This window comes from Schistocerca nitens, chromosome 6, assembly GCF_023898315.1.
Source record: "Schistocerca nitens isolate TAMUIC-IGC-003100 chromosome 6, iqSchNite1.1, whole genome shotgun sequence".
NCBI lineage: Eukaryota > Metazoa > Arthropoda > Insecta > Orthoptera > Acrididae > Schistocerca > Schistocerca nitens.
In genome coordinates this window covers 523,751,313-523,823,401 of record NC_064619.1, presented here as the reverse complement: position 1 = coordinate 523,823,401, position 72,089 = coordinate 523,751,313, and the positions used below count along the sequence as shown (strand labels likewise).

General features: G+C 44.3%; 1 protein-coding gene across 1 annotated transcript; it reads left to right on the top strand.

Annotated features, from left to right (window-relative positions):
* The first annotated feature begins 39,309 nt into the window (after positions 1-39,309).
* On the top strand, positions 39,310-58,357 carry LOC126263441 (homeobox protein orthopedia-like). Its single transcript, XM_049960534.1, has 3 exons — positions 39,310-39,495; positions 50,507-50,848; positions 58,256-58,357. The coding sequence occupies exons 1-3, from the start codon at positions 39,310-39,312 to the stop codon at positions 58,355-58,357; spliced, it is 630 nt and encodes a 209-aa protein (XP_049816491.1).
* The last annotated feature ends 13,732 nt before the right edge of the window (positions 58,358-72,089 follow it).

Sequence of the window (72,089 nt, the reverse complement as noted above, 5' to 3'; positions counted from 1 at the left end):
GACCACCCATTTCAAAGTTATGAAAGAAACTAAAAGAGAATTTAGAGCGAGAATTCGAGAAAGTCCTTCAGAATCTCCAACTGTTTTTGTGACGGCATCAAAATTTGGTAAACTAATGTCTGATCTCGTCAAAAGATATTTGACAGAAATTTTCTTTCACATTGCAGCAAAAGAAATCTGTATGATTGTTAGATTCTTGGGGTGTTAATTGTGAATGCACCGTTTTGAGCATCATACCTGACGGCAAAGAATGTTTTTCATCTGGTGATCCCAATAGGCTCGACAAGACAGGCGCAGTCATTGGATGTACTCGTATATGACATTCGATGTTGGAAGAACTTCACGAGAAAATTTTTGGATCTAGTCCTGCTGGGTGTCAGATTCCACTTCAGAAACAATATAATCAAGCTGCAACCATTAGTACATCATCTGTTCTCTTTGCCAAGGTTTTCCAGTGCACTGAAATATGCCGAGTCAAATCGTGAATGTAGCGGATCAGCCACCACAATTTGCGAATCTTGCTGAATTTTATTTTATATTTTGATGTCCGTCGTGCGTATTAAGTGACGTAATTTCATTCATTTTATGCGCATGACGTAAAAAAAGTTAAGTGTTAAGCATTTGCTTACAGATAATCAGTATGTTAATGATTTCGCATCTTAATAATGAGTAACTTATTACTTTCAATTAACAAACTACATACACGAGAAAAAGTAAAGTAAAAAATGAATTTAAAACGTAAAATAAAAATTTAAAACGTAAAACAAAAATAAGTAAAATAAATAATTAGTATAATAATGAACGCTTAGATATTTTAATTAGATTTGTTGAAAATATTCCGGCAGCCTATTGAGTGCAGCTTATTTTCCAAAAGTAATATTTCAGATACCAGCTTCATTGTACATGGATGGATGTGGCGTGTAAGTTTCTTTAATTTATGTTGTAGAAAAAGGTTTTCATTCAGAATTAATTAATGATGGTGGGGTAATTTGCAAAGTTTCAAACTATTACAAAATTTGATCGCACAGTTTTCCAGAGCGTTAATTACATTTCAACTTTTATATGAAATACATTTTTTAAATAATATGGTTTTGAATACATTTCTTCTAAATCTAAAATGCCAAATTAGCCCTTAGAAGTGAAACTATGGGAAACGAAAAATTAATTATTGAATTATTTTGACTTCTCTACGTACGCGCCAAGTTTCTTCAATATCGTTTATTTACACCTGTTAATGTCCCCTTGTGAGATGCATTTCAACCAAAGTGTAGTTATTGATTTTCTTTTGGCAGAAAACCAGAACAATCCACCAACATTTTGCGATCTCCTCACGAGTGCGCAGACTTTTGTGTGGCCTTGCGCTGTCATGTGGTGGAGTACTGCGTTCGCGTTTTTGTGGCCACGATCAGGCTGTAATGTTTTTTTTCAGTTTCCTAATAGTCTGAGAATAGAAAAACGTCTAAGGACATTGGGCAGTGGATAAACACGCACTAAGTCGCTGGCCGAAGCGTCTGCCATCGATAGAACAAGGAGAAGGAAACCTGTGTGATCCTCCACGCGTAGGCCGACCACACACCTGCTGACTCTCTTCTTTGAGGTGATCGACGAACAACAATCAAGCAACTCACAAGGGAATCTCCCCATCGCACCCCCCTCAGATTTAGTTATAAGTTAGCACAGGGATAGGCCTTGAAAAACTGAACACAGATCAATCGAGAAAACAGGAAGAAGTTGTGTGGAACTATGAAAAAAATAAGCAACATATACAAACTGAGTAGTCCATGCGCAAGATAGGCAACATAAAGGAGAGTGTGAGCTGACGAGCGCCGTGGTCCCGTGATTAGCGTGAGCAGCTGAGGAGCGAGAGGTCCTTGGTTCAAATCTTCTCTCGGGTGAAAGTTTTAATTTTTTATTTTCAGATAATTATCAAAGTTCAGGCACTCACACATAATCAACTTCGCTCTCCAAAATTCCAGGACATGTTCAGATTTGCTTGGACATATACAGAATTTGACGGTCTACGCACGGAAACATTTGAAAACGTAAAAAACATATGTTTTGACAGAGCACAGGGAAAACTGTGCGACTCTGAAACTGTTGCATTCATTTGATGCAGTTTATGTGACAAACTCTTATGTATTCATCACTTTTTTTGGAGTGATTATCACATCCACAAGAAAACCTAAATCGGGCAAGGTAGAAGAATCTTTTTACCCATTCGCCAAGTGTGGAAGTTAGGTGGGTCGACAATATATTCCTGTCATGTGACGCACATGCCGTCACCAGTGTCGTAAAGAATATATCAGACGTGTTTTCCTGTGGAGGAATCGGTTGACCTATGACCTTGCGATCAAATGTTCTCGGTTCCTATGGAGAGGTACGTCCTTTCGTCTACTAATCGCACGGTTTTGCGGTGCGGTCGCAAAACACAGACACTAAACTTATTACAGTGAACAGAGACGTCAATGAATGAACGGACAGATCGTAACTTTGCGAAAACAAAGAAAGTAAAATTTTCACTCGAGGGAGGACTCGAACCAAGGACCTCTCGCTCCGCAGTTGCTGACTCTAACCACGAGACCACGGCGCTCATCAGCTATTATTGTCCTTTATGTTGCCTATCTTGCACATGGACTACTCCGTTTGTATATTTTGCTTATTTTTTCATAGTTCCACACAACTTCTTCCTGTTTTCTCGATTGATCTGTATTCAGTTTTTCAAGACCTATCCACTGTGTCAATTTATAACCAAATCTGAAGGGGGTGCGATGGGGAGGTTCCCTTGTCAGAGCTCAACTTTCCTCTGATGGTAGTGCTGATACAGATGTCCACCAGTTACAGTTTTCAAAAGTTTGTGCCCGCCGGCTTCCTTGAAGCCTAACTGAAAAGCATAAAGAGGAAAGATTCATCTGTACCGAACTGCTCGCTCGTTTTAAGACTAGTGGATAAGATTTACTGTCAAAGATTTGCACACGCGATGAGACATGGGTTCACCACTTTGCGTGGCACCACACAAGCCTGCTACGAAGAAGTCGTAAAGTCATGGCTAAAGTCTTCTGGGACTCGGGGTGGTTGTTCTGCTAGATGTCGTCCGTCATGGTGAAACGATCAACTCCGATGTCTATTGGGAGACTGTTAGGAAGCTGAAAAAATATTACAGCTTGTTCGTGGCTACAAAAACGCGAATGCACTTCTCGACTCTGTGATAGTGCACAGCCACACACAAGTCTGCCCACCATAGAGGAGATCACGAAAGTTTGGTGGATTGTTTTTCCTGATCGGCCCTACAGCCCAGATCTTCCACCTTCTGACTATCTCTTTGGGCCACTGAAAAATGGACTCAGACAGAAGTACTACAGCAATGATGGGGAAGTTATTGAAGCGGCAAGAACCTGATTGAGGCGCAGACCTGTGGGGCAAACAGGTTCTCACATTAAGGTGGCATATGCCCACAGAATTAAACGGAGATTATTTTGAAAACTAGGGTTTTATAGCCAAAGAATTGTGGAACAAATAACCTGACGGATATGGACGTATGGGCAAGGTTTAAACTGGTTGTAAATTACACCAAGTAAGTGGATTAAGGATGCTTTAACAATCAAATTCGAAAAATGTTGAGGAAACAGAGATTATTGTACTGCCAGTTCAAGAAAGAGCGAGCAAATATTGACAGGTAAAAGTTAGTAGAAAGTTGTGCATCTGTGGAAAGGTAAATGTGACTTCCACAGTCATACCTTAGCGAAACATTTTACCGAGAACCCGAGACGTAAGATCACTAAGCGGGTGGAAGGTTTCTATGCAGTCACTGGTCGACCAGTCTGGAGTGCAACAGAAGACAGCACAAGGAAAGCCGAAGTTTTAAATTTCACGTTCAAAAAATCATTCACGCGGAAGGTTCATACAAACGTACCGTCGTTTGACTGTCGTACAGACTCTCGCATGGGGCACATAGAAACCGGAATCAGTGGCGCAGAGAAGCAACTAAAAGAATTGGAAATTAGAAAGTCGTCAGGTCCAGATGCAATACCAGTGCTCTGCTGCACTGGCGTCTTACTTAGCCTGCTTTTATCGCGAATCTCTCGCCCAGCGAGAAAGACGAGGTGACTCCTGTATATAAGAGAGATAAAAGAACTGAGCTTCATAATTACAGACTAAAACCCATAACATCGTTCTGCTGCAGAATAGTAAGACATTCTGAGTTCGAATATAACAAATTTCTTTGAAACGGAAAAGCTTTCTGTACACAAATCAGCATGGATTCAGAAAGTATCGCTCGTGCAAAAGTTGCCTTGTCCTTTTCTCACATTATGTACAAATCACGGACGGAGTTCTACAGGCATATTCCATATACCTAGATTTTCGGAAAGCGTTTGACACGATGCGCCACTGCACACAGCTGACGAAGGTCCGAGCATTCGGTTTAGTTTCCCAGGTATGTGAGTGGCTCGAAGGCTTCTTAATTAACAGAACCCAGTACGCTGCCCTTGAATGCCAGTGTTCATCAGAGACAACGGTTTCGTCAACATTTCCCCAGGGAAGAGCGATAGGACCACTTTTGTTCTCTATTGATACATACATAATTGACCTGACGGACAAGGTGAGCAGCAGTTTACGGCTGTGTGTTGGTGGCGCTGTGGCGTGTGGGAAGGTGTCGTCGTTGAATGACTGTAAGAGTATACAAGATGACTTATAGAAAATTTCTAGTTGGTGTGATTAACAGAAAATGTAGAAAAATGTAAGTTAAAGCGGATGAGTAGGAGAAACAACACTGTAACATTGGAATCAGCATTAGTAGGGTGAAACGTGACACAATCACATCGATTAAATATCCAAGCGGGTAACGTTACAAAGCAGTATGAAACGGAATGAGCTAGTCATGTTGGTAATAGAGCAGGTGAATGCGCGAGTTCTTTATATTGGGAGAACTTTGGGAACATTTAGCTCATCCATAAAGGAGACGGGGTATAGAACGCTAATGCAATCCATTCTTAAGTACTGTTCGAGTGTTTGGGAGCCACAGCAGGTCAGATCAAAGGAAGAAATCGAAGCAGTTCAGAAGCGTAATGCTACATTTGTTACCGGTAGGTTCGATCAGCATGCTTCGTGAACTCAAATGGGAGTCCCTTACAGGGTAGGCTACGCTCTCTTCGCAAGGCATTCTTGCGGAAATTTACAGAATCGGCATTTGAGACCGACCGCAGAAAAATTCTGCTGCTACCATTGATTATTTCGTGTAAGGATCATGAGATAAGAATGCAAGAAATTAGGTCTCATTCGGAGGCATTTAGGCAGTCATTTTTCCCTCGCTCTGTTTGCGATTGGGACAGGAAAGGAGATGGCTAGTAGAGGTAGAAGGTATTCTCCGTCATGCAACCTAAGGTGGTTTCCGGAGTATGTATGCATATATTGATGTAGATGTGGAAAGCATTTAATTAATGAATAAAACCATCTTGCTTTGAGGCGAGGAAGTGCTGCATCACTTATGGAATTACATATAGCAGGTTGCGAAAATTACAAGTGAAAGTATATTACCATTTCGTTTACTTTGAGAGATCATAAATGCCCTTAACTCCTTTCACGTTTATTTTCAATAAAACAAACCGTAGAGAGAAGAAGTTGATACACAACGTAAGTGTGAAGGCTTGTGCAGCCGAAAGTTTTCTGGGTGCAGAGCGGCGTCATGTACAATAACTACCGCTAAACGGATGAAATCGACATTTCGGTCGCAGTTGCAGTTTGCTTCACCTGGATTTGCTACTGAAGAAACTGGTTTCTCAATTAGAAGAACCAGGGTAAGGCCAAGGCGACAGGTATCAGATCCATTTAGCGACAGTTATTTCACAACTTAACAGGCTCTACACACATCACACTCTTATGTTAACCGTTTCTTATTCTCGCTCGCTTAAGACAGAACTGCTTGATATGGTGACGAAGAATTAGCTAACATACCGTTTCTGCTAGATGGATACCCGAGAAATATCTTTTTTAAACCACATCATCTTTCCACCGTTAATTGGAATGATTTATTTTACTTTTGAATGCACGAGTGCAGTTTCGACACTTAGGCCATAGCCGAGTGTGTTTGCAACATAAAAGCCAATGTTAAATGTATCGTAACATATACCGGCAACATTGGAAACATTACATGTGATGCTTGAAAAAACATGTAAGTACTAACCCAAAAGTGCTTTCAAAGTCAAAGTAAGTACGTACATATGTTTTCCAGTTTTTGTTGAATCATATGTTCGGTGTAGCACAAGGAAATTCTTTTGCCATTATAGCACAATGAGTTTGGTCACATACTGTTCCTTCGAACTACACAATAAGCAAACTTCGTTTTGCTCGACTGATGATAAACAAAAAACATACGCGCTTCGCATTTCAGACAACGTCATATACACGATTATGACCTAATGAAACCAACATATTGATGGCAGAGTATTTCTTTCTCGGAGCCAGTCTGAGCAACAATCTTTTCATAATATGCTTCTGCATCTCAAATGAATTAGTGTCTCATCTGACAGCTACTCGTTCCGCTCTCTTTCAAGTACAAGTCAGTGAACGAAACATTTTGCTGTCGGAATTAATCTTCATTTTAATATTATCGCTACTGCTTCACTAGCACTCTTTCACACGTCATCTAAGGTGCTCAATACATGTCGTTCTGATAAGTGATACGCTAAAGTGGAAAATATCATACAACCTTATGAGAACATTGTGGAACACTTCTCTATTCCACACACTGAAATATTGGAATTACCTCAACGTTAGTTTCACCTGTGGCTCACAAATAACAGTAATAAATATTTGTTGAGAACCCACAGTGACTCTTTAAAAATAATATTTAGGAAAGAGTGATTAGAAATCCTAAGAGATGATCGGTTTATGTTACGAATCACTATTTAGATCTTAGACTAAGACATTTATCACATGTAAGAATTGAGACTACACCACAGCATGTTCACTACAGCTTTAACAGTAGTTTATTGCTAGAATCCAATCATATTGCATGAAAAATTTAAGTGCTGTATCGCCATGCATGAACGGCAGCAGCTACTAAGGAATGTAGCCTTTGATAGTAGTTTTCAGCTTTGACACAAGACACAGGACATGGGTTCGCGCACTATTCTTCGTCCACTATAGTTTTTTCTCCGTACTTTCGTCTCGCAGGCTAAAAATGTTTCTGGACAGTTCGTCCATTCAAGGGGATTGATTACTTAATGAACAGAAATGTTAATTGCTTAATTGATAGTGCCGATTCTTCAGTACACCGAAATAGCGGCGAGCGGCAACAGTTCTGTGGAACACGATATTCAGAGAGCATTTTCGCCTATACGCAAATAAATTATACAGTCAACAACAGAAGTTTCAAACTTCTGTCCATTCACCGCTGCTTGTGAAAGTGGATGTAACTGAGGGGAGAGGGGAGGGGATGGAGTTGTTGGTGAGGATCATGACGACTGTCTATCCCAACGACATAAAAGATTGGGCATTAAACAACTTTTTGAAGCACGCAAGAGTTGCAAATCGGCTAGTATATTATTACAGGTATCACGTCCGCTCTGTCCGAAACGATTTCATAAAGTCATATAGAACTTGAACATGTTACCTAATGCGAAGGACTCGATTCGAACTCTCCTGGATGAGTTTAGAACTTTTTGACCACTTTTTATTTCTTTCAACAGGTCTTCGTTGTTGTTTGTCACTTATTACACAGGATGCAATAAAGCAAAAGAAAATAAACTTCGGTAGAAAAATGGAACTGGTAAAGGAACAGATACAGTGCAAAAGTTTACAGACGAAATGGCTTCGCTGACTGATAGTAAGAAACACACGTTGAATGGAACTGTCGCCAAATTTTGGCACAGAATACGAGCCATGTTAAACGACATATCAATGGAAGTGGCGAAGTTAGTGCGGAAGAAGGTGTTGAATTTATAAACAGTAATTTTGCGAAAACCTATTCCCAGAAGTGAAACACTTCACCTGTCGACAGTTATTACACAACATGACTGAAAGAAGAGAAGTATCAGTGGCAAATAAGCCTAGGAAGAAAAAGATTTTTCAGCAAAAGAGCTCTGCTGGTAAGCATTGATACTGAATTGAGAAAGAAACTCTTGGATGATACGTCAGGAGGACAACACTGTCTGGAAGTCAATGAAAACGCTGAAAATAGAAACATATGAAATGAGTCTCTATAGAATAAATTAAATGGGACAATAATATACAACAGGAAAAATAATAGAGTGGGTTGAAGAACGAGAAGATCTGTGTAATGTCCCTAGTAGGAAACAGCAGTTATGAATTATCTACTGATGCCTACGGAAACGGCGCTAGATAGAAACGGAAAACGAAAAAATTTTACTGACAAGAAAATAAATTAAAAACTTATATATTTGGGGAGTTACTGGATGTAGTAGACATGTAAAGGCTGTAAAAAAACTGCGAATACGAATTTGTAGAATTATTAGAGGAATAAACGCAAGTAATTTTGTTATGACACAAATGTCACACGTGCACCATTTCTCCGCTAGGGGGCATTGAAGAGCATGACACTGGACTTCCATTAGGCCAAAGTTCACAGCTGTTTTTACTGTTTCGTATTAAAAACGTTGGCGCTGGAATCTGATTTGCAACACGATTACATCTTATTACAAAGAAGGGTAAGTTTTCGTTCCTGCTAGCAGTGTCCACGTCTCTCGATAAGCAATTGCATTATTATTGTTTATGTTCTGTTGTTTTTTACAAGAAAGTTTCTACTGATGTTTACAGATTCCTTATGGAAGATGACACATTAACTGAGTTAGCTGATATGTATTACACTATACAACGATCAAGCAGCAAGGCGCCCATATGCCGAATGATTTTCAGGGAGCAAGTTACCAAATCATGTCACGTTTGAAAAATTTGATTGTCGTCTTCGCAAAACATGATTCCTTAGACCAGACCAACGGGTAACTGTTAGTGTCCGAACTGGTCAGTTTGAGGAAGCTATATTACAGAGAACTGAGGAATGACCCAGCATCAGCAGACGATCCATATCCAAGGAACCAGAAACCTCCCAACGCCAATGTGTGGAACGTCCGTTCAAGTATTATACTGTACAAGACCTGTCAGCTGCTGACTTTTCCCAGGGCGTGGAGCTCTGCCCATGAGAGCTGCACTAAATCGTAAACAGCCCTGCCTTCCTAAACGTGTTTTTTGTTTACTGACGAGGCCGCCTTCGTAAGGGAAGGAATATTTCACAGCCACAGTAGTCATATTTGGAAGTTGGAAATCGTAAGATAACTCATGAGTTTCGGCATCAACAGAGATTTACCATAAATGTGTCCATCTTCTGCTTAACACGCCCAGTAGAGATAATTTCCGTGTCTTTCTCCGCGAAGTACTGATGGAAATGTTGGAGAGTACACTACCAGCAATTAAACAATGATTATACGAGGAGTGTTCAATTAGTAATGCAACAATTTTTTTTCTAGGTTACTTTCGGCTGAAAAGAACGGTATTTGTTGTGGGACATTGTGGACCATTTCTGCTTCACTTTTATGCACTTCCAATAGGTGGCGATGCTATACGTAGCTTTCAAAATGGCGTCTGTAACGGAGGTGTGTTCCAAGCAGCGTTTCTTTTAGTGGAGAAGCAGAGCATTGCAGATATTCATAGGCGCTTGCAAAATATTTACGGAGATCTGTCAGTGAACAAAAGCACGCTGAAAATTTGGGCGAGAAGTCTGTCATCATCGCAAAAACGTCGCGCAAACGTGTCCGATCTTCCGCTTGTCGACCGGCCGCACACAGCTGTGGCTCCTGCAGTGTTGGAACGTGTGGACACTCTCATTCGAGATGATCGATCGATCACTAACAAACACCTCCCTGCTCAACTGGACGTACTGATACACTCGTCCACCAGTAGACTACTCAGAGATGTGTCCCAAGCTGGTTTCTCGCCGCCTAACAGAAGACGATAAAGAGCAACTAAGAACCATGTTTGTGCAGTTCCTCGCGCGTTACGAGACTGATCTTGACAATTTTTTGTAGAACATCGTCTTTATCACTTCGAATCGGAAACGAAACGGCAGTCCATGGAGTGGCGCCAGACCACCTCTACTCCTCAGCCGGTAAAGTCTTGGCGACGGTCTTCTGGAACTTTGAAGGTGTTATTCTGTTTCATTTCCTTCCTCATGGTCCAATGATCAACACTGAAGTGTATTGTGCTACCCTCAGGAAACTGAAGAAACCAGCATGTTCATCGACAAAACGAACTTCTCCTTCTCCATGACAACTCAAGGGCTCACAAGTCTGCGCACCTGAGAGGAGCTCACAAAACTTCATTGGACTGTTGTTCCTCATCCACCTTACAGCATTATATCAGCTTCAGGCTCCCATCTGTTTGGCCAATGAAGATGCACTCTTCAGGAGGCAGTACCTGGATGATGGGGATGTTATTGATGTAGCAAGACGTTGGCTCAGATGTCGACGAGTGGAGTGGTATCATGCGGACATACAGGCCCTTCCAGTAAGATGGCGTAAGACCATCGCATTGAACGTGTTTTGTAGCTAAAAGAGTGAGGAATAATAAAGGGTATTGGAATCCAGAATAAAACCAACTTGCTCTCAGAAAAAAATGTGTTGCATTACTTATTGAACGCCCCTCGTAGTTATATCGGGATGTAGCCCCAACCACACTTTTCTGTTGACGACAAACAACGTTTGTACAATGCTTTCCTTAATTGTTGGATTGGGATTGGTAGGTGAGTACCGTGAGTTCTCCCTACTTCACTCCTTTGGATTTCTTTTCGTGGGAGAAACTGAAGTATTTGGTGTATGAGACTCGAGAGACACTCCAGAGCAGATGGTTCAACGTTTGCTCGAAGCTTCAACCATTATTCCGAAACACCTGGTTGTTGGACAATCATTAGTACTCAAATGGATTAATGCAAACGGGTGGTTGCTCTTTAAACTAATCAAGGGTCTGGTGCCCAATCAGAAGGAGTTAAGAAGCTGATCGTTAGAATTCCTCTCTTTGTGCAAAGATGGTATCTATATTTTATGAAGTTCATCTTCCTTTCCGTTGTGTTACGACGATGCATGGACTCCAATGGAGATCGAAAACCTTGAGGTTACGTACTGATCCACGATCACGCAGCCAGCGCACACATTTCAACGACGGTTGGTCAGAGATGAGTCCAAGGGTAAGTGCCTCGCTCGATGACGGCCCAAAAGTGCTTGTTGGGGGCAATATTTTATTGCACTGCTGTGCTATAGGTACAGCTCTCCTCCAGGTCGACATGGTCTAACAAACCGCTGCCCTGAATGTTAGAATAGGTTTCCATGTCGATCGCCTGTGAGAGACAATGATAGGTGTATCAGAGGGCGCATCTCATCCCCTGTGAATAGCCCCCATTTGAGAGTAACCATCACATGCCTGAATGGTTGCATCCTCTTATGCGGTTTTCGACACACTTTCGTACTGTCATTCAATAGACTAGGCTTCGGAAGGCGTACATTATAATTTACGTGACATATGTGCGCTGCAAAGTAGCTCCCCTGTACGCTACAACGTTTTGCAATAGTTAACAGCGATACCTGCCGTCAACATGTGGTGTGTTTCCTCTTAACGCACACCATTGACATGATGACACATAAAAAGCTCAGTGTCTATACTACTTCGGAGACAAACTGCGCCATACAAAGGGCACCCAAGATATGACCGCGATGAGATGCTCTTCTACGCTCATCTTGCCCATCTTTATTGAGCTGTCAGTACGAAGTTTGAAGTCATCCGAGCTACGTAAAATGGTAAACTATTCCATTCGAGCACTGAAACATGAATCCTTTCCCTCCAACACAATCGCCTGAGTCCATTCAACTGTGAATGAGTAAACAACAACGAAAATGTGCCAACGAAAGGGAAAAAATTGTCGTTGCGCGTTGCACACGGTTCCGTTGTTGGTTAACTCTTCAAGTCATTCATTGTTGTTTTATTGTCACGGAATAGAATGTCCTTTATTGTGCCCAACTCCTTTTTTTTTGTCAAATGTTTGAGTTCCGCTCAAACAAGCCTCCCTATAAATTAAAAAACAGATTTTTATCCGAATTTTTGTAGCCAAACGAAGAGTATGAATTGGAGAAATGGGGTAAAAAACTGACCAGCGTAAAATCTAGTTTTGTAGAGAAAGATTCAATTTCTTGAAAGTATTCGAGGTATTTCAGAAAAACTTAATTAGTGATTTGAGGGAAAATAGAAGTATTTACTGAATAGCTGATACTATGTTAGTGACGCGTAAAAAAATAAAATTACAGCATAAATTGAAACCTCTATGCTTCCTCTTGTTCTATACTATTTTAATACTAGTAGATTACCGATCGATATATAAATGTATTACAGTTCTTGCTCTATGAGACATACCTGAAAATTTAAAAAAATGAAAAAATTAGCAAATGTTTTGTGGAATGACTTGTCTGAAATTAAGTAATAAAATAGATTAGAGAACTTTTGATACATCTTTGAAGATGTTCGATATCGTGTACAGCAAATGATGTAACGATTGAGAATTTAAAGTTGAATGTTTAATTTACAATCTTGGAATTTTATAGAACACTATAAAATATTTGTGTGATTGAATTTCACTCAGTGGTCTCTCATCGCCACCGTATGAGCATATCGGTCGCTGTACATTATTTCGAGTATCATTAAAAAGGCGCTTCAGGTGTTTCTGTAATGTATTTTTTCTTACTTTTAGAGAAATAATTTCACAAAACTTTTCTATTTTTCGGAGTGTAATGTCAGGCTAGTAAATAGGCCTCTACATGTTTATTCCAATAAAGCGGTAAAGCAGTGATTCGACTGCTGAAAAATTCATCAATGAAAAGCCTCTCGTGTAGATAAGACTCTATTTGGCGTAAACTGCTATAGTCCTGGTGGATGCTATAACGCTTGCAGTGTGGCAAGAAATTCTTCAAAAACAGATGTCTTTCTTTTTACACTGACCATTCCTCATAAGAAACAAATAGGTCAATGGTATTACAGCTCAAATGATCAGTTTTAGAAAATGTATTTCATACAGATGTTCGCTTTTCAGTCTCCCTAAAATCGTCAGTTTCCTCTTCATGAAGCAGTCGATATATGAACCAAGTAAGGCTGCCTTCAAATTTCTCACTTTCAAATATGTTGGTGCCATTCACTCGAGCCTGCTTCAAAAGCCGTACGCTCGATGCAAGTTCCCCCTGTGTGAGTAAATTTTTTGCAATGTTTAGCACATCTACGAGTCGATAAGAAAACGGCAAGGGTCTCTGCACCGCTTGACGTGTCATATCTTAGTTAGCCAAACTACTTTGGATACACAAACCAATGAGAGGTCAGGCAGCCAAAGGCAGTTGTACCAAATCCTTTGAATGGAGGAAGTTTCACACTTATTCCTGGGTCCTGCTTTGGTGTAGTTAATACATTCTGGAGAAAGATGGTGGTGTTTCGGTTCTTCAGCATGCTGTTCTGTACAATTGGATAAGACTGCTGCTCTTTTCCTGGCTCTAGCCATGCCATTCCTGTCACAGTTCTCGTGTTTCAAGCACATATTTCCAGTTGTGTATCTTCAATGTAATTTCTCGTGTATGGTAATTTGCTTTGGGACTTTTCCATTCCCTTGTAAACTATTAGAGAAAATATGCATGCATGAATGGAGATATCCACTTATAAGTTTTTCATCTATGAGTCGAATTGGCTTACGATACTTCTTTCTCATAAAAGGCATTGTAAACATTTTGTAACTTCCTTTATAGACTTTTTGGCTGCTTAAGTGATTTGAGGACTTATGTATGAGCTATATTGATGTGTTATGCTCTCCACATGGGTCTACCACTTCTGTATTATTTTCAAAAATTATAGCTTTCATTTTCTTAGATTTTTCGTACGCTTATTTTATAAAGTAGAAAATTTTCTTTTGACATCCCATCTAGCCACGTGTTTTCCTTCATTCATGCCGACACAAGTTGGTCTCATGGCACTTAACCCCATTTTCCTACAAAGTTTTTTTTAAGAAATCTTCTCTTCGGTTTGCAATGCAAACACCTGCTATCTTTCGTAAGATATTTGACAATCAAGCAAGGACGCCCTGACACATACTCTAAGACGCTGTTTGGGGTAGTAGTTCATTAATGTTTAGGTCTACCACAGCTCATTTTTTAGTAATATCTATAACAGATGGCAAGCACACTTGCCCCTCGCGAATCGAGCGTACAAGGCAAAATTTATTTTACGGGTGGTCTTTATTTAGGCAGCTAGTATACGTAATATACAATCTGTGGTAATTAGAAACGCTTTACAGAAAATGACCCCATTGCGCCTTTGAAGGTCCTATCACGGCATTATCCAAGTTTTACAAGTTAGAGTGCGTTATCCAGTACTTCTTATTTGAAAACTGATATAAAATTAAGGGTAAAACTTGTTCAAAATCTATTTGAACTTGCGCTGTAGTTTTACAAGACCTAGTAAGCTTTCAACATTGAATCATGCTGAAAACATCGCTCCGAGATTGTTGTCTGTTGCACAGCGCGAACGGACTCGGCCCCATGAAATTAGATGTTGTACGGCAACAGGTGCAAGCTAATCCACATGATACGTCACGTACTGGACGACGCTAGCTGCAACTCGGTTGCAAACAATCGCACTGATCACGCTGAATAGCTGAAGCGTTCAGCGTCTGCGACATGTGGAAATAATTGTGAATATTCTGTATCTGGTATTTCAGGAGTTTTCAACGAAGTAATGGTTCCCAACCTTTCTTAAATCCTACTCCTGAACGATGAGAAATATCATCCGATACCACAAACAGTGTTTAATATTATATCCTTTTTCTTGAGTGACGAAGTATACGTAATATTTCGGCAATGTTGAAGCAAATAAAAGTGACCTGATTGTGAAAGGTTTTTTTTTTTTAAGCTTTGAAATAATGAGTCAGTGAGGTCAATAGAGCACACTTTTAAATGTTTTTACGCGTTATTTAATGTCAACCATTGTTCCGCGTGATACTCCCTTTCGTTTAGAAAAATGGTTCAAATGTCTCTGAGCACTATGGGACTTAACATCTGAGGTCATCAGTCCCCTAGAACTTAGAACTACTTAAACCTAACTAACCTAAGGACATCACACACATCCATGCCCGAGGCAGGATTCGAACCTGCGACCGTAGCAGCCGCGCGGTTCCTGACTGAGCGCCTAGAACCGCTAGACCACCGCGGCCGGCGTTTTGTTTAGTATCTCTCTTTTGTTTACCTCTCTGCCACTACTTTTAGACCTGTAAATAACGCCGGAATTCTTAAGGCTTTTACCGATAGTAATGGATAACTGCCAGCAAACATTTGTTCACAGAGTCGAACAAAATGCTCTTTGACTGTATGATGACAAATGTGAGTGCTACGGCTGGATGTGAGGAGTGAGAAATAGCCTTCCAGGTGTGTAAAAGAGTGTGTAACTACCAGCTTTGGCTTTAGTAAATGAGACATGAACTTTTAACGCGAAAACGGAGTAAAATCTGAGGATTTCTCAGCAAACAATGGAGAGATGCTGATGATGGGAAGTACTAAGACAGACAAGAATAAAAAGAAAGAGAGATCGGGGAATATATTGGAGATGAAGACGTAGTTGTCAGTTTAATGGAAAGAAATGTAAGTGGGCGGGACTTGTAGCCAGGCGATGAACCAAGGAAATACCTTGCTGGGCTCTAAGAAATAAGGAAAGACTGAGACCGTGACCTAACGGAAGGTAGGGAGAAGATACCTGAATCTATGCGAGAGCAACGTGTACGCAAATTTCTGAAGGCTCCAGTATAAGGAAAAGTTGAAAGCATCCCTTTATCTAGCAGTGGATGTCAACTGGATGATGAAGAAGAGAATCTAAAAATATTATTTTAACTGCTTCAGCTATCTGTTCTTGGTAGAACTCAGTATGTTGTACAAACTAAACGAAACATTGTGTTTATTGTTTCACAAAAATATATTTTTGTACGAGTTAGGTTTAGGGTTATAGGCAAGTTTTACAGTAAGTAACCGATTTCAAAGATTGCAACAAAGCAAAGATAATGACATATGAACTCCTTAATCTACTGCTTCACGACTTAAACTATAGATATCTCTGTCGATTATTTCAAATATTACAGAGTGACATCTGTATTATACAACCTTGTGATACACTTTAAGGTAACAATTATTGTAACTCTAAGTAAATATACAGTGCACCATTTCCGTTTTGGTGTATCTATGTTGTCCACTGAGTACCATAGCCATCTACAAGTGGAGTGGGAGACCATGATGGGGCCACACCCCCTTCCCCCCCCCCTCCCCTACCCCTACCCCCACACCTGAAATCTCGAGTACAGAGTTTCCGTTAATCACGGTATTATTATGCATCTCTAGAAGATATTTGCCGTGATTTCGCTAAACATCTCTATACAGCTCTGTATATAGCTATACGAAATTTAGTTGTGACGTAACACGTCTCTAAACTGAAAAACTCACTTATGTAAAAAATGGCAGCTTTAAAGTCTTACCCCCCCCCCCTCTCCTCCCCACAACCCTGCACTCCAACCAGAATAATGGATAAATTTCTGCGGGCGTCCATGCTAAACAAAGTATGGATTTTGTTCGCTTCTTCAGTTTTTTAACGAAAATGTTACTTACAATGTTGGATTAACATTTACATTTCCAGAAAAGAAATTGGTAATCCCGAAAAGACCACGTCGATTTCGATCCAATGACGGCTTATGCTACCTGGAGGATAATAGATGTACTGATAAAGGTTTCAGTGTCGTCCTCAAACAGATAGAATAGTGGCGTAGCTACCAGAGCACCCTATGTGTCTGCGCTTTAATAGGGAATGCTCGCATGCAGCAAGTTCATTGTGAACAAACGTGTGAACCAAGCAGATAACCATGCCACGGAGACACAATCGTGCTTCCTACAGCCGACTGAGCGAGTTTGAAAGGGTCATCGGGGTGGCGGGATGGTCCTGCCACACAGATCGGACGTGCTGAATCACTTGTGCAACGAGCCTGGTGTCAGTGGCCATGTGAACATTCTCACACACGTAGAAAAGGGTCTGGACGTACACGCAGCATAGATGCCCGACGGGATCATCGTATTGTAAGGGCAACAGTGGAAGTGCGTACCGTTACCACAGCACACATTGGAGGGCTTGTGAGCCCAGATGTGTCAATACGAACTGTTGCGAACCGCTTATTCGCAATTGAACTGCGGGCCCAGACACCTCAAGACTATCAACCACTCATGCCACAGCATCGACGTGCACTGCTGTTGTTCTGATGCCGTCAGATGATCTTTTGGAAGATGGAATGGCGAGTCGAGGTCTTCAGCGATGAAGGCAGATTCTGCCTTTATGCAAGTGATGGTCGTTTTTGCATACGACGTAGGCTGGTGAGCGCTGTCTCGGAAAGTGTTTTCGTACAAGACACGCTGACCCAACTCCTCAGCCTTCTGGTGTTGGATGCGATGTTACAACTCTCGTTTATCCTTAATTTTTCTGGAGGGAACGCTAACAAACGGTCGGTAAGTGCTAAATGTTGTTAGACCCGTTATTTTGCCGTTCTTGCAACAGGAGGGTGACGTGTTGTTCCAACAGGAAATGCTCACCCACACACTCTCCATGAAACACAACGTGCTGCGCAAGATGTGCAGCATCTTCCCTCGCCAACACGATGTCGAGACTTGTCTCCAGTGGAGTACGTATGGGGTATGATGGGACGCGAAATGATACGTGCGACTCGTTAACCAACATCTCTTACAGAACTGCGTGAGCAGGTCGAGCAGACGTGGCATAACGTATTCTAGGACAGCGTTCGCCATCTATACGATCGACTGGATGCCAGAGTCACTTCCTACAATGCCACCCATGGAAACTACACCACGCACTAGTATGACTCAGCATGGGTCAGTATTTGGTATCACAGAACGGCTTGTGCTGCTTATCTGTAAATGTAATCATTTCATGTATTTCATATGCACTGTTACAACAATAAATGCTAACTGTATTCGAAACCTCTAAAAGGGTGTACTTTTCTTCTGGCAGTGTATTATTTGTCATGCTGATTAATCGGGTTTCTGCCGGTTATTCGCGTCTTTCCTGCACGATATTTCAACTGCGTGACTCGCAGTCTTCTTCAGGTGCTGTCTGATACTGATTCCAGTGTGGAACGAGTCCGGTATTTATGTCTGCGTTGTGCTAAGCATACCCTCTGCCCTCCACGCCGCGTCTGGCGATCTGTCCGTGGCGTGCGCTGACCAATAGCAACGGCTGTAGCATTTTCTTCTAGCCGCGACTGTTCCGAACGTTGGGCGCGTACTTTGTGGTTATTATCCATTGACAATTTAGCTAAGCTCTGAATGGCGTCCAAGCTGTGCTAGACGTATTATCTTCCGATTGTCGTCATTTGAGTCCTCCTATGAATTAGGACGTCCTGTCACCGTGCTGTGTCGTGTTAGGAGTTCCGTCCGAAGTTCTTGCCCCCCAGGAGCGGCTGCAGCGTCATTTTCAGGCCGATTGTGTTCAAATCGTCGCTCGACACTCGGAAGAGCGTCCTCAGGTACTTTGTCGGTTGTCTGAGGTACCATTTCATGTACGTCCTTAGTTACATGTACTGGGCTGTCATCTCTAATTCCATCCTTATACTTGTGTCCCTTGCGGTCTGGATGTTGTCCACGTTGCGTCTTCAGAAGATCAAGTGCGAGAAGAAAATGCTACAGCCGTTGCTACTGGTCGGCGCACACCACGGACAGAGCGCCAAACGCGGCGCGAACGGTAGAGGGAGCGCCTAGCACAACGTAGGCATAAATACCGGAATCGTTCCACACTGGAATCAATATCAGACAGCACCTGAAGAAGACTGCGAGTCACGCAGTTGAAATATCGTGCAGGAAAGACGCGAATAACCGACAGAAACCTGATTAATCAACATGACAACGCCTCTCCGTGAAAGCTTGAAGAATTACAGTGTATTATTTGTAGCTGTTTTTGTTGTGGTAAGTTACTGGTCATAGTCATGTTGGGAAATGGGCACATGTCTCCTTTACAACCCTCTGACTGTCTCCCAACTCCGAACTGTAACCCCTCCCCCCACCCACATTCCCCATCTCACCACCTCCAGAAATTACAAACTGCAATAAGGAGACCACCTGCTGTAGCCTCTCATGGTGCGAGCAGAACTTATTTCGTTCGGAAATTTATGTTATCCTTCACGAAAAACCCTGCATCTGGCAGGCTTTAGGGGAAACCGTACGAATGCGGGCTAACATTGCAAGAATATTACACTACACTACTGGCCATTAAAATTGCTACACCACGAAGATGACGTGCTACAGACGCGAAATTTAACCGACAGGAAGAAGATGCTGTGATATGCGATTGATCAGCTTTTCAGAGCATTCACACAAGGTTGGCGCTGGTGGTGACACCTACAACGTGCTGACATGAGGAAAGTTTCCAACAGATTTCTCATACACAAACAGCAGTTTGTAATGGTACTTGAATTACGCACCCATTACGGCACCTTACCTGAACCTCTCGATACCAGCAATATTCTACTGTGTTTCTGTTAACTACTTAACATATTTCTGAAACAACATTTAGATTTGATTTCATTTGTGATACATCAATATCTTTATAAAGCAATGATATTATTCTTATGTGTATTCTTTCTTTTGCCACTATGATCTTTGTCGTACTTGTAAATCTTGATTTTTGGGCGCGTAAGCGATTATTAGTTAGTTGTTAGAGAGTCGGACCTTGAGAAAGTCAAGTCTTGGTCGTCATGTTGGAAAGACACATATTGTAGCCAGTTTATAAAATGTGAACTTTAACAGTGACTGTTTGTATTGTGAAGTGATGTTTTGTGTATTACGTGATATTGCAACAAAAGCAATAAAAAGGAAGTGTAACTTAAATTCGGAGTGCTGATTATTTATTTTACATCATTATTGTGCTAACTTTGAAAGGTTTAATCTCCAAGAATGGTTTGTGAAGCGCATCTACAAAACTTTTGAATATAGCAGAATAAAGCCTAGGCCTCTTTGCATCCGAGCTTGGAATCATCACCACCTAGAATTTTTGACGATTTAGCCATGATTTTACAACGAGACCAGCGTGGGAAACACGAAAAGATGAGTGCCTAGTTTATTCATTATTACATGAAATGACTTTATTAACTGTGCTCTAATGACACCTGCCACATAACAACTATGTTGTTGCCCGAAAATTCAGTATTTAGCAGCGTGAGCAACACCACAATCATTATTAAATTTTGACCTTTATTGTGGTAGGGTCGTTAGAAGTTGACCGTCGATGCCCCGTGTAAGGAGGAGAAATGCGTACCATCACGTTTCCGATTTTGCTAAAGGTCGGATCGTAGCCTATCGCAATTGCGGTTTATCGTATCGCGTATCACGACATTGCTGCTAGCGTTGATCGAAATCAAATGACTGTTAGCAGAATATGGAATCGGTGGCTTCAGGAGGGTAATACGGAACGCTGTGCTGGATCGCAACGGCCTCGTATCACTATTAGTCGATATGACTGGCATCTTATCCGCATGGCTGTAACGGATCATGCAGCCACGTCTCAATCCCCGAGTCAACATATGGGGACGTTTGCAAGACAACAACCATATGCACGAACAGTTCGACAACGTTTGCAGCAGAATGGACTATCAGCTCGGAGACCATGGCTGCGGTTACCCTTGACGCTGCATCACAGACAGGAGCGCCTGCGATGGTGTACGAACCTGTGTGCAGGAATGGCAAAACGTCATTTTCTCGGATGAATCCAGGTTCTGTTTACAGCATCATGATGGTCGCATCCGTGTTAAGCGACATCGCGGTGAACGCACATTGGAAGCGTGTATTCGTCATCGCCATACTGGCGTACCACACAGTGTGATGGTACGGGGTGCCATTGGTTACAGGTCTCGGTAAGCTCTTGTTCGCATTGACTGCACTTTGAACAGTGGACGACCCGTAGCTCTACCCTTCATTCGATCCCTGCGAAACCCTATATTTCAGCAGGATAATGCACGACCGCATGTTGCAGGTACTGCTCGGCCTTTCTGGATACAGAAAATGTTCGACTGCTGCCCTGGCCAGCACATTTTCCAGATTTCTCACCAATTGAAAACGTCTGGTCAATGGTGTCAGAGGAACTGGCTCGTCACAATACGCCAGTCACTACTCTTGATGAACTGTAGTGTCGAGTTGAAGCTGCATGGGCAGCTGTACCTGTACGGGCAGAGCTGGTTGTTCTGGGTACTGATTTTATCGGGATCTATGCACCCAAATTGGGCGAAAATGTAATCACATGCCAGTTCTAGTATAATATATTTGTCCAATGAATAAATTTATCATCTGCATTTCTTCTTGGTGTAGCAATTTTAATGGCCAGTAGTGTAGATGTCGGTTCTCGAGGTTGTTCAGCAGACGGGCTTTCGAGCCGCCACCCACTTGCTCTGCGGAGAGCAGGAGCCGAGACCGGCGAAGAGGAGAGTGCAGCCGTAAAGCGGGCGTCTAAAAAGAACACGGCCCGCCGGCCATTAGGCGAAGTGCTGCGCGAGGAGCGGGCAGACGAGTCCGCTACTCGGCAGCTCCAGCTCCAGCTGCAGCGCCAGGTAATTGCGGAGCGCGGCGTCCGCCTCCAGGTGTGGCGCGGCGCCTACAGAGCGCCGGTGTCGCGCATGAAACATGCACGCCACACGCGCGCGTGCGGCCCGACAACGGCCGCTCCGTGTCTCGTTGCGGTCGCTCCTGTTGCCTCCGGCTGCCGCTACTGCTTCTACTGCTGCTACTACCCGCCGTATTAATGCACCTGCCCTGCTGGCACTCCAGTCATCGAGCTGCCACTGTACGAGGCAACAGCTAGCAAATATAGACGACAAAAATGCAGCAAGTAAGGGTTATACGCAAGTGCCCCCAAGGTTTCAGAACGCGACTGCGCGAGAACTACAAGAATTACAGAAAACAGACACATATGAGTGGATAGAGCATCGCCCCATGTTTTTATCTCGCATTATAAATGCTCAATACGGACACCACTAGTGGGATAACAATCGTCAATACGTGCTACAGTTGTGCTGATTGGTAAGGCGCAATGGCAGCAACTCACTTTGCAAGTCTGTTAATTGGATTGCCTAGCTCCAGGTGCGAACTAATGCGGTGCGACACAGTGGAGCAGACAGTTTGTCTGTATGTTCTGATACGCTTGCCGCCTACTCGTGAGCTATGTAACTACACCTCAGCGCATAAAACGAATCGAAACTTGAAGACATGCTGTGTCCGCTGATATGTCTATCTGTGTGGCCTGTAGTTTTTTCACAGACGTCTTACCGAGCAAGGTGGCGCAGTGGTTAGCACCCGGGGCTCGCTTGCGGGAGGACGACGGTTCAAACCCGTGTCCGGTCATTTTGATTTGGGTTCTCCGTGATTTCCCTAAATCGCTTCAGGCAAATACCGGGATGGTTCCAGAATGAGATTTTTACTCTGCAGCGGAGTATGCGCTGATATGAAACTTCCTGGCAGATTAAAACTGTGTGCCCGACCGAGACTCGAACTCGTGACCTTTCCCTTTCGCGGGCAAGTGCTCTAGCAACTGAGCTACCCAAGCACGACTAACGCCCCGTCCTCACAGCTTTACTTCTGCCAGTACCTCCTCTCCTACCTTCCAAACTTCACAGAAGCTCTTCAGCGCTTCAGCGCACACTCCGCTGCAGAGTGAAAATTTCATTCTGGAAACATCCCCCAGGCTGTCTCTAAGCCATGTCTCCGTAATATCCTTTCTTTCAGGAGTGCTAGTTCTGCAAGGTTCGCAGGAGAGCTTCTGTAAAGTTTGGATGGTAGGAGACGAAGTACTGGCAGAAGTAAAGCTGTGAGGACGATGCGTGAGTCGTGCTTGGGTAGCTCAGTTGCTAGAGCACTTGCCCGCGAAAGGCAAAGGTCCGGAGTTCGAATCTCGGTCCGGCACACAGTTTTAATCCCCTTGGAAGTTTCACCGGTATGGTTCCTTTGAAAGGGCACATCCTTCCCCATACTTCGCTAATCCGATGGAACCGATGACGTCGCTGTTTGATCTCCTCCTCCTAATCAACCAACCAACCAACAGTCGTCTTCTGAAACTGTGGAGGTACTTTCGAATAATCCAGTAGCATATATCCTTATTCAGTAATACTGTCAATCAGGTGGTGGTCAAGAAGGGGGGGGGGTGTAGAGTGTAGATGTCAAAGACTGTCCCCCCTACCAGAAATGAAAATTTAATAGAAGCCTCTATATTATTGGTGTAACACATAGTCCCGTACTTAGGTAATGAGTGTCGGGGACCCAGTGCACGAATGTAGCATCGCTTCCTGGGCAACGACCTAATAGAGCAGGTTTGCCATTGTCTTTCGACCTGTTTTGAAGTGTCAACTGTATATCTGCGTCATGTGGATGACTAACAAGAGCTTATATAGTACATCATTTCACCAACGTGCGACATATGCACTTAGTGGGGAAGAATCAAAAATAGGGTATTTGGGTCCGCATGCTCTAAACCAAAATCGCAAAAAATCAGCGGGTTGCCATACGCGCCTCTCTGCTTGTTCTTCATCAATTGGCTCGCGAAGAACACCGACCATTCCCCTTCTCTATCGTTGCTGGTGATAATAAATAGTGTCTGTATGCTAACATAAGGAAAAGAAATGAATGTGTGCGCCCAAACAAAGCAGCAACTCCTCGTATAAACACTTGCGCGCATTCACAAAAGATAGCGCCATGCATTAACAGAACAGAGATGTAGTATAGGAACTGCTTCTCCAAGAATGACGACGAGGAAGAGTGCGTGAAATGATGCAACTCCACGATAACGCCCACCTGCATTCTGCTAGATATAAAACTGCTAGTAGTTTGGCTGTGAAGTCCTTTCGCACTCACGTTATAAACCTGATTTTGCGACTTCAGAATATCATCTTTCCCGCTCTCTACCGAACCACCTTAGTGGAACTTTCGTTCCGAATGATAATGCACTCCCAACGTGGCTCGACGATTTCTTCACTCAAAACTGTGTGATTTCTACAGGCACGCAATCGAAAATTACCCCAGCGTTGGCAGACTTGTAAATAGTGAAGGAGGGTATATTATTAAAACCAAACGAAACTCCTCCCGAATAGGCCATGAAGGCCCAACGGTACTGACCGACCGCAGTGTCATCCTCAGCTCATAGGCGTCACTGGATGTGGATACGGAGGGGCATGTGGTCAGCACACCGCTATCCCGGCCGTATGTCAGATTACGAGACCGGAGCCGCTACTTTTCAATCAAGTAGCTCCTCAGTTTGCCTCACAAGGGCTGAGTGCACCCCGCTTGTCAACAGCGCTCGACAGACCGGATGGTCACCCATCCAAGTGCTAGCGCAGCCCGACAGACAGCGCTTACCTTCGGTGATCTGACGGGGACCGGTGTTACCACTGCGGCAAGGGTATATTATTGATGACCAAAATCTCTGTTATGTGTATCTGTTGTGAACTTATGGAAAAACTCTACGAACTTATGCACCAATCCAATATAATTTAACATTTATACACTTCAGTGTACAAAATTTTCTTAGGCTACATTTCCTCCATTTGTTTACATATTTGAATATGGTTGTAGAAAACAGTCCTGCTTTAGTTGTATACTGAAACTTGCGGTGTAAGTATTAAAATTTTTAATTTTAAAATAAATTTATTAATAAGCTTCACGATAAAGGATGACAGCCAAAAACAGTTGCAGGATAAAAATTTATTAATAAGCCAATATGTCCGATCCCTTTACGCACTGAAAAGTGAAATGGCAGGAAATATGCTTTTCATATTGTTACTTCTGACTACGACAATTAATTAAAACAAGTCTGTATATCTTTCATTCCATTAAAAATTGTTGTGGATAGGTTAATTCACATCCTTTCTTGCATTCGTGCCATCGACATCCATGCACAGGAACCGCACTGACCAACTATTCCAATTTTCGGAAGCAGAAAGAAAAACTTTCTTGATCACTGCAGATCACTGACTCCCGATTTCATACATGCAACAATTTTAAAACCGCGACACCGCCCCAGAGGACCCACGACATCCAATCCTAGCGAGGGCTGCTGGCTGATTTCCCATTTCGGTAGCTTGAAACCACTCCAAGAAATTATTTTAACTGAGGCTACTCTATCTCCAGAGCAGAATGTAGGAACTTTGGTTCGGCCATTTCCTGCTAAAGTTTTGCTGTAACGTGCTGCTTCCAGCCAATGCTCCTGAAAGTTTCTTTCAAAAGGGTGTTACGTGATTCCGGCCATCCTGTGGAAATCTCTGGCCTTTGAAAATAGCAGTGTCGATCCAGATCGCCACCAATTAAGGCGGGTTAAGAGAAGACCAGCCCATTACATCCAGGATCGAGAATAGCTCCCATCCCCTGCAAACTGGAAAACCTACGCTGTCGGGAAGAGGTATGTTACGAAGACACAAGACTTTAAAGCATTTAGCCGACAGATAGTCACTGTAACGGTAAAAAGCACTCCATAAAAGACGTGCAAGGGACTGTTGTGAGGATTTAGATTCAGCTGACCGAACAGTACGGTGAACAAGTTGTTAATAATAACGGTAGCCCTCATTTAGCTCCGTTTGTAGCAAGGGTTAGTCTGAGTACGCTCTTGAGCTACGTATTGTTCATCCGTATGGCGCAGTCCATCACACACTACCAAGAATTCACTACTCCAGTCACGGATGATATGCGACAATATCCTACGGAAGTGAGTGAAAAAAAGCAGATTATTTCTGAATCAGGAAACGAAAAAGAAGACAACGAAAAAGAAAACCTATAGACTTAGAGATCATTAGCGACTGAGCTTAAGATCGAAACGTCAAGAATGGAGAAGACAATCTGTGTCAATTTTAAATATTTCATGCGAGAAAAATTCTATAACCATACAGTGCACAGACATACAGCATGCTAGAGGCACAGAGTATCTTCACTTGAATTTATGAGGCCTCGTGCAGGTTGGAATAGGTACAAGACATCGAAAATCTCATGAAGTGATGGATCGTTTTTGATAGATGGGGTACCGCTCAGATCGATGTTGACATTCCTGTATGGGAAATGTTCCCATGGTAAGAAATTGGACTCCCCGTATATCTATCATCGGCCGTCACATGAGATTGACATGCGAATCTTCTGGCATATGATGTACACCCATTCCTCTGAATGCTTCTAAATCCAACAAAATAATGTACCACCCCTCTGCGCCGCCACTGTTTCAGACCGGTTCGGTGAACATTCCACAAATATGTGGCTTGTCTTAGCCTTCTAAGGCTTCTGAACTCAGTCATGCTGATCACGTACATCAGCGCCAAGAAGAAACTGTGAAACAAAATGTAAGTGTATCGTATCTTACCTAAATTCTGTGTTCCTTATCTGGTGAGTGAAATTTATAAATTGATGCGATCAAGAACTGCGGAAGAAAATAGACCGATAGAACTGTTTTACAGGTACAAGTTCACTCACTCTGCCATTGTCACTTTGTTTCTTATTTCATTGCCTACATTGGGTGGGCTGTCAACAGGACTAATAAATGAAGTTACGGACTGGGCTCAAACTGAATTTGGGGAGTTGGGTTTTATCAGAATGTGAAAAGAAACGGAAACTAATAAGGTGTTGGCCAAAAACTGAGTGAATGAGAAATGTACTACAGCTTACAGTGAGCTCCATAACGGATTTAGGGACTTGGAGGGGAACCATGTTGAAATATTTGTGGTGTAAGGTGTCCAGGTGAAGAGAATGGATGAATTGGTATAGACGCAACAAATGTTTAACGTTACTGAGGATATAGGATCAATTAGATGTCGGATGGTAAGGAGTAGGATTTCCAGGTGTTTTATGACGCCCGAGGTATCTGCAAAGGAGTCTTTACAGTACTGGTCGTGAAGTACCAATCTACTCTTGGTTCGTTTCGTTAAAATGGCGTAAACTACTAAAATCGATGCTGGTATTCTTACTTCAACTAAGTCACTGTCTTCTCGTGTCCTTGTAAGAGGGAGCCGCTGTGTCGCCTCTGTTTATTTCGTCTTTCCTACGATGTTCGTCGGCCCAAATCCAGTCGGCAGAAATGATGTTTCACATTTTTTTAAACTTTTTTATTATCTGACACAATCACTGTGCACCCTTAGACGATGAACAGTTTCAATTTTAAATAGCAGTCATCTCCAGACCTCATTATTACAAAACAAAGGAAGTAACATTAGGGTTTACTAACACGTCAACGACGAGGCTATTAGAGATGTACACAATCTAAGATTGAGGACGGATCGGAAAGCAAATCACCGTGTCTTATCAAAGAAAACAACCCAGTATTTACCTTAGGAGATTCAGGAAAATCATGTAAAGCTATGTGGACGTGGATTTGAACTAACGTCCCTCCGAATACGACTCTAGTGTGTTACCACTGTGTAAGTTCGCTCGGACTATTATTAAAAGCTAGCTGAGTACCCGGCGTTCCGCTGGTATAAATTTATTCCAGCTCTATTAGTCCATCTCCTCCTTCTCCCTATCTCTGCCCATCCGTCCTCCACCCTTGTCCATCTCCTCCCGCCTTACTCTCTATTCACTTTCTACTCCCCCCTCTCTCTGTTCTTCTGCTACTCTATCACTCTCTCTGTCCATCTGCTCCTCCCCTCTCCGCACATCCTCTCTTTACCGCTCTGTCGATCCCCTCCTCTTCCATAAGTCCATCCCCTCCCGTCACCACTATTTTCTCCTCACATCAACTATCTCTTCCTCCCCCCTTCTCCCTCCGTGTCATCGCCACCATATCAGTAGGAAGTTAACAGTATTTCTTTCCAGACTGTAACTAATACGTATACCAAGCTTGGTTGAAATCGATCCAGTGGCTTCCGAGAAGATGTGAAACTTAGATAGAAACAACCATACGCTTTTGTAGTAAGTATGGAAGTATGGATGCAGTAAATTGTATTGAAAATTGAGGATCTGTCAGATTACCTTCCGATTGTCTCTTGGAATGGTAAAGGCACCAGTGAGTCAGTTCTGACATTGTACTTGATAATGGACGCAAGACGTAAGAAGAATCAAGACACATATACGATTTTTTGGTCTATGAAAAGCGTTCGACAATGTAAAGTGGTGCAAGATGTTCCAAATTGTGACAAAAATACTAGTAAGCTACAGTAAAATACAGCTAACACGCAACTGCACAAAAAGCAATAGGAAAGACTAAGAGTAGAAGACCAAGACCGAAGTACTTTGAATAAAAACGGAGTAAGACAGGAGTGCAGTCTTTCGCCCCTGTTGTTCAATTTATACATCGGAGAAGTCCAAAAATGTTCAAATGTGTGTGAGATTTTATGGTACTTAATTGCTAAGGTCATCAGTCCCTAAGCTTACACACTACTTAACCTAAATTATCCTAAGGACAAACACACACACCCATGCCCGAGGGAGGATTCCAACCTCCACCAGGACCAGCCATCGGAGAAGTAATAATGGAAATTAATCCAAATGTGAAGTGTGCAGCAGTAAGTAATTAACATTGCATGTACTATATAGGGTGTAGACTAAGGCCAAATAGCGCCGTCTTCGGTGCGAGGAGAAACGTCAGTGTTACACCAAGCTCCATCAGTGGGGCAGTGTGTCAGGATGACTCAGTCTTGTGAAATGACTCAGTATCAGAAGGCGAGAAATTTCGAACAAGGCAGACTGTTCGGTGCCCAGGAAACGAATTTGTTATTCCGTGATACACCTTTTCGTACAGGGAATGCTACAACAACAGTGATCGGAATGTGTGACCAGTGGAAAGGAAAAGGACGTGACACAGCAATGCGCAAGAACTGGTTCAAGTAAAATGTGTCGTACTTTACCCGAACGCTTTAGCGGCTACGTCTCTGCACCTGCTTGGTGGCTGATCTACCGTTCGCACAAAGCACCATTCTGCCACTCTCCCGTGGCTGTGAATTCACTGTCTGGCTTGAAAGGGACATCATCCTCTGCTTCCGGTTCGTCCCTCAGTTTCTCTCCAGTGCTCCCTCTCCCTTAATAGCATTTTGTCCCTTTACACATAATTACTATTGCATGTAGAAAATGCACGCAGAATATGAAAGCATAGAGAGATAGTACTGCCGTTGTAACCACTGTCATATACCTCATTTAAATTTCAAGTGCAGTTTTGAGTTTAATTGTTATGAACATGTTAATTCGTTCCATCATCTCTTACACTGATGATATGTGGCTAGCCAGAATAGGTAGCCACATCTCAAGTATTTCTATCCCATTCAATTAAGAAAAGGGAAGAGAGGACAAATACAGATAATTAATGAAGGAATGCGAAGTACCGTGTACAAATTAATACAAATATAGTTTTAGTACGAAGGAAAGAAGCGTGGCTTTCGGCGGGGGATGTGATGGTTACCTATTGTCTGATTTGGAAATTGAATAGTTACAAGCAATAGGAACGCCAGCGCACTAAAAACTGTGAACCAGTAGCTAACTCAGAGAGGAATCTTGAAACAATCGAGCGTGCCCTGGAAGCTGAACAATTCGCACTAAGTATTACGTTCCATGGAAGTGCAATGGCAACAATAGTTGCAAAAATCGGCTTAGCTTTACACAGGTTTATTCGTTAAGATTTAAATTATTTATAGGATGGTTTTCTCTCTCTAGTTATTTTGTTACTGTGATTGAAAATAAATGTAGCAGACTGATAAGACGCCATTTTAAAGGAATAAATGTATTAATCACTACTGGTAAACAACATTCAATGTGCCTCATGGCACGACTATGGAAATATCACGACAACCAAAGTGCAGCTCCCCGATTAGGACTTGATCATGAAAGTCATTAGAACTTTTTGTCATTACGTTGATAAGAGCCTAGAAGCGATCCTTTTGTGCGATAAGTAAATTATTGGTAGTAATCCAGCGTCAGCTGTTGCCTTCTACATCTACATCTACATCTACATCTACATGACTACTCTGCAATTCACATTTAAGTGCTTGGCAGAGCGTTCATCGAACCACTCTCATACTATCTCTCTACCATTCCACTCCTGAACAGCGCGCGGGAAAAAACGAACACCTAAACCTTTCTGTTCGAGCTCTGATTTCTCTTATTTTATTTTGATGATCATTCCTACCTATGTAGGTTCGGCTCAACAAAATATTTTCGCATTCGGAAGAGAAAGTTGGTGACTGAAATTTCGTAAATAGATCTCACCGCGACGAAAAACGTCTTTGCTTTAATGACTCTCATCCCAACTCGCGTATCATATCTGACACAATCTCTCCCCTATTACGTGATAATACAAAACGAGCTATCCTTTTTTGCACCCTTTCGATGACCTCCGTCAGTCCCACCTGGTAAGGATCCCACACCGCGCAGCAATATTCTAACAGAGGACGAACGAGTGTAGTGTAAGCTGTCTCTTTAGTGGACTTGTTGCATCTTCTAAGTGTCCTGCCAATGAAACGCAACCTTTGGTTCGCCTTCCCCACAATATTATCTATGTGGTCTTTCCAACTGAAGTTGTTCGTAATTTTAACACCCAGATACTTAGTTGAATTGACAGCCTTGAGAATTGTACTATTTATCGAGTAATCGAATTCAATCGGATTTCTTTTGGAACTCATGTGGATCACCTCACACTTTTCGTTATTTAGCGTCAACTGCCACCTGCCACACTATACAGCAATCTTTTCTAAATCGCATTGCAACTGATGCTGGTCTTCGGATGACCTTACTAGACGGTGAATTACAGCATCATTTGCGAACAACCTAAGAGAACTGCTCGATTGTCAGCCAGGTCATTTATATACACTCCTGGAAATGGAAAAAAGAACACATTGACACCGGTGTGTCAGACCCACCATACTTGCTCCGGACACTGCGAGAGGGCTGTACAAGCAATGATCACACGCACGGCACAGCGGACACACCAGGAACCGCGGTGTTGGCCGTCGAATGGCGCTAGCTGCGCAGCATTTGTGCACCGCCGCCGTCAGTGTCAGCCAGTTTGCCGTGGCATACGGAGCTCCATCGCAGTCTTTAACACTGGTAGCATGCCGCGACAGCGTGGACGTGAACCGTATGTGCAGTTGACGGACTTTGAGCGAGGGCGTATAGTGGGCATGCGGGAGGCCGGGTGGACGTACCGCCGAATTGCTCAACACGTGGGGCGTGAGGTCTCCACAGTACATCGATGTTGTCGCCAGTGGTCGGCGGAAGGTGCACGTGCCCGTCGACCTGGGACCGGACCGCAGCGACGCACGGATGCATGCCAAGACCGTAGGATCCTACGCAGTGCCGTAGGGGACCGCACCGCCACTTCCCAGCAAATTAGGGACACTGTTGCTCCTGGGGTATCGGCGAGGACCATTCGCAACCGTCTCCATGAAGCTGGGCTACGGTCCCGCACACCGTTAGGCCGTCTTCCGCTCACACCCCAACATCGTGCAGCCCGCCTCCAGTGGTGTCGCGACAGGCGTGAATGGAGGGACGAATGGAGACGTGTCGTCTTCAGCGATGAGAGTCGCTTCTGCCTTCGTGCCAATGATGGTCGTATGCGTGTTTGGCGCCGTGCAGGTGAGCGCCACAATCAGGACTGCATACGACCGAGGCACACAGGGCCAACACCCGGCATCATGGTGTGGGGAGCGATCTCCTACACTGGCCGTACACCACTGGTGATTGTCGAGGGGACACTGAATAGTGCACGGTACATCCAAACCGTCATCGAACCCATCGTTCTACCATTCCTAGACCGGCAAGGGAACTTGCTGTTCCAACAGGACAATGCACGTCCGCATGTATCCCGTGCCACCCAACGTGCTCTAGAAGGTGTAAGTCAACTACCCTGGCCAGCAAGATCTCCGGATCTGTCCCCCATTGAGCATGTTTGGGACTGGATGAAGCGTCGTCTCAAGCGGTCTGCACGTCCAGCACGAACGCTGGTCCAACTGAGGCGCCAGGTGGAAATGGCATGGCAAGCCGTTCCACAGGACTACATCCAGCATCTCTACGATCGTCTCCATGGGAGAATAGCAGCCTGCATTGCTGCGAAAGGTGGATATACACTGTACTAGTGCCGACATTGTGCATGCTCTGTTGCCTGTGTCTATGTGCCTGTGGTTCTGTCAGTGTGATCATGTGATGTATCTGACCCCAGGAATGTGTCAATAAAGTTTCCCCTTCCTGGGACAATGAATTCACGGTGTTCTTATTTCAATTTCCAGGAGTGTAGATCAGGAACAGCAGAGGTCCCAGGACGCTTCCCTGGGGAACACCTGATATCACTTTAGTTTTACTCAATGATTTGCCGTCTATTACTACGAACTGCGACCTTCCTGACAGGAAATCACGAATACAGTCGCACAACTGAGACGATACCCCACAGGCCTGCAGCTTGATTAGAAGTCGCTTGTGAGGAACGGTGTCATAAGCTTTCCGGAAATCTAGAAATACGGAATCAGCTTGAGATCCCCTGTCGATAGCGGCGATTACTTCGTGCGAATAAAGAGCTACCAGCTGCGTTGCACAAGAACGATGTTTTCTGAAACCATGCTGATTACGTATCAATAGATCGTTCCCTTCGAGGTGATTCATAATGTTTGAATACAGTATATGCTCCAAAACCCTACTGCAAACCGACGTCAATGATATAGGTCTGTAGTTCGATGGATTACTCCTAATACCCTTCTTAAACACTGGTGCGACCCCCGCAATTTTCCAATCTGTAGGTACAGATCTATCGGTGAGCGAGCGGTTGTATATGATTGCTAACTAGGGAGCTATTGTATCAGCGTAATCTGAAAGGAACCTAATCGGTATACAATCTGGACCTGAAGACTTGCCCGTATCAAGCGATTTGAGTTGTTTCGCAACCCCTAAGGTATCTACTTCTAAGAAACTCATGCTAGCAGCTGTTCGTGTTTCAAATTCTGGAATATTCCATTCCTCTTCCCTGGTGAAGGAATTTCGGAAAACTGCGTTCAATAACTCCGCTTTAGCGGCACAGTCGTCGGTAACAGTACCATCGGCACTGCGCAGCGAAGGTATTGACTGCGTCTTGCCGCTTGTGTACTTTACATACGACCAGAATTTCTTCGGATTTTCTACCAAATTTCGAGACAATGTTTCGTTGTGGAACCTATTCAAGGCATCTCGCATTGAGGTCCGTGCCAAATTTCGCGCGTCTGTAAATTTTAGCCAATCTTCGAGATTTTGCGTTCTTCTGAACTTCGCATGCTTTTTCCGTTGCCTCTGCAACAGAGTTTGGACCTGTTTTGTGTACCACGGGGGATCAGTTCCATCTCTTACCAATTTATGAGGCATGAATCTTTCAATTGCTGTTGCTACTATATCTTGAATTTGAGCCACATCTCGTCTACATTTGCATAGTCAGTTCGGAAGGAATGGAGATTGTCTCTTAGGAAGGCTTCTATTGACACTTTATCCGCTTTTTTAAATAAAATTATTTTGCGTTTGTTTCTGGTAGATTTGGAAGAAACGGTATTGAGCCTAGCTACAACGACCTTGTGATCATTAATCCCTGTATCAGTCATGATGCTCTCTATCAGCTCTGTATTGTTTGTGGCTAAGAGGTCAAGTGTGTTTTCGCAACCATTTACAATTCGCGTGGGTTCGTGGACTAACTGCTCGAAATAATTTTCGGAGAAAGCATTTAGGACAATCTCGGAAGATGTTTTCTGCCTACCACCGGATTTGAACAAGTATTTTTGCCAACATATCGAGGGAAGGTTGAAGTCCCCACCAACTATAACCGTATGAGTGGGGTATTTATTTGTTACGAGACTCAAATTTTCTCTGAACTGTTCAGCAACTATATCATCGGAGTCTGCGGGTCGGTAGAAGGAGCCAACTATTAACTTAGTTCGGCTGTTACGTATAACCTCCACCCATCCCATTTCGCACGGAGTACCTACTTCGACTTCACTACAAGATAAACCACTACTGACAGACACAAACACTCCACCACCAATTCTGCCTAATCTATCTTTCCTGAACACCGTCTGAGACTTCGTAAAAATTTCTGCAGAACTTATTTCAGGCTTTAGCCAGCTTTCTATACCTATAACGATTTCAGTTTCTGTGCTTTCTATTAGCGGTTGAAGCTCAGGGACTGCCCAGCACAACTACAACAATTTACAACTACAATTCCGACTGTTCCTTGATCCAAGCACGTCCTGTATTTGACATGCACCCTTTGAGATTTCAGCCCACCCCGTACTTTCCCGAGGCCTTCTAACCTAAAAAACCGCCCAGTCCACGTCACACAGCCTCCGCTACCCTTGTAGCCGCCAGCTGAGTGTAGTGAACTCCTGACCTATTCAGCGGAACCCGAAACCCCACCACCCTATGGCGCAAGTCAAGGAATCTGCAGCCAACACGGTCGCAAAACCGTCTGAGCCTCTGATTCAGACCCTCCACCCGGCTCTGCACCAAAGGTCCGCAGTCGGTTCTGTCAGCGATGCTGCAGATGGTGAGCTCTGCCTTCATCTCGTAACATGGCCCATTGCACTAGTATATTGAGTAATGGTGGGGTAGCACGCCAGGGAAGCAAAGGAGTGCACAGAACATCTGTTATTAAACGACGCTACGAAACCGGTAACACCAGGCCAAGAGAACACAGAGGTGAGGTACAGTTTGGGGCCCAAAGAAGCAACATGTGTGACTGAGCTGTGCAGAATGAACTGGGGTGATGTCGTGGAACAAGAACACCCCCTTGGACGACTTCTTGAGACGTTTCGTCTAGACAGTGTCCCTCAACTTCGTCAGAAGGTTTCGGTAGTGTGCTCCTGTGAAGCTTTGTGCCTTACAGGCATAGCACCGTTCCACGACTGTCTAAAAAAAAAGCTGTTAGCAATTGTTATGACCTGGGGAAACTACGTATCTGTGGGTTATTTGATTGCTCTGGGAGATGGTTGATCGAAACCATAACATATGAAATATTAATTCAGTGCATTGAAAGAATGTTAATAAGATTTACTTAACTTTATACACTCCATTGCCACAGAAATGTGGCAAATATTTACAATTTTCTTTGAATATTAAAACACCAACCGATGCCCACATTTACAGAACTCTTCTCTTGAGGTAAAATGTTCACAAGGTTCATAACGACAGTACATTCTACGACATGAGTCACCTTTGTGTCCTAACTAGTCGATGATGTCTTCTTGATCGGAGGTCACGAAATGGGCCAGAGCCTTCTTGTGCTCGGCTGCCCAGAGGTCTCCGTGCAGTGGCGTTGTGGGGCTGGTGGCGGGGTGTGGCTCGGCTAGCGTCTCTCATTCGTCGGTGCGGACTGCAACGAGACATCGCTAACTTCTGTGGCTTGGATGCGAGATGCCGCTTTTGGTATGGCACGACGATCTTTGGACGATACCGCAGCATCACGATTTCGGCGTTGGTAAAACGACGTGCTTTCCTTCTTTGTCTAGGGGTCTTAACGGCAAACACGCCACTAGCACACAATGGTTAGGCGGCTGAAGTAGTCACCTGGATTGACCTCACACAGCTGCAACTTATTCGGTGCTGCTTCGGTTAGGCGGGCAGTGTGATAAGTCCAAGAAGGCAACGGAGATGACCTATGCCAGGACTTCCTTTCCCATCCTTACCTAATCCGACGATGACCTTGCTGTTTCGTCCCGCCCTCCAACTCAACCAACTAACCAACTTTTCCCACTATCACCTCGATTACACTGAGGTGACAAAACTGATTGGATACATCAAAATATCGTGTCGGGCCTCTTTTTGCCCGGTGTAGTGCAGCAACTCGACGTACCATACACTCAACAAGTGGCTGGAAGCCCCTGCAGAAATACTGAGCCGTCCATAATTGCGAAGGTGTTACCAGTACATGGTTTTGTGCACGAACTGGCCTCTCGATTATGTCCCCTAAATGTTCGATGGGATTCATGTTGGGCAATCTGGGTGGGCAGATCATTCGCTCGAACTGTCCAGAATGTTCATCAAACTAGTGGCAAACAGTTGTAGCCCGGTGACATGTTTGGAAACATGAACTCCATGAGTGGCTGCAAATGGTCTGCAAGAAGCCGAACATGACCATTTACAGTCAATGATCGGTTCAGTTGGACTGCAGGATCAACTCCATTCGATGTAAACACAGCCCACATCATTATGGAGCCAACACCAGCCTGCACAGCACCCTGTTGACAACGTGGGTTGATAGCTATGTGGCCTCTGCGCCACAAACGCACCGTACCGTCAGCTCTTACCAATCGAAATCTGGGCCCGTCTGACCAGGCCACGGTTTACCAGTCATCTAGGATTAATAGCCCAGGAGAGGAACTGCAGGCGATGTCGTGATGTTAGGAAAGGCACGCTCGGCGGTCGTCTGCTGGCATATACCGTTAACGATACATACCGCCGCAATGCCTCAGACATTCGATAGTCGTGCGTTCCACATTAATTACTGAAGTTATTTCCGCAGTGTTGCTTGTCTGTTAGCACTGACAACTCTACGCAACGCCGCTGCCCTTCTTCGTTAAGGCCGGTATTACATTATCAAATTTTGTCAAATATCTTTGTCAAAAATCTTTGTCAAAGATATTTCATGGTGTAATATGGAACTTTGTCAAATGTCGTCCAATATTTGATCAAATTTAGGGCCTCGCTGTAGATTTGATCAAAGAAGTCGCTTGTCCTTGCAGTGTGACATGTTACCACATGGAGCGATAGCATCGCTGCAGCATTCTGTCGTCTGTAGTGTTTTTATAAACATTGCCGGTAAATACAATTGGTGTGTGCCGACAACTACAAAATTAATAGAGATGTATGAAGCTGATGAGGCGCTTTACAACGTGAGGCACCCTGAATAAAAAAATAGATTAAGGAGATTGGAGACCTGACCTGACCCGACCTAACCCAACCTAACCTAACCCTTTCTTGTAGCAAGTAATCGGAGTGTTACAGTGAGCCTGTCTTCCTCAGATGTAGCAGTTCTTAAGTGAATATTGTGCTTTGTGATATGAGCATACACTTCACTGAGCACATACAGAAATGTATGCTCATCCATTCTCAAGTAATTGATGTACGACTTGACGTCCTCCACTATAAGCTCACGTAACAAGTTTTGTTGAATGCTTTTATCGTGTCGTCGTAAAACCCACGGCTTCACCCAGGTATGTTTCCTTTTTTTCCCTCGCTTCTCTTTCGCATGTGCACACAGTGCAATTGTGTTACATGCAACTGCTGCAGTTAACAACAAGTTATTGTTGTCAGCCATCTTGAACATTGACTAAACATATGATGACAGTGTAATACCCCTTCTAGCGCTACATCAAAGATCTTTGTCAAATATATTTGACGGAATATTTGATCACCTCTTTGATCAAATCTCTGATAAAGAAATTTGATAGAGTAATACCAGCCTAAGTGAAGGTCGTCGGCGACTGCATAGTCCGTGGTGAGACTTAATGCCTGAAATTTGGTAGTCTCGGCACACTCTTGACGTGAGGATAACGGAATACTGTATTCTCTAAAGATTTCCGAAATGGAATGTACCATGCGTGTAGCTCCAACTATCCTTCCGCGTTCAAAGTCTGTAAGTTCCCGTCGTGCGGCCATAATCACGTCGGTAATCTTTTCACATGAACCACCTGAATACAAAAGACAGCTCCTCTAATGCCCTGTCGTTTTATACGTTGTTTAGGGGATACTACCGTCGTCTGTATATGTGCATATCGGTATCCCATGACTTTTGTTACCTCAAACGCTGGTCTTCGAGTACCAGGGCGTTCTCTTGCGATTCTCAGTTTTTTAGAGACAGGCGGTCTGTTATCTCGTTCTTCGTCATGATTTTTTTTTTTTACCACACTGGAAACGACCGTGACACCTAACCACTGTTCGGTATGATGTCTCATTGTTGCCGTACACTTCCACGAATTGAGTTCGAATCGTTCCACTCCAAACGCAAAATACGAATTATCGCATCACACTTCACATCTTCATCTGCATCTACATGATTACTGTGCAATTCACATTTAAGTGCTTGGCAGAGCGTTCATCGAATCACAATCATACTATCGCTCTACCATTCCACTCCTGAACAGCGCGCGGGAAAACGAACACCTAAACCTTTCTGTTCGAGCTCTGATTTCTCTTATTTTAGTTTTATGATCATTCCTACCTATGTAGGATGGGCTCAACAAAATATTTTCGCATTCGGAAGAGAAATTTGGTGACTGAAATTTCGTAAATAGATCTCGCCGCGACGAAAAACGTCTTTGCTTTAATGACTTCCATCCCAACTCGCGTATCATATCTGACACACTCTCTCCCCTATTACATGTTAATACAAAACGAGTTAGTCCGTCAATCCCACCTGGTAAGGATCCCACACCGCGCAGAAATATTCTAACAGAGGACGAACGAGTGTAGTGTAAGTTGTCTCTTTAGTGGACTTGTTGCATCTTCTAAGTGCCCTGCCAATGAAACGCAACCTTTGGCTCGCCTTCCCCACAATATTACCTATGTGGTCTTTCCAACTGAAGTTGTTCGTAATTTTAACACCCAGGTACTTAGTTGAATTGACAGCCTTGAGAATTGTACTATTTGTCGAGTAATCGAATTCCAACGGATTTCTTTTGGAACTCATGTGGATCACCTCACACTTTTCGTTATTTAGCGTCAACTGCCACCTGCCACACCACACAGCAATCTTTTCTAAATCGCTTTGCAACTGATACTGGTCTTCGGATGACCTTACTAGACGGTAATTTAAAGCATCATTTGCAAACAACCTAAGAGAACTGCTCGATTGTCAGCCAGGTCATTTATATAGATCAGGAACAGCAGAGGTCCCAGGACGCTTCCCTGGGGAACACCTGATATCACATCAGTTTTACTCGATGATTTGCCGTCTATTACTACGAACTGCGACCTTCCTGACACGAAATCACGAATCCAGTCGCACAACTGAGACGATACCCCATAGGCCCGCAGCTTGATTAGAAGTCACTTGTGAGAAACGGTGTCAAAAGCTTTCCGGAAATCTAGAAATACGGAATCAACTTGTGATCCCCTGTCGATTGTGAATGGACTGTACTTCTTGGTTTTGTTACGAGAGCGAACACATAGTTAGCTGTTACCGTTAGCGTGTAATCAGCTCCTAGCAGAAACCAGTCGCGAATGTTCGAAAAAGGTGCTAGAGGAGCGCCGGTCGGGCAAAGAGTGGGTGTATTAAAATAGCTGTGAGAGGTCGAAGCGAGGGCGAGGAATGGCAGGGTCCGCTTTTGGAGGTGGGAAAAAGCGACCGGGCGCCCGAATGTCGGTCGGAGACACGATAATGAGAAGAGCGAACAAACGGCGGCGGGGCGCCGAGAGCACAGCAGGCAGCTCAACCAGCTACTGCCGCGCCGGGAACAACGGCGGCCAAGGACGGCGCCGGGCGCCCACTGGCCGAGTGGCGGAGTGGCGCTACCACAGCCTGGCGAGGAATGCGAGCAGACTGTGAGGGTTGATATCTGTGACGATCATCGTCACCGTCGTCCTTTCCAGGTTATGCTGCTGGCTGTTCCGTACTCACACACAAAATCGTTCCCATCCTTTTCGACGTCTTCCAATATTTCTTTTCCTATTCGGCTAGTAGATAACGATCTACAGGGGAATTACGAGGGTCACTCCAAAAGAAATGCACACTATTTTTTTAAATCCATCTTTTATTCTACATGTTTGAAAGTTTTACAGTGTGTAGATACATGGAATGTAGTCGAATTAAATCGGGTGATGCTGAGAGAATTAGATCAAAATAACTGATGATGGTCGAACTAGAGAGGATATAAACTGTAGACTGGCAATGGCAAGGAAAGCGTTACTGAAGAAGAGAAATTTGTTAACATCGAGTATTGATTTAAGTGTCAGGAAGTCGTTTCTGAAAGTATTTGTATGGAGTGTGGAAGTGAAAAGTGGACGATAAATAGTTTGGACAAGAAGAGAATAGAAGCTTTCGAAATGTGGTGCTACAGAAGAATGCTGAAGATTAGATGGGTAGATCACATAACTAACGAGGAGGTATTAAATAGAATTGGGGAGAAGAGGAGCTTGTAGCGCAACTTGACTAGAAGGAGGGATCGGTTGGTAGGACATGTTCTGAGTCATCGAGGCGTCACCAATTTAGTATTGGAGGGCAGCGTGGAGGGTAAAAATCGCAGAGGGAGACAAAGAGATGTATACACTAGGCAGATTCAGAAGGCTGTAGGCTGCAGTAGGTACTGGGAGATGAAGAAGCTTGCACAGGATAGAGTAGCATGGAGAGCTGCATCAAACCAGTCTCAGGACTGAAGACCACAACAACAACAACAACAGATACATCCTTTAGGAACAATATTTTCATTTCTCCACATAATTTCCATCCCTCTCAACTGCCTTACGCCATATTGGAAACAGCGCCTGTAAACCCGCACGGTAAAATTCTGGACCAACCTGTTGGAGTCACTGTTTGGCAGCGCGCACAAGGGAGTCATCATCTTCAAACCTTGTTCCACGAAGGGAGTCTTTCAGTTTCCCAAAGCGATTATAGCCACATGGAGCCAGGTCAGGACTGTAAGGCGGGTGTTTCAGTGTTGTCCATCCGAGTTTTGTGATCGCTTCCATGGTTTTTTGACTGACATGTGGTCGTGCATTATCGTGCAACAGCAAAACATCCTGCTTTTGCCGATGCGGTCGAACACGACTCAGTCGAGCTTGAAGGTTCTTCAGTGGTGTCACATATGCATCAGGATTTATGGTGGTTCCACTTGGCATGATGTCCACAAGCAAGAGTCCTTCGGAATCGAAAAACACCGTAGCCGTAACTCTTCCAGCAGAAGGTGTGGTTTTGAATTTTTTTCTTGCGTGAATTTGCATGGTGCCACTCTATTGATTGCCTCTTCGTCTCTGGTGAAAAATGATGGAACCATGTTTCATCACCTGCCACAATTCTTCTAAGAAATTCATCTCCACCATTCTCACACTGTTCCAAAAGTTCGCTGCAAACCGTTTTTCTTGTTTCTATGTGAGCCACTGTCAACATCCTGGGAACCCACCTGGCACAAACCTTTTTTAACGCCAACACTTTCATTATTCTGCAAACACTTCCTTCCCCTATTCCAACGTAGTGTGACAATTCGTTCACTGTGATGCGTCTGTCAGCAGTCACCAATTCGTTAAATCTCTGCACATTGTCTGGAGTGTGTCCAGTACGAGGCCTGCCGCTGCGAGGACAATCCTCAATATTGCGGTGCCCGCTTTCATCACGTAACCTGCTTGCCCACCGACTAACTGTAATGCGATCGACAGCAGCATCTCCATACACATTTTTCAACCTCTTGTGGATGTTTCCCACTGTCTCGTATTCACAGCACAGGAATTCTATGACAGCACGTTGCTTCTGACGAACGTCAAGTGTAGGAGCCATCTTGAAGACATGCTGTGATGGTGCCACTCACGGGAACAGGTTGAACTAAGTTTGAAAACAAGCGGGAAGGATGTATCTACACACTGTAAAATTTTCACACATGCAGAATGAAAACTGTATTTTTACAAAAATAGTGTGCATTTCTTTTGTAGTGACCCTCGTATGTGACCTGACATTCTCACAATGTATTTTTGTAAGTTTTGAACATTGTACTTTAAGAAAACCAATTATTAATTAGTCCATCAAGTGAGTCTTCAACAGTCAGTAACATACGAAAATTATCAAGCACTCCTGTGGGAAAGAAAAAGGAAGTCGACAGTGAGGTCATTAGAGCCAGAGCGAAAGCTAGGATTGTATCAAGGGGTGGAAAGGAAACGGCCGTGCCCTTTCAAAGGAACGATCCTAGCATTTGCCTGGAGCGATTGAGGGAAATCACTAAAAATCTGAATCTGTATGGCCAAAAGCGAATTTGAACCGTCGTTCTGTCGAATGAAAGTCCAATATGCTAACCACTGTTCCACCCACTCGATCCTATGGCAACGGATTGAATCAAATTAAGTAAATCTTTTTATCATTTATGTAATAATGTGAACTAATAATTCATTTGTTGTAGTTCTGATAAGCCATTTCCCAGAGCAATCAAAGCATCCATAGTTATGGCCGGCCGATTGTAGTTTCGTCTGATCATAACACCAAGAAATATATCCTGGTTCATTTCCACTATAGCCTTAATGAAAGATCCCAAGTCATGAAACGAGAAACACCCTCAAGACACCATAAAATCACCTCCGGCATCAACTACGCCCTCCACATATTGCGGATTAAGCGCATCATAGGCCCATTAGTACATTCTGTAACCTCTCCATTGGTAGATTGTTGTGACAGTTTCACTGATTTTCGACAATCGAACTACTTAATTAGTAGCACACATCACATACATAGGGTATATTTGCCCCTAACAATGACCACATATCCATAACCAATACTATCATGGGTAATGTCGTTATTATAAGTATGTACTAATGGTGACTGAATAATAACAGTTCAAGACACTTTTGAATTTATTTCAAAATACAGGATTGTTAAAAAAAGGCGCCACATATTTCTGCAAGGGGTATTATTGCTCAATGCAAGAAAAAAAGTTCCTGTAAATGTGTGCCAGAAACCAATATCTGTTGAGATATGGGTCGTTTTACTTGTAACGAGCACTGTGTGGTATTCTGTGGTGTAGGTAGCAGCATAGTAAATTACGAGAATACGCATATGTGGACAGATGCAAATCCTCGTTTCTGCCCCTTCTACTTATTAAGTTGAGAATCTCCTGGTAAGTAACCCTACCAATCAAAATTTCGCCTACGTTTATTACCCGTATTCCTAAACTACAAAATCTGATCAAAAATATCCGGATACCTATTAGACAACATTAATATGCTGTGTGTCCGTCCACACTTCGCCTTTATGACGTCTTGAACTCTGCTGGGAACACTTTCAATGAGGTTAAATACTGGTGGATGAACGGCAGCCCAATATTCCTTAATAGCTGAAACCAGAGAAGGTAACGATGTTGTACGTTGGGGTCTGGAGTGACATCGACCATCTAAAGCAACCCAAACCTGTTCACTGGGTTCACGTAGGCCACTGGGCGACCAATCCATTTCCGGAATGTTATTGTTCACAAACGATTTCCTCACAAGTGCTGCTTTATGCCACGGGGCATCGTCATGCTGATACAAGCAGTCTCCGAACTGTGCGTCTACTGTACGCATTACACGATCCTGTAAAATGTATTATTATCGTCTGCACTTAGTTTCGTTAATCGCAGTCAGGGAACACATGAGAGCACGTGATTTTCTCCAAGCATTCGGCAGACCCAAACCCTTCGGTCGGATTGCCACGGAGTATATAGTGATTGATCACTCCAAACCATTCGTTTCCAGCCATCCACTGTTCAGTGACTTACATGTGTACACCACCTCAACTGTCTCTCAGCACTCACTACAAAAGTGTGCATCTTACGTGATGTTGCTAGGCCTTTGTACCCCATTCTTTTTAAACCCCTAATTGCACTCATTGTGCCAGAAGGGCTGCTGATAGCACTTTGGAATTCATGAATTGTTCGTTCCGGTGATTTCAAGGTCACCGACCGTCAGTACAAGAGGTCTGCGTGGCCTTGGCTTAGCTATGGTTATTCCTTCGCATTTCCACTTCACGAGGGAATCATCAGTAGTTGACTCGGCTGCTTTAGGTAGGTTGAAAGGTCCATGATGGCCTTGTTACTCGGGTGGCATCCAATGACTAGTGCGCTGCTGAAAGTCTCACACTGCTTTTACTGCTTCTCTACTGACAACACAATACTTCCCGCTTCCTTTTGTACTGGCGGATCTGCCTCTCGTGATATCTAGTGGTCATATCTGCATTACATACGAGGTGCGACAATAAAGTAATGAGACTGATTTTCTTTGCAAGATGTGACAACCCTGCAGACTTGCGTAGGCACAATATCTTTGACCTTGGTCTATAAACTGCTTCTAGTCCAAGCGGCGTATTGATGCAACTGCTCAGTCGTGAGTTGTGCTGTAATAGGTTAATACGTGTTTGTGTCTCACGTCACGGAAATGGAACCGCATAATATTGCGCGATGGTATGCCGTTTCGTTTTGCGTTAAATTGGGTGAAAACGCGACAACTTACGGTAAGCTTCAGAAGGCTTTTGGAAGGGAGGTTATGTCAAGGGCTCAAGTTTTTCGTTGGCATAAAATGTTTAGTGCAGGCAGAACGAATGTTGAAGATGAAGACCGCAGTGGACGACCATCAACCTTACGGACGGATGCCAACTTGGCCAGGGTGCGTGAACTCGTACGATCTGATCGAAGATTATCCGTGAAAATGATTGCAGAAGAACTGAACATCAATCGAGAAACGGTTCGTCTAATAATAACTGAAGATCTGTGCAAAAATGGTCCCCAAAAATCTCACACAACAACAGCGAGAAACACGTAAACATATTGCAGCCGATCTCTTAGAGCAAACGGAAACCAATCCTGAATTGTTGAGCCGTGTTATCACTGGTGATGAAAGTTGATTTTTTCTGTACGATCCAGAGACAAAACGCCAAAGTTCGCAATGGTGCTCAAAGGGATCACCCAGACCACAAAAAGCTCGCATGTCAAAGTCAAAAGTGAAATGCATGCTTGTGTGCTTCTTTGATTCCAAGGGAATTGTTCATAAAGAGTGGGTGCCTCCTGATCAAACAGTTAACCAATACTACTACAAAGAAGTTTTAGAAAGATTCCGTAAAAAAGTTCTTCGTCTCCGTGTCAACATTGCTGACAATTGAATTCTGCATCACGATAATGCGCCATCCCATATTGCTCTGTCAGTAAAGCAATTTTTAACCTCAAAACAAGTTTCAGTACTACCACAGCCACCTTATTCACCAGATATCGCTCCGTGCGATGTCCCAAAAGCTGTGACGAGGGTCTTGGAGGATATTACAGAAGATGAGTTCCAGAAATGTTACCATCAATGGAAGAAGCGCTGGAAAAAGTGTGTGCAATCATAAGTGAACTACTTTGAAGGAGACAACACTAAACTTGACTAAAACGTTAAGCAACATTTTTTTCACATCCGTCTCATTACTTTATTGTCGCACCTCGTATGCGTGTTCGGATAATTTTGGTAAGACAGAGTACGTGTCTTGTAATTATAAGAGAGCACACTGTGAGTTGGAAACCAAGTAAGGTTCGTTGGTACTTCCGCATGCGTATTCATAGCACCCTCAAGAGCGTACTCTCCAGAATGACGAGTAACCCGCCTTCTTCAGTGCTTTTGTTGGTCACAGCTCAGACGATTACAAGCATTGAGGATATCCCGCGGGTCGCGAAAGTTGTGGTTGCCCACCGCTCACCCCGGCGCCTCATTCAGCCTTGGGGACAAAAGAGACTCCCGCAGCGTCGTGACGGTGTCGGCGTCACGTGACCTCGGCGCTGGTCACGCACCGCGTCCACCTCTGCAGCTGCCGGGGCCAGATTCCCGCTTTGTGAACCCGCCCCCACGCCGGTCGTATGTTTTTACGGAGCACTCAGCACCCACCTCTGACCGGCAGGAAATTAATGAGCGGAAAAGGCCGGAATAATAGCCGTCAGGCGCGCTGGGGTAGCCCGGAGAGTAAACAGACATCCGCGGCGAAGCGCCGCCTGTCAGCCATTAGCTGACGGCTCAAACAATACGACAGTCGGGGCGCGGCCCTGAAAGGTGACGTAACCGTAAAATCGTTTCAATAAAGGCCGTTCGCAAACGGCAGCCGGAAAAGGTGGCTTTTACTTTTTAGTCTCGATGCGCTTATTTGGTAACTCCACTGCCACTGGAAGTCCATCAAATAACGAACGACGCAGTGATCTTCCTATCTTTTCACAAAATTTAGACGTCGCTGTGGATTCATGAAAGTAAAGAAATATGGAATGGGCATTCACTTTATAGAAGTCAGAGACAAACTAAGTATCGTATAAAACTACAAATTAAATTAAGACGGCGAACGGAAAAGGTAATAGATTTGAAGCGAATAGTACAAAAAATCACAATTAACTCAACGGTAAATTAAAGTAAATAAACAGGGCAGTTATGACAGAAATGGTTTAGCGAGTAACGAGTATCGGCTTGAGTGTGGTGGATTCGTTTCAAGTAGGAACAAGTGTGATGGTAGCTGAACAAGTGTGATTAGCTAGCGTGACAAGAACGCTTGTTGTGGATCTTGTACACGTTTATAATCAACACGAAGTTATATTGCCAATGGTGCGAAGCACGTGAAACGGTAGCTCCCTATAGTAGCAACTTATCTTTGTTATTCCTTTAAAGGTATGGGAACAAGTTCTACAAGGCAGTAGGAATCACTAATGTCGCATAGCCATTACTAGTGCGTGCTACCTCTTTCTGTTCATTTTTGTTGCAGTGAACCTTCAACGACATAGCAATTGTTATTCCTTTAAAGGTATGGGAACAAGTTCTACAAGGCAGTAGGAATAACTCATGTCACATAGCCATTACTGGTGCGTGCTACCTCTTTCTGTTCATTTTTGTTGCAGTGAACCTTCAACGACATAGCAATTACCAATTCATCATACATACAGACTTAGATCACACTTACAATCTTCTCCATGAACTTTGTGCCTGATGACGCCGCAATAATCTCTAAACATTCCTCCTGTGCAAAACGTTTTGTACCGCCTTTGTTAGTTGAAAAGCTTCTACTTTTTTTACTGTAAACCTTTATGTCAATACCTTGTGCATGCAAATTATAATGGATGTTAAAGAAAATCTCTATAGTCAGCGCAGCTCAGTAAAGTGGCCGTGTCTTCAATCGTGAACTGGACAATGTCAACCACGTACACCTTTCACTCTGTCAAGAACGAACCGTGCTCACGTTTTCACTTTGCGGGAAGAAATTTTAACTGGACAGGAAGCTGTCCGCTGAAATAGTATTCAAGACAGCGTCATTCGAACGTTTAAACAGCTATCGTGATACAGAAAACTGGAGCTCATCCTCACAGCAATTGTCCGCGCTCAGCAACACCAGATTATCACCACAGTCTACAAATCATGGCTCGTAGATAACCCGAGATGGAAACAGCAGAACTGCACACCATGTTTTTGGAGGCAACAGAGTTTGTCGACACCGCCAGTAAGAAATCTTCTGCACACGATCAGTTTGGACCGTAGGCGTCCATAATGAACAACAATACAAACATCCTACCTCCGCGGAAGCACGACGACGATAGGCAAGTGAATCCCTGCAGTGGAACTTCAGTCATAGCCTTCGAGTCCTGCTCACCCACTAGTGCAGGATTGGTCTGACTAGCGCAGGATTGGTCTGACGCCTGATGACAACAAAAGAAGTGAATGGAGGTGACCAGGTACCAACGCACATCTCAGGCATGCAGACCCGCAGGTTCAGCATGGAAGCGGGTCAGTCATGTTCTGGGTGGGTATCATATAAGGATGTCGACGGCAGTTTGAGGACTTCGTAGTGTCGGGATCTACAGCTATATTTATACTCCGCAAACCACATTACGGTGCGTGGCGGAGGGTACTTTGTGTACCAGTGTCACTCCCCCAGCTCCTGTTCCAGTCGCGAATTGTTCGCGGGAAGAACGAATGCTGGCAAGCCTACGTACAGTCATGGGATACCGACCCACGCGAGCAACAACCTTGCGGAACAATAATTCATAGGTTCAAGGGGCACAATCCTACAACTGTAGAATCTGGACATGTGATGGTACATGTTTTCCCATCTTAGGGCTAGGCACAACACGATCCTCTAAACAACAACAACCTTTCAAAGACGGTTTATGAGTTACATACTCAGTGCATAATCTTTTCTTATATAAAGAATCTACATTGCGCAAATTTATACGTGATCTGAAGCAGAAAAGGGTGCTTATATGCTTTTTCAGCTTTCCTGTTTCGAGTCCTCCTGTGTCGTGATCAAGGGGGGGGGGGGGGGAGGGGGGGAAGGAGGCAGGACGATATTGTTATTGACACGTGCGTGAATAAAAAGGCAAAGGTTTTTTTTAAGATCCTTTAGTTCGGTGACGCAGTCTGTGCCACACGCGAACATTAATTGGGCACTTTAAAAATGCTGCTGTACAGAGACCCATTCACTGATTCCTAGGCGCCGGTGTACAGGTAGCCATTTCGACGCACTCAGATGAGTGGCGCTACGTCGAGGAACTAATGTCTGCTGGCTGCGTGCCAAATGTAAGGGGATGCCTGTTACGCCAGAGACTAGGAATCAGTACAAGAATACTTTTATTTTAAAGCGACCAACAAAAACAAGAGGGTGGCACCGAAGGTGTTGCCGACCTTGGTGGTCGTAAAGAGGCCATTGACCGTTTTATTTACGCATGTGCCAATATCATATCCCCCATGATCACGCAATAGGAGGGCTGAAAATGCATATAGAAAGGTTCAGATCACGTTAAAATTTCGTCGAATAGCTATGAATGGTACCTAGTAGTTTCACGTTGTGTACCAGAGCCAACACTGCGGTAGCGCGTCGCTCCAAAGAGGTCAGGTCACGTTTAATGGGCTCGAAGCCCCTCGATGTCCGTAGAGAGGGGTTGAATCGCCCAGGGGATGTAGCAGTGTCAAAGGTTGTCATAAACGTCGTATTGTTGCTCATCTCATTTCGTACTGTCGTTTTAGATCGCTATATGTAATGGACTCAAAGCCCCAATGGGAGGGGTGGTTTCATTGACACCCTTGTTGCCAAACCCTGAGGTCTTTTCGTGTCGATTCTTGGCGGTGATCTGTCATAAATATTTTCCTCAGCCACCCATAAGACCTGATTTCAACTCTGGGCGTTGCGCTTCGCGACCTCCATCACAGAGGAGTCAAGAGGAGGGGTTAAATCTGGGTAAGAGGAGATGTGACGACCTTTCGATAGTGCGACACGGCTGCGGTGGTGTTGGGCAGGATTGTGTTGAAATTTGGTGCTAAAGTTACATCACGGACCCACCTTGCACCTGACATGACCCTCCGAGCTGTGGCCTTCATTTCGCATGTGTCGATACCTTCTACATCTACATCCATACTCCGAAAGCCACCTGACGGTGTGTGGTGGAGGGTACTTTGAGTACCTTTATCGGTTATCTCTTCTATGCCAGTCTCATATTAAACCTGTAACGAACGTGCTGCTCTTCTATGGCTAAATGGGTAAGAGTCAAACTGATCCACAGATTAGGTTAAGTGTAAGCACCGAACTGTGAATGCAGCACGTTATGTTGACCTCAAGGGATTTTTCGTGCCTCCACGATATGGAGTTTCTTCGTGCCTCCACGATATGGAACTATTTAATATAAAACTACAAAGTGTTTCATTTCTGGTTTTTTTTCTTTGTTGCATCTGCGGCATACAGACCAGAAAAGAGCTGTTGATTTTTTTTCTAACTATGGTCAAGTAAGTTGTTTCATCCTTTTAGCTTTATTCATATGTGTTTACGCTCTTTCGTATCGCCATCAGTACCAAGAAGAGTGTCAACATACGAACAATGTAATGGGTGATTCGGCTACCTCTGCTGCTGAGTTTGATGCAATCCGCAATGCCCTCAAACACCACCATCCTCATATTATCTCGCTCGCCACACACAAACCTCTAGTTCCACAGAAAAAAAACAAAACCTTTTGTAAGAAACTTAAATAATTAAATTTTGTAGTGGGATACATTAGAGGCCATAGTTTTCCAATTATTCAAGAAAAATGTACAGAAGTGACCTTCAAACGCGTTTCATAAACCATGGCCTCCAACTATAACTTGTCCTACTAAATTTCCTACAAAAGAAAGTCCTCTTCATTTTTTTCTGCAAGACCAACAGCCTGCACATAGCGGACGAGAGAATATGAAAATTTTGTGTGTGGGTTTTGAAGGCGCCGCGGGCCGCATAAAAGCTATTGGTAGGAGCAGCTGCATCACCCTGCAGCCTGTATCACTACAATGGCGAGTTGTGTGATGAGGGCATCGCCAAGTCAGATGGTCCCCGGGGAAGGAAAGAAAGGAAATAAACAGTACAATGTTGGGATTCAGACCTTGCTGTCTGAAGTGCAGCCGAGCCAAAGGGTGACGTCGCAGGGCGTCACGACTTTCCGCCATTGTAGAGGAGGGTTGTACGCACCTTCGAGCCAAATTTCCAATTTCTGCGTCGCAACGGGAGCCAACTATCGGGCTTCGGAAAAGTGACTCTATAATTGTGTTACGCAGCGTACATAGCGTCACTTTTATCTACTTTGTATGGTTGTGTTGAGATGTTAATCATTTGCATATCCCAGCAAGTTGTAAATTTCGTGCCAGTCTGAAGTTTATTGCATGTTGCCTTTGTGGCACTGCAGTTTTAATGGCCAGAAGTGTAAACTTGTCAAGACCTACCAGACGTGTGACGTGACCCTTTGTGCACGCCAGGTCCGAAGGAGGTGTGCGATGACGTGAAGCGGCACCAGCAGCCGCCCCCGCAACACCAACCGCCCCACCAGCCGCCGCAGCACCAGCCGCAGCACGACCTCAAGGAGGGAGGCGGCGGCGGCGGCGACCCGCGGCTGGGACCGCTGTGCGACCTGCCGCCCCCGCAGCCTCCACAGCCGCCACCCCCGCCGCCCCCGGGCCTGTCGCAGCCCGGGCAGGCGCCGCCCCCGGGCAGTGGCGCGCCCACCGCCTCCGACGGCGAGAAGCCCGCCAAACAGAAGCGCCACCGCACGCGCTTCACGCCGGCGCAGCTCAACGAGCTCGAGCGCTGCTTCTCCAAGACTCACTACCCCGACATCTTCATGCGCGAGGAGATCGCCATGCGCATCGGGCTCACCGAGTCCAGGGTGCAGGTACTGTCCAGCTCCACGACTAATCAATTCGTTTTCAACTAGGGTACACAGTTTTCTCACACATCTACGGGGTGGTTTTAATTAAAGCGCATCTACTCACAGAGGTCCAGTGTGGGTTGTGTTTATCGTATGACAGCTAAACTTGATAGATAGTCTAATGCGTTAATGCAGAACCGATTTATGCTTGAAAAAATTAGTTCCAATTTTCGCCACCAGGTGCCAATCCGGCGGTGTGAATGCAAGAAAGACGTATAGAAAGATTTCCATACGTAATGTATTACGAACGAAAAGTATACAGAAAAGGTCAAACAAGTGGGAAAGGTGTAATGTTGATTTTGTTATTAACCATCGCTTGTTCAGTAAGTACGCCGGAGACGTCGATGAGATGCTGTACAGCGTCAGATTTACTACTGGTACCCATTTTTTTTTCCAATGTAAATCGGTTCCGCATTAACGCATTAGAATATCTACCAAGTTTCGCCTCCATACGATAGCTACAGCCTACACTGGACCTCCGTGAGTAGCTGCAATTTAATTATAACCACTTAATGCAACATCGGACGGTGGTACAGTATGGCAATAATTTACACTAGTCGCTGTTTTTTCTTTAATAACTATTTTTATCCAACGGCTGTTGGAGCAATGATCCACTGAAGATCAGGGATTTTTCAGTCAAATGCCAGAACAACTGCTTGTATAGCAAAGGGATGGGGATATTTGGAAGAGGATTTCCAGTTTGAGCGTTTGATTTACAGCCAAGAGACACCACACGGAAGCCTTAGTCAGAACTGAGGGCGGGAATTATTATTGACGTTCTGGCACAATATGATCGACTACTGGGTGTCAAGAACAGTATTCGGTATTTTAAGAGGTGGTAGTATTGACCAAATCAATAAAAAGTGTCCAGTAAAGATGGGCTCAAACTATGAGCATTTTTTCACTACAAGGGGCGTGTGTCATAGTAGCGAAAATGAAAACGTTCTCATAGCTCATAAAGTATGCATGTTTACTGGACATTTTAGTCTTGTTTTGGTCCATACCACTGCCTCTCACGGTATGGAATACTTTTGTAACAACCTGCAGATGAATTTGTTTGCATATATACACAGTGAAGTCGATGATTTGCTCGACATATGCAGCGCACATGTGTGCAGGTGTTCGTCGCACGTCCCAGAACAAAAACTGTACATCGCTGACGTCCGTTTGCTGTAGAATTTTCGAACACATTTCGAGCTCGCCATATTGGTTGCGCGGGTAATGGCAAACCTAAAATATTGCTCTCTTCCAAATCCATCCCTTTGTTATTGTGTAAACGTTGACATTCTGTTCGTTGTCAGTTGTCACCATTCCGAGTGTTAGCTATCATTATTTTTAAAAAAAACTAGAGTATCCAACATGATGAGCGGTGTGAGGAAGCTTAAGTGTTGCTCAGAATGGAAAACGAACCATTGAACGAAAGAAGCTTGAAGATTTGGCTGATATTATTTTAAGAGTAAAAATGTGAAATGGAAACTCCCGGTCGGTCATGGTAATGTTAACAAGAAAGGTGAACTTTTTATGAATAACGACTTTTAGGCCGTTTGGAGCATGTCTTCATTTATAACTTTTCGACTTCTGCCATCATCAGATCAGAACTCAGAGCTTGTGAAACAACGTTCAGTGTCAGTATTAATAAATCGTTTTCCTAAGCAAGCGTCAACTGCGGCAGTTGACAACTGACGCTCCGCTTTGACGTAGTTTTTATGATACTGACATTGAAAATTGTTTCAAAAGTTATAAGTTTTGATCTGATGCTGGCAGTAGTCGAAACGACGTTATAAATGGAGGAATATATTAAGTGACCTAAACGGTTTGATTTACAAAATAGCCACAACTATCACGGACTGATTCAGGAAATTTACTTCCTGTATTAATAGATCAAGGTGAAACTTTAATACCATTTAATGAAAGCGTTGACGGCGGCCAAATATGTGCCGACAGTGGTGGTAGAGTTAGCAGTGTGAAATTTTTCATATTGATGGTGAAGAGGCAGTCGACACCGGGGCCTATGAAGGTAGCACGGAAGTTGCAACATTTCGAAAAAAGACACAGAGGAGACAGCCTGCAAAAAAAATGTGGCCAAGAGTGCAAAAAAAAGCGAGTATTACGGAGGATGAGAGACGCCAAATGACTCTGGCCTAGGGGACCGTCTTCTGTAAATACGGTCCTGTTGTGAGGATATTTAGTCGGTCATTTAAAGTGACTCTTCAACGTTTTATCTTTCTTTTGCCTCTGTTCCCGACAATATTTAAGTTCCGGATACTATAGTGGTTAGTTAGTTGGTTACATACTTACACGTTCCATAGATCTTTTGAACGATTTTTTTATTGAGCTGATGTGGAGCAAGTCAGTTTACAGGATTTGTATACGTGATAAGTAATATATTTTTCAGGCCTTCTCATGCCAAGATACTTGAAAACAGTCTACGACATTTTAAATAAAAATTCGTCTCTGAAACAGGATTTTCCCAGAACAAATTATTTTATACATTAAATGAATTCACAGTTGCGAATATGGACGACCATCGACTGTATAATGGAATGACGACAATGAAAGTTTGTGCTGCAGTGGGATTCTAACCCAGATTTCCGGCTTATCGCGAGTGGTCGCCTTACCACTTGGCTAGCAGAGCACGATTCACGACCAGACCTAAACTTTCATATGGTCAACCATGTTTCTACAAACTGTACTCGTACATCTGTTATGTATATTCCCGTAAGGGGTGACATTTTAGTGGAAAGTCGCTTGCCCGGTGTTGGCTGATAAATACGGTACTGCAGTGCCTGTGTTATTCCAATTTACGATGCAAGGTTCCTTCTGACACGCATGCATGTCCGAAGAAACCTTGCAGTGTAATATTGTATCGTATCGAAATTATTTTAGGTTAGATTTAAAACTTGCTTTGCTATGTGTCAGAGATCTCATGTTATTGTTAAAGCGCTCAAAAAGGTTTGTTGATACTTACTGAACTTCTTTCTGAGCCACTGCCAGCTTCAATAATGGGTAATAAACATTACCTTTTTTGTTCTTGTGTTGTAGGTATGGACATTACTAATCTTCTTAAATTGTGATGGATTATTGATGACGAATTTCGCAACTCACAATTAATACTTCCTTTGTTAATGACGTGTTACTCCAGAAAAATATTTCACAAAACTTGATCGAGTGTAAATGAGTAAAATATGTTAGGACCTGGATTCCATTGTTTCCAAGACTAGCAATTATACGAGGATCGAAAGTAGCTGACCTTAATTGTTTGAGCAACTCAGTAATATGATTCTACCAGTTCAAGATTTCATCAATATGTGTATCCAAAAATTTGGAACATTCTACGCAATTTACTGAATTCTGTTCAAGTACTTCATCAGTTGTTGGTATGGCGTGTTTGTTGCACAAGTACTGAAAATAGTGCGTTTTCTTAATATTTAGGTAGAGTTCTTTTTCGGAGAACAGCTTAACAATTACTTGAGAGAAGATGAGCTTCTTAGCCAATATCGATTGAAAACAATGTTGATCGTTGGTTACCACCTTCAGATCTTGATAAAAGGTTACTACATGTCTCTTATACCACCTGTACAAGGACTTTTTCTAAAACATTACCTGGTATGTGAAGGACGAGGTGAACGGTGCATCGACAAGTCAAAGTTAAAACCACGACATACAGAGTATTGGCAAAGGCTCCTTTCCCACACCACACACTACTCTGCACTTCACTGCAACAAGGGCCCGGCATTTGGCGAATTACTCTGTGTATTGACTTGCCGGTGCATCGCTTATCTCGTCCTTCAGATACCTGGCAGTGTTTTAGAAAGCGTACTTGTACGGATGGTATAGGAGACGTGTAATACCTTTTACCGGGATCTGAAGATGGTAACTATGACTCACTGACTGACTCCATGACACTACGGTCCTCTGAGGCACTTCGCCTCCTCAGTCACATATTTCCAGTCATCTCGGTCTTCAGCACGCCTGCCCCACCTGCTCACTCCCACTGCTCTCAGGTCGGCTTCCACATCTTCCAAACACAATCTTCTTCGGTAGCCTTTCTTTTACCAAACACTGAACATGTCCTAACCATCTTACCCTTCCCATTTTGATTAAGGTTACGAAATCAGGTTCTTTGTATAGAACCCTTATTTCTTGATTAGTCCTAATTCTCCGTATCTCACCTTCTTTTACAGGACCGAAAATCTTCCTCAGCACTTTCCTTTCCCATATATTTAGTTTCTTCTCCAAAGCCTCCGTCAGTACTCACGCCTCGCTGCCATACATAAGAACTGGTTCGATCACTGTTTTGTACAGTGTCAGCTTTAGATTCCTACTTAGGTTCTTACTTTTGAGCATGGTATATAGTGCTATATATGAGCTGTCGGCAGTCTTAATTCGATTTGTTATATCTGCTTCCACTTTGTTTTCTGATGTTATTACTGTACTTACAAAAATGGTTCAAATGGCTCTGAGCACTATGGGACTTAACATCTATGGTCATCAGTCCCCTAAAACTTAGAACTACTTAAAACTAACTAACCTAAGGACATCACACTGTACTTACAGAAAATAGTAAAAATAATAAATAAATCTCATGTGACACTAAGGCCTGGTGCAAGTTTTTCAATTGCGTGCCACTTCGACGATTTGGGTGTCCTTAAAACAGACTGCACCCGTTTTCCCCCGGACGGCCACGCATCAATGTATTAGGGAGACTCAACGTTCTTTAACTTCGGGGATCGTGCGGGAACCAGTGTTACAAACGTGGCACGGCCGTCGGCACCGACACCAGTAATCAACAATGAAGGTTGTTTAAAAGCGATCTTGGCTAAGAAGTTCAAATTCTCTCAAGTAATTATTACAGATCGCCCCCTTAGTACTCAAGACGAGTAAACTAATCAACAGTTCTGTGAGAAACGTCATTAATGATTTCTTCTGTTGTTTTCTCTCTCATGTGATTTAATACAACACTAGTCTAGTTTGTAAAAAGTGCCAAAGCCTCTTGCTAAATGCTAAATGGAAAGTCAATCACATGTATCAGAAATGGGTGTGGGTCCAATATGGAACTATGTGCGACACCATTCTTTAGTTCTCCCCAATCGCTGAAATTTGCTCTCCTTCCAACATTGTCTGAATTACACTACTGCCCATTAAAATCTCTACACCAAGAAGAAATGGAAATGATAAACGGGTATTAATTGGACAAATATATTAAACTAGAACTGATATGTGATTACATTTTCACGTAGTTTGGGTGCGTAGATCCTGAGAAATCAGTACCCAGAACAACCACCTCTGGCCGTAAGAAAGGCCTTGATACGCCTGGGCATTGAGTCAAACAGAGCTTGGATGGCGTGTACAGTTACAGCTGCCCATGCAGCTTCAACACGATACCACAGTTCATCAAGAGTAGTGACTGGCGTATTGTGACGAGCCAGTTGCTCGGCTACCATTAACCAGACGTTTTCAATTGGTGAGAGATCTGGAGAATGTGCTGGCCAGGGCAGCAGTCGAACATTTTCAGTATCCCGAGAGGCCCGTACAGGACCTGCAACGTGCGGTCGTGTATTATACTGCTGAAATGTAGGGTTTCGCAGGGATCGAATGAAGGGTAGAGCCACGGGTCTTAACACATCTGAAATGTAACGTCCACTGTTCAAAGTGCCGTCAATGCGAACAATAGGTGAACGAGACGTGTAACCAATGGCACCCCATACCGTCACGCCGGGCGATACGTCAGTATGGCGATGACGAATACACGCTTCCAATGTGCGTTCACCGCGATGTCGCGATGCTATAAACAGAACCTGGATTCATCCGAAAAAAAATGTTTTGCCATTCGTGCACCCAGGTTCGTCGTTGAGTATACCATCGCAGGCGGTCCTGTCTGTGATGCAGCGTCAAGGGTAACCGCAGCCATAGTCTCCGAGCTGATAGTCCGTGGTGCTGCGAACGTCGTCGAACTGTTCGTGCTGATGGTTGTTGTCTTGCAAACGTCCCCGTCTGTTGACTCAGGGGTCGAGACGTGGCTGCTCGATCCGTTGCAGCCATGCGGATAAGATGCCTGTCATCTCGACTGCTAGTAATACGTGACCATTGGGATCCAGCACGGCGTTCCGTATTACCCTCCTGAACCCACCCATTCCATATTCTGCTAACAGTCTTTGGATCTCGACCAACGCGAATAGCAATGTCGCGATACGATAAACCGCAATCGCGATAGACTACAATCCGACCTTTATCAAAGTCGGAAACGTGATGGTACGCATTTCTGCTCCTTACACGAGGCATCACAACAACGTTTCACTAGGGTGCTGTTTGTGTATGAAAAAGTGGTTGGAAACTGTGGTGTGCGTACTGTAAGACCTTCGGTACACACACCATCAGATTATTTGACTTGTCGCTCTAACGAAGTAGGCGAGTGTCAGCAATATGTCTCGTGATCTTATCGTGGTGTGTTTATCTTCTGCCGTTAGGTCAGACGATAGAAATGCTACTTGCACGCTTAGAGTAGCAGATTGACGGTGACCAACTTTAAACAGAACTTGATTAATTTTCACACACATTTATTAAAATAATAACAACCATAAACATTACGTAACTTGATTCTGGATGCTATTTACAATTGAAAATCTGAAGTTCCTTTGGTCGTGGTACGTAAATCTTATTCTCACATATCTCTGATACTTGACAAAATGTCTATACATTTCTCTTCATGTACAGGAATATGATAATTTTCTTAGGTGCAGACTGAAACTTGACTACAGACAAATGCAGACTAATGCAGACTAATGCAGACTGACTGATCGGAGGTATGTACACTCGTTATAATACCTCGCGCGTTCAGGTATCACTGCGCGAGTGTGATCCGCGAGGAGAAAAGTTCTACGTTAGCAACAATCTCATTGGCTGCGTTACATATTAATACGCGGATCGGCGGAAGCAGAATTTGTTCCGTCTCTAAGGCAGCGCCATCTCGTAGTGCGGAGACGCGCTGTTGTGCTTAGCGGGGCGCACTCTAGTGGGAAAGTTGTGTACGCGCTGACTACGCGGAACTATTTGCACAACAGAAACTTTACTCAGTCAGCACGTTGTAGGTGTCGCCACCGGCGCCAACCTTGTGTGAATGCTCTGAAAATCTAATCATTTGCATATCACAGCATCTTCTTCCTGTCGGTTAAATTTCTCGTCTGTAGCACATCATCTTCGTGGTGTAGCAATTTTAATGGCCAGTAGTGTATTTGAAACAACTTTTGGCATTCTGTTTGTCAAGAATAAATCGAACCCCCTGCTTTGTAATTCCATATAACTTAACTTTTTTTCTAAGAAAGTGAAATACGTATGTTTATTCTCTCTGGCAAAGGAAACAATGTTGCACAGACCGTACTCGCCGACACCGCCGCTAACCGCGCCGGCACGGCGATGGGGAACCTGACAGCACTGTGCGCGCCCGGCCGACACGCGCTGCGGACGTCCGGATAGAAATTTAATTTGCCAGAAGCTTGTACAGCGGCAGTGACGTCAACAGCCTTTCCTGCGGCCGAGGACTAACGACAGTTGCGCGGGCGGGAGTGCGGGCAAGGGCCGGCCGACATGAAAAGCTGTCTGTCACGGGCGGCCGCGAGCACGGCGCTCTCGACGGCAGCAAACAGCACAACACAACACAACACAACAGGGCGCGACACGACGCGACACGACAGGCGGCGCCTCGGCGCGCTCCGGGCTGCGCGGCGCGGCCTGGGCGCGCGTTATTGATTCATGCGCCGCCGCCGCGGCTCCGGCCGGCTCGCCCCTGACGCGCGCTCCGCCAGCGGGCGGCCGGGCGCCTACCGTCCGCCGGCGGCACTGCGCTGCGGATAGCGCGCTGCAAATCGCCCGTGTCGAGAGCGCCGCCCTCATTAAAACTCGCCTTTTAATTAAAACTTTACAGATCGCCTGCGCCCGCGGCCGGCCAGATCGATCCTGGCGCCGCCTACGAGTCCTCTGGACGCCTGCCGCACCGTTACGCGGCCTCAAAGGCGCACTCACATTGCGATCGCGGCAGCGGTGTCCCGCGCTCACTTTCGTGCTTGTCAGATTGCCGTGCCACCGGCGCACTGAAACGACCAGCACACGCGCTATCGACACAGGACTTGTGCAATGTACGAGTGGTAGTCCACAAACGGCGACGGAGAAAAAAAATCACAACCCCGAGAAGGAGTTGTGCGACATAACCAAAGTTGAAACTTCCTGGCAGATTAAAACTGTGTGCAGGACCGAGACTCGAACTCGGGACCTTTGCCTTCGAGGGCAAGTGCTCTACCTTTCATTTCGTTCGATATAGTTCGTTGCGTTTGGTCTGGGCGGACGTCACAAGACATCCGTTCTAATTGATCGTTGGTTCCTTGACTCGTTTTTTTTTATTACTATTACAGAGATCACGCAGCCTTCTTAAACTGTGTGCCGGACCGAGACACGAATTCAGGATCTTTGCCTTTCGCGGGCAAGTGCTCTACCAACTGAGCTACCCAAGCACTACCTCATTTTGTTCGCTTTTGTTCGTTGCATCTGCTCGGGGCGGACGTCGTAAGACATCCGTTTAAGTTCGTTGTTGATCGATTAACTCAGTTTTTTTTTTTTTATTATTACAGATGGCAGCTAACCCTCTGACCCAACACTCTGAGCCGGCGAAATCTCATTTTGTTCCTTTCATCTGCTCTGTGCGGACGTCGAAAGACACCCGTTTCAGTTCGTTGTAGGTCCATTAACTCAGGTTTTTTTTTTTTTTTTTTTTTTTTTTTTACAGAGAGCAGGGTTCTCCGTGATTTCCCTAAATCGCTTCAGGCAAATACCTGGATGGTTCCAGAATGAGATTTTTACTCTGCAGCGGAGTGTGCGCTGATATGAAACTTCCTGGCAGATTAAGACTGTGTGCCCGACCGAGACTCGAACTCGTGACCTTTCCCTTTCGCGGGCAAGTGCTCTAGCAACTGAGCTACCCAAGCACGACTAACGCTCCGTCCTCACAGCTTTACTTCTGCCAGTACCTCCTCTCCTACCTTCCAAACTTCACACAAGCTCTTCAGCGCTTCAGCGCACACTCCGCTGCAGAGTGAAAATTTCATTCTGGAAACATCCCCCAGGCTGTGGCTAAGCCATGTCTCCGCAATATCCTTTCTTTCAGGAGTGCTAGTTCTGCAAGGTTCGCAGGAGAGCTTCTGTAAAGTTTGGAATGTAGCAGACGAGGTACTGGTAGAAGTATAGCTGTGAGGACGGGGCGTGAGTCGTGCTTGGGTAGCTCAGTTGGTAGAGCACTTGCCCGCGAAAGGCAAAGGTTCCGAGTTCGGGTCTCGGTCCGACACACAGTTTTAATCTGCCAGGAAGTTTCATATCAGCGCACACTCCGCTGCGGAGTGAAAATCTCATCCTGATAAACAAAGTTGATAGGCATGTTTCTATACCTGAAAGTCGATATCTGTTCAAATATCACGCCAGTCACATAAGGGTGGCACTAGCGCGGCCATAATGTGGATGCAGATCAGGTTTACTTTAAATGCACTCTGTAATGGTCGTGAGTGTTAGTTACCTTTGAGACTGGACGTAATGAGTCGATGTTAGCCAAGAATGCCTTTCAGGCAACAGAGACACCGTTATCAGCACCTCACTATGTTTGAACGAGCCCGTAGGGCTGCGAGAAGCTGTTCATTCTGCGACACTGCAGTAAGACTTGATAGGAATGTAGCCACTATACATCACAGCTGGAAACGATGATCACGAGAATATACAGTCGCCGTGTGGCACAACCGAGAGGAAAAACCACAGCATTCGGCGTATGCCTCTCGTGCATCGTATTGCATCTGCAGCAGCAATTTGAGCAGCAGTTGGCACGACAATGACACAATAAACTGTTACAAATCGGTTTCCTCGAGGACAGCTCCGAGCCAGATGTCCTCTGGCGTGCATTCCACAGGCCCCAGAGCACCGCCATTTGCGACATCTGTGACGTCAAGCTAGAGTTCATCGGTCGGCTGGATGGAGATCTGTTGTGTTTTCAGATGAAATCTGGTTCTGCCTCGGTGCCAGTGATGGCCGTGTGTTGATTAGAAGGAGGCCAGTTAACGGCCTGCAACACACTGGACGTACAAGTGGAGTTATAGTCTTGGCTACAATTTCGTATACGTTAGAAGCACTCTCGTGGTTATCCCATGAAACCTGACCACAAATTTGTACGTCAGTCTGGTGATTCGATCTGTTGAGCTGTCACTCACGAACAGAATTCCAGGAGGTGTTGTAGCTCAACATGCTCTATAGAGTGTCGACATGTTGCCCTGGCCTGCTCGGTCACCTGATCTTTCTCCAACTGAGCACATGTGAGGTATCATTGGACAACAGTTCCAGTGTCATCCACAAAGAACATTAACCGACCATGTATTGACTGACCATGTGCAATGGGCATGGAATTCCTTCCTACAGACTGACATCTGGCATTCGTACAACACAATGCATACACGTTTTCATGCTTACACTCAACATTACGGCGGTTTCGCCGGTTATTGATGTACCAGCATTTCAAGTTTTCAAAGGCTTACCTCACGCTTAATTAGTCTGTGATTTTGCAATCATGATCACTCAAATATGTTACCCCGTACAAATGTTTTCCAAAGTTGCATTATTCTACATTAGTTTTTCTTCGCTGTTGCTATTTTTTATGTCAATGTATTTGAAATTATCACCTCGGAAAACTCAAGCTGCGACTGTGAAACGTCGTAGTGGTGTTAAACTTTCTCTACATATATAAGTCCCCCCTCCCCCACCCTCCCCCCTGCCGGATAGCTGATCCAGTGAATCGTAGAGGCTATGTCGCCGTAAATAAAGTTATGTACGTTAACCATGTAGGAAAATACTCTACTCTTGGCATGATATCATCACCCTAGCTAAGATGCGGGCCACAAATGGCGAAATCCATTGAGATAAACGACTCTGACAAAGGGCAGATTATTATTACGCATGCCTTGTGAACGAGTATCTCGTAAACGGCGAAGGTGGTCGAATGTTCATGTGTTACTGTCGTGAGCATCTACGGAAACATGTAGAACGACATTGAAACAACCACTAGGCGCTAAACGATTGGAAGTACACTACTATTAAGAGAAGCTGCAGTTCAGAGGCTTGTCTACTCTGGAAAGTAGGACAGATGGTTCACCTGTGGCATCTCTGCCGATACAGCACTGTGCTGCTGCACGCGCTAGTGTTTCGGAGCACACTGTTCATCGTACGTTGTTGAACATGGAAGCCTGCAGCAGACCACCACTACGTGTTTACATGTTGACCCAACGACAAGGTCAGTTATGACTGCAAAGGGCAAGCGACCATCGGAATCCGACCGTTGATCAATGGAAACATGTGTGAATCACATTTTTGCTACACTAGATCGTTCGTCGTCTCCACATATGGCGTCATAGAGGTGAACAGCAGCTCGAAACCTGCAGCGCGCCACGGGCTCAGGCTGGTGGGAGCACTAGTATTCTATGAGAGAGACTTCTACTGCGCTACCTTTGGACCTGTAGTAGTAATCGAATACACGCTGACAGCTGCGAACGATCTATATCCCTTCTCGGTTGATGTCTTCCCCGATAGCGATGCCATCTTTCAGCAGTATAATTGTCCATGTCTCGGAGCTAGAACCGTGCTACAGTGGTTTGAGGAGCATTATAGTGAACGCATGTTGATGTATCAGCGACCAAATTTGCTTGATATAAATCCTATGGAACCCAACTGGGTTGCTATCGGACGCCATCAACTGTTACCGAATCAGCGGCCTGCTATTTATGCAAATTACTTGACCTGTGCTCAGAAATCTAATCCCACATATCTGCGCAAACCTACCAACAAACTGTCGGCTCCCTGAATCAGTGACGTATTTCGTCCCAAAGACGGATAAACAAGCTATTAATCAGGTTCAAATGGTTCAAATGGCTCTAAGCACTATGGGACTTAACATCTGAGGTCACCATTCCCCTAGACCTAACCAACCTAAGGACATCACTCACATCCATGCCATAGGCAGGATTCGAACCTACGACCGTAGCAGCAGCGCGGTTCCGCACTTAAGCGTCTAGAACCGCTCGGCCACAGCGGCCGGTTTATTAAGCAGGTGGTCATGATATTTCGGCACATCAGTGCATATGTCAACTAACCTCCTAAACGTCTGTATCTGGTATACTCATATAGTATGGTGTGGTGTCGTATGAGTATACGACATACAAACGTTCAGAATGTTAAATGGACATATATGCCATACAGCTAAGGGTGCAAAAATGTACATTTATTACTGTTATTTCAATTTTACAAATGCGTAGCTGAGATGGTTTAAGGACCCGACGATGGTCTGATCCTAGACTGAAATCGATCGTCTCTGATAAAATGTGGTTACAGCTGTGTATTGCTTAACGCAGTTCTTTATATTTATTAAAGTTGTACAACACCAAATCCGTAACAATTTTAGCGTATTATTACCCCGCTTTAAGAACTCAAAAAAGTTTCACTCCACCTTTGGGCTTACATCCAAGGAGTAGTAGGGGAAGAAATAATATGTGCTATGAAACGCAATATAAATTTATTATAAAACAGATAAACGAAATAACGGAACTATTTTCAAAAGTGAACTATGTAAATCTGTGACATAGGAACTTGTCACTGGGTAACATGTAATCTGTGTTGCTCCATTCCGTGCACTGTAACATTCTCGTATCCTCCTTTGTACGCTGACCAAAAGGTGGTCGATGTCTTTCAATGTTCAGTGGCGACCCTCCTGTCATTCAGAGCTTGATGAGTGTTCCTGCGGCACGTGATCGCAATTTTCAGCTGGTCCGAAGCACGACCTGTCGGCTTCAAATCAGCAGATACCGCACGGCATTCCTTTCGGTTGGTTCCTGATTTCTAGATGAAAATGTTCTGAATATTGACACGATGTGCTTGTGTATTATGATCTTGAAAGACAAACACATAGCTAGAAAGTTGAATATTTGCACGACAGAAAGGAAGATCTGGCCCCGATACTGCACACCCTAAAATTACCCGCGGTAACGATGAGTGGCGCCTGACTCCTATACATGATACCGATCCAAAACGTGAGTGACTTCCAACCAATCCGGTCGAAACGCATCCCTTAAGTGTATTTGTACCCGCCGCTGCCATGCTCCCCTTCGACAATCATTAGGCGTCAGACAAATCCTGCATTTCTTGGAGAAGAGAACCTGACCTGTTTTACAATCAAGATACTCGTTTGTGCAACTTCTTCGCGCAAATGCTGCGGGATGCGCAAGTCGGGGGGAGGGAGGGAGGGGGGCTGTGGGAAGAGGACCATTGTGAGCTGATAGTATTTGTTGCAAACTTAGGCGTATTGCAGACGACCTCTGAGAGAGTTTTATTCGATAAAACTTGTAATACAATCCAGTTAACCTTTGTGAAAGAACAAATTGGTGGAACAAGGCAACAAGTTCTTAAGGTATAAATGTAATGTAGAATACTTGGGTAGATCGAGTAACTAATGAAAAGGTATTGAATTGCACTAACGAGAAAAATGTATATGGTACAACTCGATTAAGATAAGGGACAGATGGATGGGGAACACATCCTGAGGCTTCAAGGAATCGTCAACTGCGGCGGCGGGGGGGGGGGGGTGGAGAGAGAGAGAGAGAGATTGTAAAAAATTGAGAGTTGGAAAGCCTCGCAGAGAGTAGACTAGCACCGAGAGCTGCATCAAACGAAACTTCGGAAAAGAAGGAAAGGTTCGTTCTCCGTATTTAACCGGCAAGTGAAGGACAAGTTTTGGTGTGACTTTTGTGAGCATCGGACATTACGATAATGCATGGGGTAACGTGTCTAGAGTGTCTCAAGGTGTGCAAGTTTATATTACTGTTAATGACTCTTTCATGAGCGAATTATAATGCTATTTATTTTGTTGACTGAAATTCAAAATGGCTTCTTTACAGTGTTTAAGAGCACTAATATACGATGTACTTAAAAATGTTGAAAACACTGTTGCTGTTGATTCATCATCCGCCAGAGAGAGGAAGCTGCGCTGGGCCGCTCTGTTGGTGCTAATCCAAAGGAGTAGACTCTGTTGTCTGTCAAGATGTAAGCCTATCATTCCGACCCATATCCAGTGGTTAGGTCATAGATCTATTTCCCAGAGCAGGTATGCTTCCGTTAGAGTTACTGTGGTTATGCAAAGAATGAACAGTGAAATACCGCAAATTCTTGATTAAAACCGAAGTCCGTCGTACTGCTATGGGAAATGTGGGCGCATTCAAATATCAAACACAGTTGCCAAGCACAGACCAAACCCGCAGTGTAGTAACAAGGGGTTAGATGAAACGTATGTTGGAAGCATATAAGCTGAATACTACACTGGCCATTTGTGACTGTGGAGGCTTTATCCCGATGCAGAGAGCAGGGGACCACGCCACGTGATGTGACGTCAAGGAATTCAGAGTGTCTCCTGCCCAATGTTGCGCGCTCGCTGCCTTCTGAGTGTATGTGGTACCGCCGGTTGTGCAGGCACTAAATATTACAACTCTCTGAATACTGAATCCGTGAAGTGCCAGTGTGCTGTTTGGAACAAGTTATAGCAGATTTCTTACCTCATCCTTGTCGAGTAGAGTTCGTGCTTCGTCTAATGACGTCAATGCCAACGCTACGATAAACATACAATGATGTGACGAAATTCATGGGATAGCGATATGCACACACATACAGGGTGTTTCAAAAATGACCGGTATATTTGAAACGGCAATACAAACTAAACGAGCAGCGATAGAAATACACCGTTTGTTGCAATATGCTTGGGACAACAGTACATTTTCAAGCAGACAAACTTTCGAAATTACAGTAGTTACAATTGTCAACAACAGATGGCGCTGCGGTCTGGGAAACTCTATAGTACGATATTTTCCACATATCCACCATGCGTAGCAATAATATGGCGTAGTCTCGGAATGAAATTACCCGAAACCTTTGACAACGTGTCTGGCGGAATGGCTTCACATGCAGATGAGATGTACTGCTTCAGCTGTTCAATTGTTTCTGGATTCTGGCGGTACACCTGGTCTTTCAAGTGTCCCCACAGAAAGAAGTCACAGGGGTTCATGTCTGGCGAATAGGGAGGCCAATCCACGCCACCTCCTGTATGTTTCGGATAGCCCAAAGCAATCACACGATCATCGAAATATTCATTCATGAAATTAAAGACGTCGGCCGTGCGATGTGGCCGGGCACCATCTTGCATAAACCACGAGGTGTTCGCAGTGTCGTCTAAGGCAGTTTGTACCGCCACAAATTCACGAAGAATGTCCAGATAGCGTGATGCAGTAATCGTTTCGGATCTGAAAAATGGGCCAATGATTCCTTTGGAAGAAATGGCGGCCCAGACCAGTACTTTTTGAGGATGCTGGGACGATGGGACTGCAACATGGGGCTTTTCGGTTCCCCATATGCGCCAGTTCTGTTTATTGACGAAGCCGTCCAGGTAAAAATAAGCTTCGTCAGTAAACCAAATGCTGCCCACATGCATATCGCCGTCATCAATCCTGTGCACTATATCGTTAGCGAATGTCTCTCGTGCAGCAATGGTAGCGGCGCTGAGGGGTTGCCGCGTTTGAATTTTGTATGGATAGAGGTGTAAACTCTGGCGCATGAGACGATACGTAGACGTTGGCGTCATTTGGACCGCAGCTGCAACACGGCGAACGGAAACCCGAGGCCGCTGTTGGATCACCTGCTGCACTAGCTGCGCGTTGCCCTCTGTGGTTGCCGTACGCGGTCGCCCTACCTTTCCAGCACGTTCATCCGTCACGTTCCCAGTCCGTTGAAATTTTTCAAACAGATCCTTTATTGTATCGTTTTTCGGTCCTTTGGTTACATTAAACCTCCGTTGAAAACTTCGTCTTGTTGCAACAACACTGTGTTCTAGGCGGTGGAATTCGAACACCAGAAAAATCCTCTGTTCTAAGGAATAAACCATGTTGTCCACAGCACACTTGCACGTTATGAACAGCACACGCTTACAGCAGAAAGACGACGTACAGAATGGCGCACCCACAGACTGCGTTGTCTTCTATATCTTTCACATCACTTGCAGCGCCATCTGTTGTTGAAAATTGTAACTACTGTAATTTCGAAAGTTTGTCCGCCTGAAAATGTACTGTTGTCCCAAGCATATTGCAACAAACGGTGTATTTATATCGCTGCTCGTTTAGTTTTTATTGCCGTTTCAAATATATCGGTCATTTTTGAAACACCCTGTAGATGGCGATAGTATTGCGTTCACAAGGTATAAATGGGCAGTTCATTGGCCGAACTGCCCCCTTCGGGGGGAATTGAAAATCAATAAAGGAAGAAAAAAAAAAAAGCCGAACTGTTATTTGTACTCAGGTTAAAAGGTTTTAGTTACGATTGATGCCACACGACGGGAATTAACAACTTCCAACGTGGAATGGTAACTGGAGTTAGACGCATGCGACATTCTATTTCAAAAATCGTAAGGGAACTCAGTATTTTGAGATGCACAATGTGAAGAGTGTACCGAGAATACCGAATTTCAGAAATTACCTCTCACCGCCGACAACGCAGTGGGCGACGGCCTTCACTTAACGACCGCTGGCAGTGGCATTTGTATAGAGTTGTGAGTGCTAACACACAAGGCACACTGCGTCAAATAACAGCAGAAATCAATGTGGGACGTACGACGAACGCATCCGTTAGCATAATGCGGTGAAATCTGGCGTTAATAGGCTACGGCAGCAGACGACCGATGCGAGTGCCTTTGCTAACAGCACGACAACGCCTCAGCGTCTCTTCTGGGTTCGCGACCACTTCAGACGTCCGCCCCCGGTAGCTGAGTGCTCAGCGCGACGGAATGTCATACCTAACGGCCCGGGCTCGATTCCCGGCTTGGTCTGAGATTTTCCCCGCTCAGGGACTGGGTGTTGTGTTGTCCTTATCGTCATCATTTCATCCCCATGGACGCGCAAGTCGCCGAAGTGGCGTCAAATCGAAAGACTTGCACCAGGCGAACGGTCTACCCGACTGGAGGCCCTCGTCACACGACATTATTTATACCATATCAGACGATTGGAAAACTGTGGCCTGATCAGATGAGTCCCGATTTCAGTTGGTAAGAGCTGATGGTAGGGTTCGAGTATGGTACAGACTCCACGAAGCCATGGACGCAAATTGTCGACAAGGCCCTGTGCAAGCTGCTGGTGGCTCCATAATGGTGTGGTCTATGTTTACGTGATATGGACTGAATTCCCTGTCCAACTGAATCGACCATTGAAAGGAAATGGTTGCGTTCAGGTCCTCGAAGACCAACAATATGGGAATTGTGAGACCGCCTTGATGCAAAACACTTTTTATTATTTATTTACATATTTATTCCCGGAACACAACAAATGTAATAATGTTCTTCAGCCTTTGTATAACTACGCTATTTTCATCATATTTTAAATTTGAAGAACCCACTGATGACGGCGATATTTGTCGCTGGAACTAGATTGGGGAATAAATAAGTAAAAAAACAACAAAAACTGTTTTGCTTGAAGGCGGACTCACAAGGCGAAATCCCATGTTGTTTTTTATCTATGCAAACACGAACCAGATGGAAGAGTTCCAAGATGAAGTTATTGTACTTGGAAACGCTCTGCAGCCACTCATGGGCTTCATATTCTCAAACAACGATGAAATTTTAATGGATGACTATGCGCCGTGTCAGAACATTCTGAGGAGATCGAGCGAATGATCTGGCCACCTAGACCTCCGGATTTGAATCTCATCGAAAATTTATGAGACATAATCGAGATGTTAGTTGCTGCGCAAGATCCTGCACCGGCAACATTGTCGCAATTATGGGCGTGTATAGAGGTAGCATGGTGCAGTATTTGTGCAGGGGACTTCAAACGACTTGTTGAGTCCATGGTACGCCGAGTTACTGCACTAAACACGCAAAAGCAGTTCCAGCACAATACTAGGAGGTATCTCATGACATCACCTCAGTTTTCCTTCAGTGATGTTATTGTATTGTGCTCCGAGGAAGACTATAGCTATCCACTCTAATGTAAATTCAAGTGATATGTGTGTATTTCTGCAGTCTGTGTCGGAAAGAGTTCGCAAATATGGCGGCGCAGTTTGAGGAATGCGCTACCCGCACCGGTGCCCTCATTGGGCGCGTTGCATACCACAAAATGCAATCGCGTGCCTGCGCTCCCTGGGAGCAGAACATCGATACGTCAAATTAGCCCGAATTCTGATGAGTAATTAGGGCTGCGAGTGGCGCCTAATTGAAGTGCGCTGTAACGTGAATGCGCGCCGTGTTCCGGAATGGGCCGCGCCGAGCGCTCGCGCCCACCCGCCCGTATATAGAGCACCCACGCTGAATTATTGCGAGCATTTGAATTAAAATGGCTGCTGCCAGATTTATCATACGCCGTCCCATCAAAATGTCCATCAAAATTCGACATGCAGTGTACTTTATAACGGAAAAAGGAAGAAGACGCGCAGATCCAAATGCGAACTGTGCAAATTAACGAATCTGCAGCTGAAAAACGACCAAATTACCTCCCAGTCAGAAAACGATATTGTGTTGCTTTGTATTTGACAATGGCTCATGTTCGGGAATACCGCCTGGCGACGCTAATAACCACCACTGTCAATCGTCTATATACGAGGTGTATGGGAAAAGTATGAGACTAATTTTTTTATGTATCATAGTTTTTACTTTCTCAAGCAACAATATCTCCCCCTTCAAAGCAATTCCTTCGGCAGCTATACACCGGCAGACAGTTTGTTCCCAGTTTTGGTAACAGTTCTGGAAGGCTTCAGCTGGTAGGGCAAGATGTCGGTCACATTCTTTTGAAAGTTCTCCAGAGTTCTAAAATGATGTCCTTTTAAGACTTTTTCAACGACGTCGAAAGCAAACAGTCGCAAGGATTCAGATCAGGTGAATGGGGGGGGGGGGGCTGTGGAACAACAGCAATATCTTTTGAGGTCAAAAATTCCGAGATGGAAATGGCTGTTGTCATGGGGCGTTTTCATTAAGCAGAATCCACTTGTCTTCAGTGTCTGGTCTCATCGGATTCACCCTTTTACGGAGTCTTCAAAGGACGTTTTTGTAGAAACACTTGGCTGACAGTTTGTCCTGGAGGAACAAATTCTCTATGCGCCATAACCTTACTATCAAAAAGGCAAATCAGCGTCGTTCTGTCTGTGATTTGCTCAGTCGAGCTTTTTTCTGTGAAGGAGATGTCTCCGTGTGCCACTCCTCACTCTGCCGCTTTGTCTCAGGATAGTACTCAGAAGCCCAGAATTCATCATCTGTGATCACGTGACTGAACCATTCGTGGTCATTGGCAACCCTGTCAGGAAGATCAACGCACGCGTTTCGTCCATTGTCCTTGTGCTCAATAGTGAGGTTTTTCGGGCCGTTTTGGCACATATCTTTCGTATGTACAAAAGTTCCCTCAAAATCTGATGTACGGTGAAAGTGTTTAAGTTTAACATGTCACTCATTGTTGAACGTCTATCTGATCTCACAAGATCACAAAGACTTTCGATGATTCTGTCAGTTTTTTAAGTACGAGGTCTCCCAGTGCGAGGTTCATCTTCAACGTGTTGTCGGCCTTCCAAAAACGATTTGTACCAGCGAAAATCTTGTGCCATTGATAAGGAATGTTCCCCATAGGACTTTTTCAACTTCTCTGAGGTCACACTCGTGTATTCCCCAAGTTTAACACAGGACTTGATGGCATAACGTTGCTCTAAATTCCGCCGTTCCACTTTCGTAACACGCAACAAAGACACAGTTTCATTGATGTCGCTCAAAAGAAATCACTTGATGCCTTTACGGAGCTGAAGCTCGGACTGAAAATCTGGTAGGGATGAACACACCTGTCTACAGAAGTAGAACAACACTGCGTTACCAGATCGCTCCGAGCGGTCTAAGGCGCTGCAGTCATATACTGTGCGGCTGGTCCCGGCGGAGGTTCGAGTCCTCCCTCGGGCATGGGTGTGTGTGTGTTTGTCCTTAGGATAATTTAGGTTAAGTAATGTGTAAGCTTAGGGACTGATGACCTTAGCAGTTAAGTCCCATAAGATTTCACACACATTTCTGAACCAGATCGCTTGCAGTGTTGTCATTCTCATTATATTTCTCACACACCTCGTGTACTTGTAAGCTTCATGCAAACAAAAATGTTTACATTGTATAGGTGTACAATGATTGCCGACTTTAGTTATTTCTCGTCTCAAGCGGATATAAATTATAAATTGTGAACTTTTTAAGAAACCTCGAGAAAAACAACATCTTCACCTTCATTATTTGTCTTCTTTTTAAATCCTGATATGTGTTAATAGCTTTACACATTTTTACCAATCGATTTTCATCGAATATTTAGCCGTTCCCCACAGATTCCTACCAGCGGCATGCGTGTCTAGCTTCGTATCTCCCTGCTTTACACATGTTGTATTTTATTTCTCATGGTATGAAAATTAATAAGTACCGCTTCTCAAAAATATCGCCTTTAAGATTCTAATTTATTTACTTCTTTCAGGCTTTCTCTCCAAGTTGAAGCACTACTTCGCCGCAGAGGATGATTCAGACAGAAGCATCAGACATCAGAAGTTTGTAGTCTCGAAATATTTTCCGTTGCTTTCAGCTAGTTATCGGATCATTGTAGGCATGGCACAGTGAATTGGTATTAACCTAAAATATATTTAATGCGCTACTTATGACTCCATCATCAAAGCGTCTACGTATTCTACGAATACGTAAGATTGTGTGAAATACTTTATGACAGTGTGATTTTGACGTGGAAATGAAGTGTTTCAGATGAAAGTAATTTCCTCCCAAAAAGAAGGAAGGTAGATTAGAGTTTAGCGTCCCGTCGATATTGAGGTCTTTAGAGACGGAGCACAAGTTCTGATTGTTTCAAGGATGGGTAGCGAAATCTACCGCGCCCTTTCAAAGAAACCGCCCTGGCTTCTAGCTGGAGCGATTTGGGGAAATCATTGAAAACCTAAACCGGGATTTGAACCGTCGTCCTCTCAAATGCAGGACCAGCATGCTAACCGCTGGGCCACCTCGCTCGGTAATTCGTTCTTCGTGCACAACCAGACTGAGTTTTAGCGCTACGTGTTTCCGAATGTGAGCTCTTATACTTTACCATTCAACGAACATTGG

Coding starts and splice junctions, on each gene's coding strand:
- LOC126263441 (XM_049960534.1), top strand. CDS start 39,310: ATGGCAGGGTCCGCTTTTGGAGGTGGGAAAAAGCGACCGGGCGCCCGA. Junction 39,496..50,506: donor GCCGGGCGCCCACTGGCCGA/GTGGCGGAGTGG, acceptor CCGCCCCACCAG/CCGCCGCAGCACCAGCCGCA. Junction 50,849..58,255: donor TCACCGAGTCCAGGGTGCAG/GTACTGTCCAGC, acceptor AATGTTGCACAG/ACCGTACTCGCCGACACCGC.